Source organism: Oryzias latipes, chromosome 22 (assembly GCF_002234675.1).
Source record: "Oryzias latipes chromosome 22, ASM223467v1".
NCBI classification, from domain to species: Eukaryota; Metazoa; Chordata; class Actinopteri; order Beloniformes; family Adrianichthyidae; genus Oryzias; species Oryzias latipes.
The window spans coordinates 12101137-12171500 of record NC_019880.2 but is presented as its reverse complement, the minus strand read 5'-3'; the positions used below and the strand labels follow the sequence as shown (position 1 = coordinate 12171500).

Genomic DNA, 70364 nt, shown 5'->3' with positions numbered 1-70364 from the left:
TTTTTCCCCCAATGTTAGAAGTCCTAATTTAACATGACATTGTTAAATAGTTTGGGTCTCTTTTTGCAGCATCTGACCTCAAGGATCTGTTTCTTTAGTTGAAAAATAAAATTATATAGAAAACTATCACTTTAAATACATTTTATATAATTTGTAAAGAGTTTATTTTTAGGTACTCGTGTGACTCTCTAAAACTATTGATTTTTTTTTACATTGATCAGTATTTTCTCTATCATTTCAGCTCAGCTTAATTAATATCTGTCGTATGTCACAACATTTAAAAACTTGTTTATGACATTGATTCTGTTAATCCATAGATTCCTGTGTTGAACTTAAAGGAAAACAGGGAAATGGGGGAGATAGTGGGCAAGGCTGCTTTCACTGAAGTAGAAAAAGACAAGTGCAGGTCGATAGAATTGCTGAGAGATCCAGGTGCTCTGCTGCATTGATCCAAGACAACTGGAACGTACAATTACTATTCCATGACACACTATTGCATCCAGCCCTCTTAACTGGGGGAATTAAATTGGGAAAAATACGCTACCGAACATATTCTGCTAATTCTCTCCTGTATTGAATATATTTTTCTTGCCTTTGTGGTTTTTTTTAACATAAACAGAGGAGAATTTTAAATATGTCAGTCAATCTTTGTTTTTTAAATAGTAATTACCATTATTTAGATGTGAGACTTTAAAAAATGACTGATTGCAGAGAAAAATGTACAAAAAGTCCACACTTAAAAGTAGTGATGGGTTTTAGCTCTGCTCTTCATGGGGAATATGATAAGTCAGAGCAGAGGGGCAGTTCCAAACACTGCATCATGTTTCACATAATGGTTTTTTATTGCTTCCTGGGTAAACACATGGGATTCTATCGCTTCTCCGTAGCTGCTTCATCCAGTTTTGATGGGTGTTGCGGGGTCTGGAGCCCATCCCATCTGTCACAGGGTGTAGGCTTTATCCTTGGACAGGCTTCCAGTCTGTCCCAAAGCCATAGACATAAACAGGAGGGAGAACCTCTCATACTCCTGTCTAGAATCAGTTTAACTATGTCCTTGTTCTACTGGGGTCAGAAATAAATGCATCTATGGATATAAAAGCACCTCCACTCAACAACTTTAAATAAATACTGAAGTTTGATGTTTTTTTAGGTTTTCCTGACAGTCTGGACCTTTGAACCATCATCTGGCAGCAGCTTCGCCTCTTTAGCCATTAGGCTGCTCTCTCCTCCTCTTCTGCCCCTGAATTATCCAGCATTTTTATCATCTATGAAAAGACCCTGCACTCCTCTGTCCCTCCGGGAACAGAGGCAAAACTCCTCACCAGCTAAAGGCAGAAATGCACTGCACTGGGATCAAATCCAGCGTGCTGTCTCTCCCTCGTCACTGATGACAAGCTGATAAAGCGAAAGACTTGAGCTTAATCCACCTTTTAGCTACTGGATTGTAAGAGATGGCTTCTCCAGATGTAAAATAGAAACTAAAAGGAAGATGTTTCTGTGTGAAATCCTCTCCTCTATGAGCAGCAAAATTACATGCAATTTACATACAAAACAGTTGATGCTTTCAAGGCCGAGCAGACCTGATCCCGGTACACCATGATCTACTGTCTTCATCATGGCTCCGGTAAACATACACGTGAGGGTAAATCGTGAATATTAAAAAGGTTGTTCAGCCTAAGAAACAGGATAAAGTTCTGTCCAGTGGTAATTTAATACCTCTGGAGTCAGCATCCTGTAGGTCCTGAGTTTGTTTATCACCGTTGTAAACAACAGTAAACTCCAAACATCTCAAAGGGACACAGCTCAGCATTTCATTAGCTTTACGCAGGATTTTGGAACTTCAGTGCAGTGTTGGAGCCAATCTGTGTCTTTCTGAGGAAAATCAAAGCAAACAGCATCACATTATTTCTGATTAAGTGAGAAACGTCCCCTCTGTCCTCATAGATGGGATTTGCGGCGTTTCCAGCGGGAACAAACGTGACAGGAGAGATTAATTCAACTGTGCGGACACGGCTTAGCAACAGTATTGCAGCAACACTGTTCTCTTTCAGGAGCCAAAACAAAGAGTGTGTCCCCCGTCTGTGAGCACCTACACACCTTGTCTGGCAGACTGTTATGAAAGTGGAGCAAATGCTTTGTTTACATTTTCAAGCAAGAAAAGTGGAAAAGACAAAGGTTAAATATTAAAGGATATTCCTATCCTATAATTTAATCTTAACAAAAGCTTTTATTAACTAATCTGTTTACACCTGACTGTTGAGGTTTCATTCCCTGATAGGAATAGTCCACTTCCTGAAAAAGAATCTGCATAAAAAGCGTGTTTTTTTTATTGATTTGATTCAAGCAGCATGCCAAATGAGAGAGCGCTTGAGCAGTTAAGAGAGGAAACTTGGCCGCATGATTTTTTTTTAAGCATAACCTTATGAATTTTTCAGTGAACTTGTGAATAAAAGTGGCTCACTTCTGCCCAACACACGAATAGTGAGGCAAGCGACCTTAGGAGTAAAAATAGCAGCATGAGCCAAGCTGTTCTTCAAAGGGGAAGGACTTTAAGCACAAATTTGAAGCCATTAGAGTTTCTTAGACCTTTTGAATTAAGGCTGTTTTTATTTAGTCCTTCTGACCTTATTTTAAGTAGCATTTTTGGTCAAATTGGTGAGTTAGATCTCATTGGCCAACAACATTTTGACTATTATCCAACAATCATCAACTAATTGAGACCTACCCAGACAGGTGCTTCTTTTATTGTATTTATAACAGAAAACTGGCCTTAACATCATAAATCACATATAGTCCTTTCAGATTTATCAGCATGTGAACACACATGTAGATCAAATCAGAACCTGAAAGTTGCAAAAAAAAATAGCATCTTTGTTTTCAATTCCAGAAGTTTTAACTCCTCATAACAGCAGACAAGCAGGCCGTCTGTCGTAATCTATAATAAACTGCGCCTCAGCATCAGTCGCCCCCATTTTAAGACATAAAATCACTCCTTGTGTTTGCTTTTGCCCATGAGTATTATTAGGTTTGGCAGAAAAGTAAGATTTGTCTCATTTACGTTAAAGTTTTACCTGTAGAGGCAGTTTCCATAGCAACGGGAGGCCTTTTCCCGTCGTCCTGGAAAGGATGAAATTGTTGATCCAGGTCGCCCACAGCGTCACCACCTCTCGGCTTCAAATCGTGACGCAGCTCGTCGAAGCGGGTGGATGTGTTCCCAAACAAGCCGTTCCTCTCGTAATCATCCCCGAACCACCTCTCCTCCTCGCGGAGCTCCTCGCCGGGCTGAGCGGACATGCTTTGTTGCTGTTGTCGGACAGACTGGGAACAGTCAGCGGCTGCTGAGGCTTCCTCTCCTCCTCCCCCCGTCTGACCGTACTGCAGAGCCGGCGGCGACGCTCGAGCTCGAACGGGTGATCCGGGAAAACACGGGGACGCTCCCGCCTGGCTTCTGCTCAGCTGTGCCGGGGCTGTGAGGACGGCAGGGATGAGGCGGAGCGGGCGGTTTGGAACCAGCACCAGAGGAGAGAGGTTGATGTTGTAGTTCACCGAGCCACCGCTGACGTCATCCTGTCCGCTAGACAGCAACGCAACTTTAGGACAAATACACACCCTAGTTTTCATTAAAATAAGGAAAACCAAATAAAACGATCAATTTATATAATATCAAACTATGTTTAACAAAATATGTTTAAGGCAATTACAGAAGCAGAATTTAGGGAATAAATCACATATAATATTACTATTTTTTCAGTCTGAATAGCACTTAAAAAAATGAAAAACTTTATTTATTTTCTGCCTTTTGTACTAAAGAATATTCTGGAGATCCAAATGTCTTGTGTCTCCATGAAAACAGTCCAGACAAATCTTGCAGTATGGCGCCCTCGTGTGGTAGCTCAGCGTACAAACAAAGCTTGAAAAGTTTCGGAGTTCCTCCATGGCAACCAAACACTCGTGCCTGGATACGCGTTCTTCCCATCGATATTGGTAACCAATTGTGTTTCAATCATACATTAATAAACGATAACAAAAATGCATTTTACGTTTTAATATATAATATGTGCAGTGCAGAGAGTCTGTAGAACTGATGCTCAGTCCTTAAACTTGGTCGGTTTCTGTTTGTTTGGTGTGCATGTTTGGGGGGAGGGGCAAATATAAACGTTTACTCAAAATTGGTTTTTAACATTTAAATTGACGGGCACGTGTTAGTTTTGTATTGTTTTCAGCAGAACCGACCAGTAATGCTTAATTTGTTGTTTTTGTTTATTTTTTTGCACAGCTATGTTGAAAAGTGACAAAAAGACGAACTGCAGGGATGAAGAGGTGGTCAAAAAACTAGTAAGTTAACACTAAGAAAAACATGTGATACCATGCAGAAGTTTTTGATTTTGTAGTCAAGAAATGTTTGCAACATAAATTGCAAGTAAAAAGAAAACAATGTACAGTAAATGTAAAGGAAATTCCACTCTCCCTCTGGAATTATTCTGGAGGCTCTCTCTCTCTCAGCATTTATTTATTTGTTTGTTTGTTTGTTTGTTTGTTTGTTTGTAGCCAATTAACCATGGAGAACTACCAAAAATTATTACTTGTAGTTTTAAAGTTAATTTGACTTTTTGTTTACTCATTTTGGGTAGCAGCGATTAACAGCGGCCAAAAAATAAAATGTAAAGATGAAAAAATATTTGATGAAAACAAAAAAAAATTTAAGACATTGTAAAAAAAAGAAAGAAAATTGCCTATGGGTTTGTAGGGTTAATTAAATATGTGTTTTTTTATTGTGTTTACTTTGCTTTACTTTAATTTGTGTTTACTTTACGATCTTTTAATGCATTTAAATCTATTTTATATCATTATCTTGTAATGTTCTTTGTAAATTCATTGTAACAAATAGATAACTTTAAATATTTACTCTCCATGCAAGTGCAAAAATGCTCATTGCTAGACTATTATATCAATATGAATTGCCCCTAATTTTCTGCCTATATAGAATATTACTGCTGGCTTCTGTGATTGTTACATGAAATAGGAAATGAGTGAATAGTGTTTTTTTTATTCAAAAATAAATTACGTTTTTTTTTAGAAAATTCATTATGAACATGTTTAAAATATATCATTTCTGCTTTTGCATTTTTATGAATTTCTTTAATATATATGAATAAATGCTGCAGTCTAAATACACATTGTCAGAAAAACGGAGAAAAAAAAAAGACTCCCAAAAAACTGAATGTGGAAGCAAAAAGGTTTTAGGTTTGCTTTTATTTGACTGTATTTCAACCCCCCTTTTTAAATTTATTTATTTATTTATGATGCATAAATATCAAGATCATGAATCATTGTTCATCTTTTTGCTCACAACAGTGTCTGGTCAATGGCGTTTCCTATGAAAAAATAGCACAGGAGGGGAGTAACGTCACGTCTCTGGAGATCTTTTTCTCTGGTTTCCCCCGAATGGTCGGGCTCTTCTTCTTTCCAAGACTTTGCCACCTTACCATCGTGGACCAGACCATAGAACACATTGAAGGACTGGAGAACTGCCCTCTGCTACAGCAGATCTGGATAGTCCAGTGTCGTCTTAGAGTGAGTTTTCATACAGTACAGACCAAAAGTTTGGTTTTGCACCTTGAGAAGGTGTGTCCAAACTTTTGGTCTGTACTGTATATGTTTGTGTAAAAATGTCAGACATAACAACTTTTAATTTATGAGATTATAATATAGTTTATGTTCAAGTATGTATGTGAGATTAAACACTGCAGCAATAAGGATTAAAACAAATAATAACGTTTCAAACCCAGAGACGAAGAGTTTAACCTTTTTGTTTTTAACATATAATTGTTTTCTCATTGTCTTATCAACAGGAAATATCTGGACTACAAAACTGTCAAAAACTAGAGAAGCTGTACCTTTATAATAATCAGATATGTGAAATACAAAACTTAGATTTGCAGGTTAACCTGGAAGTTCTGTGGCTCAACAATAACTGCATCACTAAAATCCAGGTATGAAACTGGCATTACATTTTTTCATGTCAGTCTCATAGAATTATATGTTTTTGTTAGATTGATGATGCAATAACATATTTTGTTTGAATTTTTTTCTGAAACATGCAAAGCCGTTTTCTACTCTGTTTCTGTTTTCTTCTGCAGGGTTTGGACATGCTTCAGAACCTTAAGGAACTAAACCTCGCCGACAACTTAATTGAAAAGATTGGTATATCTGCAGATTTGCCCTTTTCTTTTCTTTCTCACATTTGGTGGAAATTTACAAAGCTGTTGAATAAGAAAAGAAAAAAAAACTAAACGTCAGCTTTCTTTTTTAGGGAACAGCCTTGATCCAAACGTCAGCCTAGAAATTCTTAACCTGTCTGGGAACCAGATCAGCTCCTTCAAGGTAAAAAGGGGGTAAAAAATGAGTAACAAAGTATGTTTTTCAAATTATTTTCATTAAAAAACTCCCTTACATGTGTTTTCTAAATCTTATTAAAATCCTTTTCATTACCTAACAGACATTTTTTAGATTCTTGTTAGAACAACCATGCTAAAAAAATGACCTTTCTGAAAGAATGAGCAGCTTGAATTACATTTTTGACATTACAATTTCAATGATATGCTCCGCTAAAGTAGGAGAAAAGCATCAAAAGACTAGATTATTTTTTACATAATTTAGCAATGCGTTACTTATACATTTGTTTAATCTGTTGGAGCAGACAGCCTCGTTTATAAATCATAGCTATGGTGCTTCAAGGTCTTTTTGACCATATTAGACATTTTATAGCTCTTGCTGTTATTGGTCACAACCTGAGACCCCCCTCAACTAGCCTTTATTCATCACCCAGCTCATTTGCCTTATTGGAACGTGTAATAAAACAGCCCTTCTAATTCTTAGGAATTGCCAGGGTCTTGGTCAAACCACATTTTTAATTATAGTGTAAAAAGAATTTACTAAGGGACTGAGAACTGTAATTTTTTTTTCATTCAAAGTTCAGTTATGCACCAGATTTATTTAAACTACATATCCATCAAATTCCAAAGACAGCATGAATGTTTGTGTTAGTTAAACATAGCAGCTTTGTAGAGTTGAGAAGCTTAATATGAGCCCAGCTGGGGTAAGGGACTGGGTCACAAAACACACAAAAACATTTCAGCGTTTTTGCTTTGATCAGCTTCACACTACAGCATCTACACCTTCCTCTTTTTCTCCACCTGTAGCCTTGCTTTTAGGGGAGGCAATTATTGAAATTCAAGAGATGAGTTCAAAGAGTGATTGAAAACAGAAAAGTCTGCCTTGTGTTTTCTGCATCACATTTTGCATAGCAGCAGAATATTAAGTCCATCAAACTCAGTCACTTTAATTGCACTGCCTCTGCAATAGCTGTTTCCTTTAGAGCGATAAGATAAATTGGGTGGTTGAGAATCTTTTGCTGTTGAACGTATCAAAATATCGGAGACAAAAATAATTATCCGAGACAGACAGATAGGATTGAACATGGTTTAAGCTCTAACTAGGTTTCTGGTTGTGCCTTAACAGGAGCTGGCCCAGCTTGCCCATTTGCCCCGTCTGAAAGAGCTTGCACTCAAGGATCCCATGTCAACTCCTAACCCAGTGTGCCTCCTGTGTAACTATGCCACACACGTTCTTTACCACATACCAGGTCTCCAGCAACTTGATTCTTACAATGTCTCTGACAAGCAAGTCAAAGAGGCTGCTGAGGTACAAAGAAGATTTTTTGTAGATTTGGGGCTGACTAAGGTTGAAGTCAGATTCTTCACTTAATTTTAAGATTCCTCGTAAATATGAGTTTCTAAAGAAACACCTGAAAGACTTCACAAAATACAGTAAATTTAAACCTTTTTGACAATTATTAAGATGTTGAATCCATTTAGATGGATTTGATTTATGCATCTTGTGTTATATAAGTTCTTCTTTTCTGTTAGAGCATTTCTTTTATTTCTTTTGCAGGCTGCGGTGATGAAGAAAATGATGTACTACAACATGCGTGTACGTTCTGCTAAGAGAAACCTGTCCGAGAAGCAACTTAGTCTGACAGAAAAGAAGAAAACTCTACTACAGCTGCCTGAAGAACGCATCAGGACCCTCAGCTATGCTCTCAAAAAAGTACATTCCTCAAAACATTTCTAAAAAATGACTTAAGGTTTTAGACTAAATTAATGTCTCCCTCATCTCCAGTGACAGCGCAGAATAAAGGCAGTGTCACACAGCCACTACATACATTCTGCGCGTGTTGCATGGATTCAAATTGGTCAAACAGTGGGGGCAAAAAAGTATTTGTTCAGCCACCAATTGTGCAAGATCTCCGTCTTAAAAAGATGAGAGAGGCCTGTAACTTCCATCATACTTCAACTATGAGAGACAAAATAATAAAAAAAATCAGAAAATCACATTGTCGGATTTTTAAAGAATTTATTTTTTAATTATGGTTGAAAACAAGTATTTGGTCACATACAAACCAGCAAAATTTTTAACTCTCACAGTCTTGTAACGATCCCAAACACACTGCCCGGGTAACAAAGGAGTGGCTTCGTAAGAAGCATTTCATGGTCCTGGAGTGGCCTAGCCAGTCTCCATATTTCAACCCTATAGAACATCTTTGGGGGAAGTTGAAAGTTCTGTTGCCCAGCGACTGCCCCAAAACATCACTGCTCTACAGGAGATCTGCATGGAGGAATGGGCCAAAATACCAGCAACAGTTTTTCAAAACCTAGTGAAGACTTGCAGAAAATGTTTGACTGCTGTCATTGCCAACAAACGGTATATAACAAAATATTAAGTTGAGCTTTTTTTTTTTGTTATTTCTGGATTTTTTATTCTTATTTTTTTCTCTCATAGTTGAGGTTCATCTATGATAAAAAATTACAGGCCTCACATCTTTTCAAAAGGGGGGAAACTTGCGCAATTGGTGGCTCTCGAACGACATCTCCGCACAACAACAAAAGACTAACACAAGAAACACGAAATTACGTATATCACGCATGAAAGGCTGAAATTTCAAACGTGAAAAATGTGCAAAAGAGATGTAGTGGCTCTGTGACACGGCCTTAAACAGAGTTGTCTCCCTTTGCATGTGTCCAAAGCTTGAGTGTGAACTCAGCACAGTGCCAGTTGGTTCCAAGACGCCTGGCTGCATGTGGAGTGATGACCCAGGAGGGCAGATTTACCTGGACGACAGTCTACAAACAAGAAGTGACTCAAACACCAACCCTGGTGTCAATCTTGATCTTGCAGCGGTGCACCAAATACATGTTAAGATTGAAACCCTAAGGGAAAGACTGACATTCTGGACCAAGAGGATAGATGAGTTAGTTCACTTTATCACAGTTTAACAAGAAAGTAAAGTTGTACAAATATCAACATCTCAGTAGAATTTAACTGCCAGAAAAAAAAGACAATTTTTGTACTTAATATTTAGCATTGAAGCCTGGTGTAAGAGGGAAAAGACCCGAGCTGCAAACAAAACGGAACACGTGGTTCAGTTTCTATACATGGAGCTCGAAAGTGTCGGTAACATTCGTCTGGAAGCAGGCTGTCCCACAGATCTTTGGTATTGATTTAGCATTTATAAAACATTTATGAAAGTTTTAATTTCATGAGGGAGTTGAAAACATCCTTGTTTTACTTTTACTCTGACCAACAGGTTCAATTCTTGCTGCAACCTGCTGGTTTCTCGCTTTGCTCCTTCAGAGTACAAGACTCTCGACGTCATCGACATTAAGGTTGACAGAGTCTTCCGCATCCACAACAGTGCTTTGAGGCATCGTTTTGTAGAAAAGCTGCACAGCCTGATGGGAAATGAAGACGCTGCTGCCTTTTTACAGTAAGTAAAACATTTGCAAAGAAGAGCATTAAAAATGGGCTTTAATCATATCTTTGTCCATATAAAACAACTGAAAGTCTTTTAAAACCCTATTGTAAATAGACATCACAGAAAGCGTTTGGAGTATTTATTCTACATAGCCGACCCTGAGAAATGTGAGAAAGAAGAGACTTTCTGCATTTTGCAGGAAGGCTTTACAACAACGCAACAAAAGGTAGGCATGATCCTTGAAAGAATCCTCTCCATCAGTGTGTTGTATTTCCAAGATTCCATTGGCTGACATTTAAGAAAGAAGTAGGGTCTTGACAGTCTTAAATACAATTCTACTCTTTACGTTTGAACATGAACTGTGCAAAAATTTTCAACCAATGTTGAAAATATTTTGTCTATACAATGCTGACTATTTTTCATTAGTCCACAGAAAGAGAGGCTGCCGTGCCTTTATCCAATAGCTTAGCTGTGGCTGAACAGCCCAGAATTGAGTTTTTGCTTCAACAAGACCGTCAAGGTGATCTCAGACAAAGAACTGAGGCAATTCGACACGGTAAAGTTACTTTTTACGACTACCCTCAAAAGGATAGGGCTTTTTTGTTGAATTCCCAAGTATTATTTCATTTTTGCTTGTAGGTCAGGTCATTGTCTCCAAAGTATTTATCGGTAACAGCATGCCTTTCCGTGATGGAGATCTGGGCGACATAAGCAGATACCCTAAAGTCTACTCTGTGTATCGCAACCTGGACGTCAAATCAAAGCCTTCAGCAACTCACGATGGTATCCAGTTTATTGTTTGGTACAAAAAGAACATTTTGTATAGCGCTGTATTTTTACATCTCTTTGTGTTTCCCTCTTCTGTTTAGACCCCCCAAGCTCAGGCAAGACCCACACAGGCACTGAGATGAATCCTCCTCGAAGACAGTGGTTTGTGTTCCAGCATGAGCTTGTCCTGCCAGAATACATCATATATTTTGAATATATTTTGGAGGTGAATATCTCATTTGTTTTTGATGATACTAAAATGGTATAATAGTCATATACATTGATAATTAAGGCTATTGAGTGAAACCAAATATACAAAAATCCTATTGTTTCTTGACCTTTGCTGACGTCTTACTTTTGCTTTGGCCCGATATGATCTAACATAATCAAATACAGTCAAAATGTAATGTTTAATTTCAAGGACAAGGATCAATCTACCATAAACACCAGCACAGACAACGATCCTTCGAATGAAATCCTGGACAAAGCCGCCCTCGACATGGAACCTATTCTAAGACTTAAGCCTGAGCTCTTGAGCTTAAACAATAAAATTCTTCTAAATGTTGCCAATGCCAGCGCCCTCAGTCAGATCATTGTAAGTCTTTTATCTTTATAAAGTGGATTTTTTGGTATTATTTTGAGGTAATTTTGCAACTTTTCATTGAGATGTTCAATCTACAGGTGCTTAACCTTCATGGCAATAGTCTGAGTGAAATAAAAGAGATTTCCAGGCTTACAGCTCTGAGACATCTAACCATCAGCTTCAATAAGCTCACACACCTCGATGACATTTCCTACATGGTAATGTGCTACAGTATTTAATCACATCGACACAATCAGTATTTAAAAGGCCATACAAAGCCATTGGATGAAAAAATCAAGTCTGAAAGCAAAGGTGTAGAGGAATGTATTCTGAAGCGGCACTTACAGAAACTCTCTCCTCAGCCCAGCCTTGAGTTTTTGGATGCTAGCTTCAACCATCTGGTGACACTGGATGGGTTGCAGGGATTGAAACATCTGGAACACCTTGATGTATCCTGGAACAAGTTATCAAAAGCTAGAGAGATTACATCGGTGCTCAGGAAACACACGCCTGCTCTGCTCAAACTGGACACCCGATACAATCCATGGAGCAGGGTATGGCTTTTCTTTTCAACATTTAGCTTAGAGATTGATGCACAACATTTTATAAATGTAAAAATATGTTCATGTTTGAATGTTTTTCTTCCTCCTTTCAGCCAGAGGTTGTTAGAAGTACCCTTCTGGGTCATCTTACGACCCTCACCCACCTTGATGGAGTGTTGGTGTCAAAGGAAGAGGCTGCTGAAGCTGAACAGGTTGCTGCTGCATCTAAAATTAACCAGGTCAAGATCTTCACTCCTCCCATTTACTATATATGAACGTGTTCAGTCTATTCCTCACTGTGTTGGTCTAAATAAAACATTTTTTCAAATATGAGCTCACTATTGATTTAAATAAGAGGGCATCTTGCAGGCATCTATTCTGGCACACTCCAGTTTTAGCATTGATTATCCGCGACAACTTAGCCTGCTGTCAACAGTTCAGCTCCTTCATCAGTGCAGCCCGGCGTCATGGGGACCCAGCAGAGAAATGGAGCCAGACTGGACTCTGAAGGTAAGCTGCATCATCCAGACCTCCTCATTTCAAAGTGATTAATCCATTTATAAAAAGTTTATTCCAATTAAGACTTTGTTGCACATAATCTCTCATAATATATACAAAGATTAATTTATCTTAATTGATTACATTTTGACTAGATAACCTCCCTCAACCTTGACGACCAAAGGATTTCTAAGCTTAACAGTTTGAGCAAACTTGAGAATCTGCGCTGGGCTTCCTTTGATGACAACAACATCTGCAGAGTGGATGGGATTGATTGTTGCTTAAAGCTAGAAGAGCTTTCACTGAACAACAATTGCATTGCTACACTTAAAGGTGAGTCATACTTTACTCTTTAATCTATGTTTGATCACAATTGCAGAATTTTTGTTCCTGTGAGAATCTGTTATCTGATGTTTAGGTCTGGGGAAACTGCGTCACCTAAAAAAACTAAGCGTAGATGGGAACCAGCTGTCAGGTCTGGAGGCCTCTGTGTTAAAACAGCTGCCTGACCTGATTTTTCTGTCTGTGGAGAACAACTCCATCATGACCTTGGATGGCATCCAAAATGTTCAGTCTCTCCTTGAACTTTATATTGGAAAGAACCGGATTTCTTCCTCGAGGGACGTTCACTATCTCAAAGTTAGGAGATGTCATGTTGCGTTTTCCAACCATTTAATCATTTCTCATGCTCATGAGCTGCATTTTGTGTCAGCAGGAGTTGGCAAACCTCATCATTCTGGATCTCTATGGGAATGCTTTAGCGGAAAAGCTGGAAAGCTATCGGATATTTGTCATTTTCCATCTGACCTCACTTAAAGCTCTGGATGGAGTTGCAGTGGTTTGTACAAAACATCTCCATCCAATCATAACTTTCTTAGGATGCTTTGATTGTGTAAAGTTCTTTTTGTTTTCACCAGGATGCAAGTGAGTGCGAGAGTGCAAAAAGCATGTTTAAGGGAAGACTAACCACTGATATGGTTGTAGAAAAGCTGGGTCACTCAAACTACACTGAGATCCTTTACCTTACCCTGCACTCCTGCTCCATCAGGCAAGCGCTTCACTGATCACAGCGGAGTTTTTAAACAAACAAAAATTTAAAAAGAAGTCTACTTTGTTTACAGGATGGTTGATCTGTCCCCAGCGGAGCTGTTCTGTAATCTATGCAGTATCAATTTAGACCACAACAACCTCACCTCCTTCTCGGGCCTCATCCACCTGCCCAACCTCAAAGTACATCAGACTGAGTGCAATTTTTCAGCTGACAAGTCTGACAAGAATTAAAAATTGATTGTTTGCACTGGTTTTACAGGCTTTGAGTCTTAACTACAACCACATTGAGTCCATTCTACCCAAACACAAGATTCCGGCTCCTATGACAAACAGACAGATACTGCACAGCAGAGTTCACTCCAGCGGGTACGGACAGCAGAGCCCGGGCAAGACTAATAGGTATGTTATGGTTGATAGTTTGTGAGTGTCTAAAATTTTTTCACACTAGTTTGTAACCCTTGTGCTATCCTAGGCATTTTAACATTGGGAGTTGGGTCATCTAGACCCACTAGACAGTGCGCTGAACCTTTTTTCTTCAATGATTCGTGAACCTCACTGGTGTCCATGGATTACATGAAATCTTTTCCACCTTTATCCACCTTTGTCATGGTAGGGAGAACATGTCAATGTAAGGGTGGGGTCATCGAAAATAGCACAAGGGTTTCATGAAATGGAGTGCTAGGTCTGAACAATAGGGGGCAGCACCGACCAGCCAATGCACTTGATTTTGTTTCTGTAAATTCTACAAGGTTTTGTAGACAATTACACAAGAAGTAAGTACCAGAAAAATTTTAAAGCACGTATTGTATGATTTCTGATTGTTTTTATTACTTTTCTTGCATTATGTTAAAATATAAAAAAACTATTGATAGATGAAGCCTAATTGTATAAGAAGAAAATTGGCATAACATAAATCGAGTTTAGAACTGTTTTTATTTGGCAGAACTGTAATTACCACATGCTCGTTTCCACCTGTGATGTCTGACCATTGAAGAGCAGCAGCAGGAGGGGGAATGACATATTTGTTGTCTCTGCTTTTAAGGGACACTGGGCCCACTGGCAGCTTAGAGCCGCTGATGGGAGGCCTGGAAGTGCTTCATTTGAGTCACAATGGCATCTCCAATATGGCCAATCTGCAGCTCAGCAGGCTCACCAATCTCAAATCCCTCTTTCTCCAAGGTACGTATGGTCTGCGTGCTACCCCTGCAACTCAAAGCCAGTTAAAAGTGAAGTGCATGGAATCTGTTAAAATACACACGTTTAAAAAAAAAAGAAAGTGCAGTCTCCCATAGACCTAAGGCCAGATGGGTTGTGAGTCTTCAAGAAAATAACAACTGGCTTCTTTTCAACAGCTTTTGATGGCTTTTGATTGAGCTGTTCTTTGTCAGGATGATTTGTCCCACTACGGCAACCAAGCTTTCATGTCTCCCAAACATTTGGAAGCTCTGTCTGAAACTGCAGTATTTTTTTTACAGCAGGAGCAAATCACAAGTCTCATGAATAGTCTGTTGCCTTTGATGTTTATTATTGTCTATTAATTACTTTTTATTTTTGGTCTGTCAAAATATCTTCTCCTTATCCAAACAAGGGATTGCTTTTTTCTTTTCTTTTTTCTTTAAAAAAAAGTTATGTCTCCTTTCAGGCAACGATATTAGCCAAGTGGAAGGCTTGGAGGGGCTGCAGCAGCTTAGAGAGCTTGTGCTTGACAGAAACCGGATTAAAGCATTGGCCAGGAACTCCTTCATAGCCCAGAGTGAGCTCCTCGAACTGCACCTCGAGTACAACAGAATCCGAGAGCTAAACCACCTGGATCCCCTGGTTGGGCTACAAAAGCTCTTCCTCGGCATGAACAAGCTGCAGGTTCTCCGATTCTTTGTTATTCATGCTGAGACTTGCATTCTAAATCAAACTGCTCGGAAGACTGGCAGCAAAGAAAATTTCCGAGGTTATCAGGAAGGTCACGTTCATCTTTTATGCAGTTTTTGATTTACCACTAACTTTTCCTGATTGGTTCACAAGTGTCAGATGTTTCAGAATGTGTTTTATTCCTTGTGCAGCAGTATTACTTTTTCCTGCATTTGCAAAGTAAAACATGAAGTATAGTAATCATGAACCATTACCACCCACTGTGGCATGCAAGGGGTAGTATTAAGGAGAATCAAGTTTGATTGAAGGTCATGTCCATGTGTATAGAAAAAGAGGGTAACAATCAGTACAACGTGTAATCAGCTTCTCAGTCTGCATTTCCTCACCCAGAGCAAGTGATTTGCACTTTTGTTGCCCATTTCTTCTTCCTTTTGCTTCCTTATTGTTTTCACGCATTCAATTAAGAAATAAAATACAGCAATCATCCCGGAGCATCGGTCCTCACAGTGGGGGTGTCTTTGAATCACAGCCAATTCTGAGCATAAAGCTGGGAACGAGAGAAAACAGACCCATGTCCAGTTGCGTGCCCAAACTCTCTCATGAGATTACTATGAGCTCACATATAATCTCTGCCTTCAGCTGCCTCTATCCCTCCTACTCCAACATTTTGATCGTCACGATTCATATGATTCTATTATGAAAAACACAGCAAGGTTCAAGTTATAGGAAGAAAAACTAAATAAACTTAGGTTCGGATGATGAAAGAGAATTTTTAACAATCTTTGTTCTTCACAGGATGTTGCTGAGATTGAAAAGCTGGAAGTTCTTCCATCACTGACAGAGCTCTCTGTGATTGGCAACCCTGTAAGTATCATGGGGTTTTAGTTTATCCTTTCAACAAAATTAGACATTATAAATCAGTAAACAGTTGGTGTTTTGATTGTTTTGTCATGATTGTCTTTTTTTCTATTTTTATGAATCCATCACCTGTCAGACATTTTTTTCTATATTTGGACCTGCAAACAAATTACGAAAAATATGGTGTTTACAAGCTTAGTTTCTCACTTACAAAATCCAAAACTGTAAATTAAGCGATTACACCATGGGCCTTCTGCTTTGCCTCAAACTGGCTGGAGTCAGAAACAAATGTGTAAGCCAAATGGTAGGACACTATTGCCCCTGTTACGTCACCCATCTGGAGCTCACGGGTCAAGCTCCAACAGATACAGCAACCCATGACCTCGCTGTTATCCACAGGGTAATGCTCATCTGTGGCAGCCTCTTTACTGCTTGACCCCATCCCACTTCTCTTCCTATGGGACGAGGTATTAATCCTGCCAGGGCTTAGAGGCCAAAAGCCACCCTGGAGACTAGGCTCCCTGCTGTTGCCCACATTAAACCACTGTTTCTCCCATGTTCTCCTGCAAAAGTTGCCCCTCTTTTTCTTAACTCACAACTTCACCACAGCAGCAGGGTCCAGAGTTATGCACTTCTGTGGCTGGACTGGCTTTAAACCCTGGCCAGAGAATGGCTTCAGCTGGGACCAATCTGCTTCTGTCAGCTGGGTCACTGTTGGAAACACGATTGCAAAGCATCATACTGATGCCAGATGTGTCAAGATTGTTGTAATAATGCTTTAGACTTTTGATTTCAGTCATAGAAAACGAAAACTTTGTAACCAGCTTGGCTTTTTACTCATTTCTTTTTCTTTTTTGTCAACAGGTTGCTCAAAATTCTTTGCACAGACCAGCAGTACTTCTTCATCTTTCCAGTTTGCAGCTCTTAGATGGAGTGATGGTAACTCTGGAGGAGCGGACCAGGGCTGAGCTCTTAAAAGCAGATCCAGCAGTGAGAACTCTGGACAAATATGTATTTATGTACTGCTTTGTGTTATTTGTAGTTCTAAATGTGTTTAACCCCTTGATCCAGCTCTATGATTACCTTAATTTAGCGTCTACGTGAAAGCAAAACACAAGTGAATTTTTTTTATCATAGCTGGAAATAAACTCAGGCATCAAGGGCTTAAAAAAGTTCTTTAATGAAGCTTGTCAATTCAATTAATTTAGCTGGAAAACAAATAATAAAAAGGCCTTTTTTTTTAGATAGTTTTAAAAAATTGTCAAATTTTAGTTCAATACCCAGTAGAGCATGAATTGGCAAGAAAATTATTACAAAACAGAAGTTAAACTTAGTATTTTTAAACATTTTAAGTATTTATAGGGATTTATTTAAAACATAAAGTGGAAGTAATTGGATTTTTTGTCATTTGATTTATTTGTTTCTTTTAAGCATTTAAAATAATGAAACAGTACAAGAAAAAAAATTACAAAAAAGAGATATATCAAAGCTAGTTTGGATGTTGAGTAACACATTGATTAGAAAATAAATAAAAATGAACAAAGATGTTTGAAGATGATGCCGTCCTCTTGACCATGTAATTACTGAGAATCATAACTAGATATTTTTGTAGTAACGCATACAGTAAACAGAAGTCACATAAGATGTATTAGTTATAGTGATTTTCAAACGTGATAATTAGAGTTTGATTTGTTGCTTGAAAGGGAGTGGGAAGAAGCAAACCTATATAATCCCAGGTGTCACCACATCGACAAACTCTGTTGTAATAACATTAAAAAAACAGCTTTCCCCAGCAGTGACAAATAGTGCTCCATGAGATTACTCATAGGGTATAATTGATTTTGATTATAAAAAAAACGAAACTTTTTTTCACTATACTCTTTAAGATCACATTACAGAAGGGGCAGTTTTTGATGTATATTTCAATCAAGACATTTAAAATACAAAGAAACTTGATTTAGAAGAATCCAATTGACAACAAAACCAACCAACATAACGGGTCGGACTGTGAATGTACTCTTTCAGTCTGAAGGATTTAATGTTGTGGTTCAATGGTAGTGATACTGTAAGGCTTCTGCAACTCTGAATTAAAAGCAATGTAAGCCTGCTAGCATCATCCTGCTGATTAGATGAAATGTGCCTAGCCGATAATGCACCAGTGGATTTACTGCGTATTAGCCAGGTCAACCCGACCCCCTCTGCTTGTTAATCATAGATATGGAAATGACAGAGCAGAGATCTCGGATTTACTCATTAAAATTACAAACCTCCCCCTAGTGATTTTTGTGAACGCCATCTGAGTTGTCACTCCCGATGCATTCAAACTGCTTTTACTAGAATTTGTAAATTGTTGCTGATGAGTAGTAATCACTGTATCGCTATAAGATGCTTATATATGTGGAACAACAAGCAATCTAATCACCTATCTATTGCATAGTGTGTGGGTGGAGTAAATGCGCAGCATTGACTCTGGCTGCATACGGTCTGAATGAAAACACTGTTGTAGATCACCAATGTAAACATCGAGTTGACCCCTAAAGCATTTCAAACACACCTGTTTTGGTTTTGTACCCGTATGGCCTAAATTAATATTTTGTCTTTTAAAGCAATGCTCTCAAGTCGTTGGAGCGTCTTTCCCTACCACGGAATTCAACCTGCCAGGACTGCCCCCACTTCTGGCTTATAACACGACTATTAAAGGAATAAGCATAAATGGCAGACCACAAAACCTCATGCACGGACATGAAACACTGACAGGTAATGTTCATTAATAAAAACCTGTGAATAAATTTGAGAGTGCATTTACTGCTGAGAATTACAATATTATAAAATGTATTTTTTAATATACCGGTAGTGTGCTGTCCAGAGATTTATGCGGTATCCTCCTATTCTCTCTGTTCGATTTTGACTGATGCCTTTAACTGCCTCATTTTTGAAACAGGCAAAAAGCACAAGCACGGTAATGCTGGTCGAAGCAGCCAAACTGACTATAACATCAGACACAGTCGAAGAACGGGAAGTAACCCACCAGCAAGCCGAGTCCTGTTAGAGGGAAACAGAACAGCAAATTCAAAAAAGGAGCAAGACACCAGGTTGTCCATGACAAGAATTCAGAATTAATTTCACACTTCTATAAAAAAAAAAAAAAAACTTAAAGTAAACAAGTTGATAAACATCTTCTGCTTTTCTCTTCCTCCAGATGTTCATTTGATCAACACACGTAGCTTGCTGAGATGGTGGGTCATTCAGGAAACACAGTCCGAGTGCAAGATCACACCCCAATGTCTGAGCTTTAATTTAAAAAAAAACAATCATTTTTGTAAGCATTTATGGTGAGAAATTGCATGTGTCTTTCAGTTTTCTTAACTACCAATAAATCTCTTTAGCTTTGATATAATCATGTGAATATTTTATGTTGATTTAAAAAAATTGTTGCTATTACAATTAAATGGTTAAAATGTTAACGTGAGATAAATAAAAGTGTATCTATAGGAGGAAATCCTGCATTTCTCCTAAAAGAATTAACATTAAATCTGACATTTTTTTTTTCTCCGCATATGTGGCTCAGTGACCATATTAATCTGAGGATGAGCGGTATTGGTGTCATGTCAACCACTATCCCCAAACAAGTTTTTAAAAAAAAAAACACCCACAGATGTGGAAGCGTGAGGCTGGCATGGTTCATCCATCGGGTCAAACGCATCCTCAACAAGTGGATAATCCAGCTTTAACACACCTCTCCGTGGACAGTAATCTGCATTCACTCAGATAAAGATGTAATCTTGAGTAAGGTCCAAATGGATTTTAGAGATTGTGGGTTTCATCATGTTAGCCTCTTTTCTTACAGCCAGTGCAGTTTTGTCTCTAACAGGCAAAACTTGGATGTGGGAAGTAAAAGTAAACTCATATTAAATGATTTATTCTCCATTTAAAAAAATCTTTTAATCAGTCTAGGTGTGTTAAAAATCTAAGATAAACGTGGAAGACATTGTTGAATTTGAGATTTATTTTCCTAAATTGTAAAACCTTTAGCGACAGAACACATCAATACCCTTTTTGTGTCTTTCAGAAACCCAATCTTTCACTTTCAACACACCATTCAGTCAGGATAAAACATTCTCCTTAACCTTAACTGTAAATGTCAGTACTCAACAAAAACTGCAACATTCAAAAAGAACATTGTCAGTCTGCACTAAATGAATGTTGACATGTCCACTAGGTGTCCTCAGAGGTCCAATAAAACTCATTGAGCCCTGACTGAATCGGCTTTCCTCTATAAGTAGTAGTTCATCAGTTGGAAGCAGATATGCATACTTAAGTTTTGTGTCTCCTGCTTCTGCTCCACATCCGAGGCAACAGCCAGCTCTCCACCGCGAAAGTGAAAAGCTCTTCTCAAACAAGCTTCTCTAATGCATGTACTTAACTTCACTTAATTTGTGTTAATTCCCAGCATTAAGCAGGGCTAATGACTTCACAAGTGAGTGCACTGCCATTACCTTGCTCTGCCTGACATCAAATGGCAGCTGATGGACTCAAGATACAGATTTGGGGGCTCAGTGTGTGAGTGCTCTAATGCAGTAGCAGAGGATAATTACACATTCCACTTTTGTGTACAGTATGTGCCCAGAGTTTTTTAGATACAACTATTTGTAATTTTATTCGGATAGAGGGAGGGGTGAGTTATATGGAACATACAACATCACACGGGTATTTCCTTTCTGTCAGCATCTCTAACATTAAAATGAAATTAGCATAAAAAATGTAAATAATTCATCACCGAGTGAACCCAGATGCACTTTTCTCTGTGTCTTTCCTGCTCTCTTTGCTCCTCCACGTGAGCAGACCACACGGTTTATAGCTGGTTTAATGGGATGGAATGTGACAGGTTATGTTTTCATCTGCCTGATATGGAGCAGGGCTCAGGCAGGAGGGGCCGAGAGGGAAAAGAAGAGACAGCAAGAGGTAGAGGAGAGGGGGAGTAGGTCTCTACAGTTGTAATCCAGATTCATAATAAGAGATGTTTGTGCTTGCTGAATCAGTAATACATGATGCCCCATCCCCCTGTAGTGTCCTCACCATACACACATGCATGGGGTAAACACATTCATTGTATGGGGCAATTACTGCTGGGCCACTAACTCTTAGGATTTGCTCTGTTTCTGCATGCAGAGCACCTTTAGACCAAGACTGTGAATGGAAAATCCTTTCACTTCTACTTAGTTTGGTTCAACTTTATAAGAGAAATTCCTACTTGAAGAAGCTGATCATGTATGTAGGTGAATATTGCACAATGAATTAAACTCCTCCAAGACACAACTTTTACACTCCACAAGTTTTGAGTGCCCACCGTTTTTCAACAAGACATGCTTGTTACAGTTTCATCATGGCTTAAGTAGATATTGGCTTTGGAAAAAATCAACTGTTTGGCTTCTGATGTCGGCCCTCTGCATGTCATCAACAAAATCCAAATTGTGTTGTCTTCTGAAGGTGCACATTATGGCCAAAGTTCATCTTTTATCCTCACAAACACATCCTGTCTTGTCATATTGCCTCTTTTAAAGCCTGTCATTGAATTATTGCTGTCGCTTGTCATTTTCCTGTAATTTGTTTCCTGTGAAATAAGGAGCAAACGGAGACTTAGATTAGAATGGAGAGGAAAATGCTTCTATTTTGTGTAGACATTTTGGATAAGAGCAAGTACTAAGGCAATATGTATGTGGGACTTCTTTTCAGCGTTATGGGACTGTTAAACCTGTGTCATTTATCACATTATTTCAAATTTTCATTCTGTCGCTTCTTTGAATCGGCAAAGAAACAAGTTAAGAGAGGAACCAAACAATAGACAAATGCCCAATTTTCTGGTAATTTGAACAGAAATCAATTCTCAATGCTTGGTCTGATGGCTTTTGAGCAATTTGGCTTTACCCTTTTATACCTCAGGAGGTTTGCATAATTGTTCCTTAAATGACATAATAGTAAATATTGCTTTTAGATGTTCACGTGCTGCACAAGATTTCACGGTACCATACTGCAGTCTCAAGCTTGTCTATTTTAACAGGTATTTGTATCATGAAAAAAATGGAAGGGCTTTTCAAGATGACAAGGAAAAACAACATGCTGGCCACTTTTTTCCCTTAAGCCCAGTGAACAACAACAATTTAATCTCCTTCACTCCAGATTGTTAGCTTTCTTTGTGTTGATTTTGTGTTCATGCTTGTCATCAATCGTGCAGCCCCTTTCTTGGCCTACCCCCTCCCCCTGCACCCCTCAAAAATAACATTTTAAGGACACAATTTTCGTTCAGGGACGAAAATATATACATATATAGCACAAAATATATATATAGCACAAAAAACACATTTATCTTAAGTTCGTTTTTTTTAAGTTATTTTAATGTGATAGAATTAAAAAGTTAACTGTAAAAAATTTGTGAGGAAAAATACCAGTAAAATAAACAAGGGTTTTTTATTTTATTTTATTTTATTTAGAATGCTCAATGCATACAGGTCTAAGTAGTAAGTGTAGAAAAAAACTATACAAACTCACAAACATCAATGCCTTGCATTAGAAATGAATACATTTATCACGAATGTGTTTGTATTTGGGGAACAACAAGTGTTTTTTGATAACTAAACTTCCCCCAGACGATCTTTGCGCTAACATTCCGGGTATTTATATGGGATGCTGATTATGGAAAGGGTGGGATTCGACAAAACCAACCAATTACAGTGCATGTATATGTGACTGCGCCACTCTGATTGGCTATAATCTGACCGTGTACTGTGCTCGTCTGTTAGCATTCTATCTGCTAGCTAGCAAAGCAATGCAACTATAGTCAATTCTCCCACCACTCCTCTGTGAAATTTTCCCACCAGTTCGTCAATTTACACAGAAAAGATAACGTGTTGTTGGTCTCCTTTTTAAAGGTAAGTTAACCCTCCTCTGGTTGACAACTTGCTTATATTTTACCTAAAACAGGAGACTAACAGAACAGTTGAGCTACCATCGCTAGCTTAGAATTCTAAAGCTAACGAAGCTAAATTATGTCATTGCATGGAGACATTTTTATATTTTTAACCTTTTTTTCTTCCTTGGAATAATTATATAAGAGCGTTTTTTGTTGCATGGCAAGAAGGTAAACTAATAAACAAACAGACGAACAAAAAAAACAAAAAAAAACCCCAAAAGAATCAACAAGACATCGTTGTTTGCTGCTGTGTATGTTGTGTTCTCCTAGCAACTCGGGGATATTTGCTTTTCTATCTAATTTTCTCCCTAAAAATCACTTAGACGTAATTCATGACTAAAGCGTTGTATCAGAAGTAAGATAATATCTTTTCTAATTATTGATGTTCAGCCTGCAAAATAACGAAAAGCGTTGTTGAAGCTTCTAACCCTCTGTTAAAAGCAAACATGTACCGTGGACTTAATGACATCACTTTCATCCATGTTAAATACTCTTTGATATATTTCAATGTATTTGAAGCTTTGAACAGAATAGCATTTAGCTCCTTTGAAATGTGATGTTTGTGTGTTGCCGAGACGTTTTTGCATGCATTACTAAAAATGTAACAGCAACTCTGTTCACTCTCATTGTCTTGTCAAACCTCCACTGCACATCACTTAAATTTTTGTTTGCATGAAAGCAATTTTTCTTCTTTTTTTATCAAGGAAATTGAAATTATATACAAAGCCCAGAAAGATTAAATAAATCCAATTACAAATAGTAAAGAAAATGTAGGTATTTGGATGAAGTATTGTTTAGTTCCTATTACTACAACAATGCACCTAAACCTTTTTGTCCTTTGTTGTTCTCAAGTGTAATATTGATCTGATGTTTTTTTTTCTTCTTATGTTCCACATAATAATTTAACATGTTGTTTACAACCAGAATATTTTCAATATTAAATGTTTTATTTAATGTAAAATAAGAATTAATGGATTGTATCCCACGAGAATTGGAACGTTTATGTAGTCTGATCTGTTTCTATTTAGAAAAAAATAAAATGAATAACTGTTTATACTTTTGTTACATCAACATTTAGTCACTAAGAAAATAGTAATACATCAAGCTTTCATAAAAAAGAGCTATTTGAATAATCAGTATTAAAGTCCTACTTTTAGGGGGAAAAAGTGTATTTAAAAAAAATAGAAGATAATGAAAATATTTAAAATAAAGTCCACAAAATGTAAATAAAGGGACAATCATTAAAAAAAATGCTAAAAGTGTCTTTTCACATTTAAGTCCATCAAGAGCTTGTGCATATCAACCTAAGATTAAGCCGTTAGGACATTTTTTAGCATTCTATGCAGCAAGATTGTGCTAAATATTACACCAGTCCCTTCAAAAAAGACAAACATTCACATTTATGTATATATCATGCTTCAACTTTATTATTGAAGTTATGACAGTAGTTTATTTTACAAACATTGTCTCAAAATGTTGTTTTTGAAGGCCAATAGACAGAATAGCCAAATAATATTATTTACAGTATGTTTAACTATTTATAATATGGTAAAGAAAAAACAAATATTAAGGTTTTTGTTAAGGCAAAACGGAAAACTTGTGTATATGTATTTGTAGTATTCTTGTTCTGCTGAAGTAATTAGCAAACCTTCATTACTTAACAGAATGTGTTTCTTTTTGCAGGTTTTTCCACTGATCGGTGATGATTGGTAATCCTCCTCCTGCACAGAGATGACCTCCCGTTCTTTAGGGAAAGGTCAGAATGGGGCCAGATGTGCCCCTTCTCAATGAATACAAACAGGAGTTCTTCTGGAAGCGCTTCCCCCAAACAGTTTTGGGAGGTCCGCGCTTTAAGTTGGGCTACTGTGCCCCTCCGTTTGTTTATGTTAACCAAGTGGTTTTGTTCTTAACGCCATGGCTTTTTGGGGGCATCGGCACACTGCTCTGTCAGCTGCAGGTGCTTCAAGAACTTCACGCTGCCGTGCTCTCTGGTATGCTTATGTTTGCTGCTGCAGTGGCTGTCCAGGCCCTGGCACACTATGCAGCGCGGAAGAGTAGCACAGTGGAGAGGCTTGGTGCTCCCAATATTTTGGTTGATGAAGAGGAAGTGGAGTTCACCAACTGTGTCAGCCCAGAAACTGTTCGATTCATTGCTCCTGGGAAGCGCTTTGGACTTAATGTGGTGCTGCATACAATACTAGCTGGAGCTCTGTGTGGATTTGGAACATGGTATGTGTTCCTGGGTAGACTTACTGCTCTCTATGGTAGCATTGGTGTATCCCTTGTAGTCTTTGTGCTTAGTTGGGTGACACTATGTATAGCTGAGTATTCCTTGATTGTAAATACAGCCACAGAGACAGCTACTTTCCAGGCACAGGACACTTATGAGATCACCCCTCTCACCCGGCCTCTCTATGTTTTTGCTTTCATCGCCGTGGACTTGGCTTATCGGTAAGCAAGATAGAACATATTGATTGGATAGAGCTCATGTCTGCTACAATAATAATGTCAGCATTTTACTCTAAATAAGGTTTTCAAATCCTGTTCCTGAGCTCCATCTTTCCAGTCAGACGCTCCATGTGCTGTTCCTCTTTTTACCTCTCCTGTGGGCGTTGGGCATACTGCCACCGCTGGATGCCTTGCTCCTCTGGGGTATGGAGCAGGCCCTTGTCTTTGGCTTAGGTGGCTCGCCTATGTCTAGCAACCTCAGGTGAGCAGTCTAATATTTTGGGGTTCTAACCAGAGCTTATTTTGGTTAAAAATGAAGCTTAAAGTAGCTAAATATTAAAACAGTACTAAGTCTTTTCATCGTGTATTTTTTCCCCCCTATGATTCTCTATTTTCATTTGTTTGCTCGTAATTTAAATTATAAAACACATTTGATCTAACCCCTAGTGTTGCACAAAATGCCAGTTTTACACCTTTTATAGACATTTAATACAATGCCATTTTAGGCATCAAACGTTCTCCTTTTGTTCAGAGAGATGAGATCTCACCCATTTCTTAAAATGGCACAGAATAAACAAGCATGGCAGTTACCCTCCTCTAATAACATTCTATTTTGTGTGTCTACTCTTTTCCCACAGGCTGCTATTAATGTTTAGCTTATCCACCAGTGTAGCTGTATGTAATTACTTTATTCCGTCAACTCTGGGGGTGGTGCTGTTCTCCGTCTCCATGGGATTTCTCCTTAGCCTGGACCTTAGCCAAGTTCACACATTGTGTAGGAGACCCAACACAACTTTCAGGAACCATGTACTGCACAGAGACGTCTCTCAGCTGTTAACTCCTAGTTCCTTTGGATGGGCTCTTGGTGGCAGGGAACTTCTGCTACATTTGATTCTGCTTCTTGTTGCCATGGCAGAGGGAGGACTCCTGCATCACTTCACTGGACCTGCTCAGTCTCTATTACAAGCTCCCATTAGCTACCTCCTCCTCGTACTCTTCTGCGTGTGTTGGGCTGTAAGAGAGATCCAGGAGGTTTATGTGTTTGGTGGAGTTTTTCTCAATCCTTTTTACCCCAGAGGCATCACCAATGTGCAAACTTTCAAGCAAAAGAGCAAAGGGTTGTACATAGCTGCTGCTTTCAGAAGAATCCTCCTTTATCTTGGTAAATAAATTATATAAACATAGTTACAAACGATTCATATTTGTTTATAAATGGTATATGTAATGGTGTGCTTTGGTTTTATTCCACAGTGTCTCCATTCGCAATGATAGCTTTCCTCTCTATGGACAAATCTGTGCAGTTCACCCACAGGGTCTCCGTCAGCGTGGGATTCACACGAGCTTTCAGAGTGGTACATTTGCTCTCATTATAGTCTCTCACTCCTAACTCTGCCGGCTATAATTTACAATTTGTATGTTATTTCGCAAACCTAAAACAAATACTTGACTATTGTCAACAAGACAAAGAAAGGTCAATTTCTTGTTAAAATAACCACCAAAAGCATCTGACTCATTCAGTTTCTTACAACATCCACTTCAAATATGCTTTTTTTCTTCCGCAGGTGTGGCAGAGTTCAGAAGATGCTCTACTTCAGATGGTTATTGTGGTTTTATTACGATTTGCTGAAGGAAATACAATACTTTCAGGGTGGGACAACTTGGGAACTGAAGTTCAGCTGCTTCTGGTGAGCTCATCAAATCAGTTTTCTTTTCAAAAAAAATCCAATAAATTATTATATAACTCAAGTGATGCCAACAAAAACAAGTTTAGAAAATCAGCAATTTAAGCCTTTGTTTCTGATCCAGGTGGGACTCCTGATCGACAGATTAAGGCAGTTTATGGCCAAACTAAAGTTCACTCTCACAGTCTTGGTGACTTCTTGGACAGAGAAGAAGCAGCGCCGTCAGTCAGCTGGTATTCTCCTGGCTCTGAACGCATCCCTGTGCCCACTTCTGCTGGCAGTTGTGGCCCTTTCTGCCCTTCTCTCTGCCCCCTTGTTGCCCCTTTTCACGCTGCCAATCTTCCTTGTGGGATTTCCCCGGCCTCAGCGCAGTTGGCCGGGCCCTGTGGGCACCGCCTGCCCCTGTCCAGATTCAGTCTTCTACAAGCAAATGATTGGTAGTCTTGCATCATCACTGAGGACGGCATTTGCCAGAGGGTCACTTGGTAAGTGGTTTGTGACAGTTTCCCTTTTTTTTAAATATTTGTTTAATTTATTTGTTTTTGCTAGTATGTGTGTACCACAGATTTTCTACCTAATGCATTTCTATATACATTTGTTTTTTTTTAAATTCATTTTAAAAGGAATGTTTATTTAATCACAATAGAAATAGAAAAAAATGACTTTTTAAATAGATATTTTCAGATAAATAAATCAAAGACTAATGTAGATGTCTATGCCTTTAATTTGCTAATTTTCTGATGCAAAAACTTCTAAAAACATCCTCTACTATGGGGTGGGTCTTAATGTTGGGCCACTGGGTCAAATTAAAATTTAAGCCCAAAATAAATGTAAATATTTATTTGAGGCTTCTCAACAGTCAATTTGCAAGAATGTCTCTTTTCAAATGATCGTTCTCCTGAGTGGTAGAGTGAGTTTCCAACATTGTTTAAAGCCACTGAAAAGGACAGACATGGACTTTAAAACATGTTGAAATTCTTGCGTGAAGTTTCCCTCCGGTCTAAAAACTTTCCGACCTCAAAATAATAAGCCATTAAGTATTTTATAATTACGACGGAGTATTAGGGCCACCAAAAAAAAAAAAGTAAAATTACGAGATTTTATCTCGTAAATTTAGGAGATAAAAACTCGTAAATTTAGGAGAAAAAAACTCGTAATTTTAGGAGATTACAGTGGAAGTGAGCATGCAGAGCAGCAGGTGAACGCCGTGCAGCAGCAGAGCAGACCGACTAAACTTTGTTGAACAGGTGAGCTGAATGTTTATTGATAACGTTCCAAATGTCTGGAAGGTCATTTGTTTGATTTACGATTCATTAAAGTTTTATTTATTGATGGTTGGTTTGCAGGATCTCTGCAGCCCGATGAAGCCGTCGTCGGTGTCCCTGCAGCTGTTCGCTTGAATCCTTTCTTCCTCCACCAAAGACAAGATCTCTACGTTTGTGTGACGCTTCCGTCACACAAAAGGAGGAGCACTTTTTTGGCATTTTCAACGTTCCAAAGCTAATATAAAACACTATTTTAATTCCTCTTTATTGTTTTATGCTGAAACGGGACATTTCATCTGCAGGAGGGGGCGTTTGTAACACTGTTTACTTCCGCATTGGTGTTGGGATGACAGGTTCATGACGTAATGAGACAAATGAACTTCAGAAAATGTGAATGAAAAGGAGAATAAAGGCTGCAGCGATCCTCTACACCCAAACGTGTCTCTGAGCTCCTTATTTTACATATTAAACTCCGCTTTACTGACACTGAACCCTGGAAAGACTGCTACACGGAAAATAATCTGATTTTGAGTCGCCAAAACGTTCAGAATCTCTTTGTTTTAAACCTATAATAATCCGGAAATGAAGCTTCACAAAAGGCTCCACATACTTCATCTTCAAGCTAGGTTCCGATAAACGGACAACTTCAGTGTTTTTTCCTTAATCTACGACTTTTTTCTCGTAAATTTATGAGATTTTAAGTCGTAAATTTATGAGATAAAAAGTCGTAAATTTACGAGTTTTTATCTCCTAAATTTACGAGATAAAATCTCGTAATTTTACTTTTTTTTTTTTTTTTTGGTGGCTCTAATTTTTTTTTTTGGTGGCCCTAATACTCCGTCGTATATAATAGTGAAAAAAAAGTTTTTTTTTTCTTCTTAGTATGTGAAAACTTCAATAGAATGCAGGAAAAATGCAGTAAGTCTTAAAAAAATGTTTTAAAGAAAGATAATAATCAGTTTTACGTTTTTGCTTTTTTCAGAATTAGCAAAAAACTCTTAAGGTGAAAATTTGAAAGGTGAAACATTGTGAACTGTACTGTTTGTGTCAGGCTGAATGTTCTGATTGCTGCATTGTTTTTGTCAAGGCTTTTATTTTGGTGGCACATTTTGAATGTCATGTTTTAAATATTTTTGGGGAAAAATAAACTAAAAGTACATTTTATAACTTCTTCTAGAAATAGAAGACAAACAGAGGAAGGACAATCCTGAAGATTTACTATTACAAATACTGAGTTTAAAGTAATCACTAGGTTTTTTTGGTATCATTTTTCACTGCTAAAACGTTAAAAAGTTTATACCAAATTGCTGTGCACTACAATAAACGAAAATGTTTTTTCTGTTTTTATTCCTTCTATTTGTAAAGAAATTTCTTGCAAAAATATCTAAAAATGCAAGTTTTTCTTTCTAAAATACAAACAAACATCTCAGGTTGACTAGTGCAGGATTTTACAGACTTCTCCTTTGGGCAAACATGAGCCTCGTTTCCTCTAAACCAGGGGGGGGCAATTATTTTAACTGGCGGGCCACATTGGGTTCTAAAATTCGATAGAAGGGCTGGACCACGAGCAGATGCGTGGAGTGAGAATGAAAGAACATGGAATGTAGATGAAAACATTTGGATTGAAAATGATATTCTAAAACAGAATATTCTAGAGTTTTTAGTTTAAAACTTTTGTTCCCATTTTAGATCACTTTTTTATTGTGAAGCCCTTTGGTACCTTCAAGGAGTTGTAAAGTGCTATTTGAATAAAGTTTCATTCATTCATGATCCTCTTAATAAATTTATGAAATAAAATAATGACGAAATAACACTATGATTTTCAAAGTCAAAAATTTAGAAAAAATATACTGATACATTTATAAAAACACAAAAAATAAATAAATAATGGATCCTCTCCCGTCATGATTCTGCAGAGACTTTGAGTTCATCACACGTTTCACAGTTTGAGCAGCTGCGCTGTGTCCTGCGCGTCGTTTCTCATCCAGTAATAATTAAAAAGGAAATTTCCATGTCTTCTGCTGCAGCTACACATATATCTGCGTTACCTTTTCCCTACTATAGAGTTCCCTCGTTTATTGCAGGAGTTACGTTCTAAAAATAACCGTGATCGGTGAAATCCACGGAGTCTGATTACAGACGTTTATGGCAGTAAAACTCCCCACTGCCTAAATACACTTTTCTCAGACAGACATGAACATTTTGACCCTTTTCTCTCTTGTTTAAATTCTCAAAACATCATAGAAATTAGGTCCAGGATCTTAGAATGAAAACAAAGCTCTGATCGATCAAAGATTTCTGATCTGAAGAGTTTTTGTACAGCAGACGCGGAGGATATTGATAAGGTCTCCAGCCAATGAGGACATAGAACGGGGTGCGCTGTTTAAAAAAAGCAGCATAATCGCTCTGAAAGAATGAGCGAAACCGGGAAAGATAAACTGCGACGTAGAAAGGGAAGACTGTCTTCTGTTCTATTTGACAGGGATCTTTAGAGGGTTTCAGGTTGGAGCACAGACTGCAGAAGGGGAGAATAAAATGTCACGTCTTGATCGTGTGGCCAGATTTAAAATACATGGGTCTCTGATATTGTTCAGTGGGCCGGACCAAACATGGAGGCGGGCCGGATCCAGCCTGTGGGCCGTAGTTTGCCCACCCCTGCTCTAAGCGATCCGGTCCAGTCAGATTCGGTTAAGAATGATCCAGGCACTTCAGGTGAGCATATCGACTCAAAGTTGGACCGTCATGGCGCCTGAGGGGTGAAGCTAACCATTGTTCTATGAACCTAAAAATAAGGGGGACCCAAAAAAAGTACGATTCAGTCCAGTCTGATGGCTCAATTCTTAATGCAACCAGATACCAGACTGGTCTGGACTAGACTGGAGCACTCAATGCAAACAAGGCATTAGACTTAACAGTTTAAATTTAAACAGGTCATGTTATCTTACAAACTCTAATGACATATGCATCATCGAAAACATTGATTATGGCTTATGGTTCTATGGTTCTTAGCATTAAATTCAGATCTTTTTGATGGCCTATATATATTCATAGAAGTAATAGAAAGATGTAAAAAAAAAAAAGAAAACTTCAGTTCCTAAAAGCTGGACATTAGCTCATTTCAAATTTGAGTTATTAGATGGAATTGCGGTAATGGGACCGTCTTTCCCTCGTGTTCCACAAGACTTTCTATAAACAGTTTTCTTTCATGCCCTTTGAATTTCTTCATTTAAACAAGACTTTACTTAATAACTGAGGTTCCCTGCTCTCATGCATCTCCAGCTAAATCTTGAACCTAGAGCACTAAAATCAAACCGCTCCACTTTGGTCTCATCTCTCCATAGGTTATTCCAGAAGTTATGTGGTTCATTTATGGCAAGTAGTTTTTCATACTGGCTTGTTTTTTTTCTATTAAATGTCTAAAAACATGTACTTGTGTAATGCCATTAAAATTATACACAGAAATCTCAGCAAAAAAATCTGAAATGCTGCTGACGATCTGATTTTAAAGGCTTCCTGTTGGGGTAAATGCTGGAATGCTGATTCTAGAGAAGACTGTCAGTTGTCTTGAACCACCAGCTGTTTCCAAATGAACAAAGAATGTAGTTTATATTCTTTCAAAAATAATTCTGTTAAGATTTATGTAAAATAATCTTTCAGATCATCCAAATGTTATCTTTTCAGTTTGACATAGATGATTTGTTTAGTACAGCAAACTTTACAAAACCCGTTTATTTAGACACTCAAAGATCATTTTAATTAAAAACTAACAATTAGCAACGCACACACAGAGGCAAGTAAGAGGGTATTTACTATTCTTTATAGTTTTTTGTTTTTAAATATAAGGGTTTAGTGATCATCTGATGTTGCTTTTGTCTGAAATAGAGACTCAAGAGAGAAGCTGATTGTTGTACTTTAAAAACACAAAGAAGCCAGATTGAAAGGGAGAGTACTAACCTATGCACATTACTGTAAAATGTGTGTCTGTTTATTTTATTCTTTCTCTGCTCTTCTTGTAAAGTGTCTATATATATATATATATATATATATATATATATATATATATATATATATATATATATATATATATATATATATATATGGGTCAACATAGTTCAAATAATGGTTTCGTACAGAGCTAAGAATTTATTTTTGCAATGATGTATATTTACTCCTGTTGGTACAGTAACCAAACGTTTTGATAAGTCAAAGGTATACTGCACAGTGCGTCTTTTTAGGTTGTAAAAAAAGAAAAAGAAAGAAATGCTGTTTTGAGCAGCCACCGTGAGTTCCATCATGGAGTTGAGCTGTATGTGAAGTGACCCAAAAAATATTCTGATCTGTATTCATTACATCCAAATGTTTCCACAACATTTACTGCGTAATACTCCCAGGCTGAACTGAACTGCTGCTAGGAATGTGTGTTGATGTTGATAAGGAGGCTTTACATGAATAGATCACATAATTACCAACCTATTGTTTTTGTATGAGCTTTGGAAGCTGTTGCTCAGACGTATTATTCATTTGGGTTGTTGGTTGAGAGATGGCAGTTTGTCCTATTCTTTTGCTTTGCTCACACTGGGGGCCACAGGGCAGTGAGCAGTAAAGGAATCTGCTTAATCTGTCACTTCACATCACAAGGTAACAGCTGGAACTATTCCGAGATGTCTTTCTGGGATGTGAGATTATCCTTAAACCACGCACCACGAGTCAATGCATAAGAATAGCCTGCTTCATTTTGCTGCTATTGTGCATCTGCATCAAATTAGCCTGACTTTCGTCTTCAAAAATTAAAAGCTCACGTTGTGTACACAGCATGAGTCTGTCCTTGACTTGACCAAAGGAAAAAAAAACAGGAGTTTTAATATTTAAATCTTTGTGCAGCTGGCTGTCTAGGGCAGTACCAATGTTGCAATAGACGCAGCTCATGACATTCTTAAAGTCAGCAAACAGGTGACACAAAATGAAAGTGGTGTGTTTCTAGATTCTTTGAGTGTCTCTGGGTGTGTACTCCATACTGCGGTTTGTTTATTTTACCTCATTAAATATGAGATACATAGTTGACAGATGCCTTTCTCTCTCTGTAGGTTCCTTAACCCCAGGCTCTCATTTTCTTGGCCGCTTCCAGGATCGTATGGTTTGGATAATGATTCTAGAGAAAGGATATGGCTACTGCACAGTCAATATTAAGGTAAGCAGTTAATCTTTGGGATATGTACCTTGTTGCAGGAATTTTACAGCAGCGTCACTTTGTTTGGTGATTTCCTTACAGGGTCTTGAGCTACAGGAGACCTCTTGCCACACAGTGGAAGCTCGGAGAGTTGATGAAGTGTTTGAGGCCGCCTTTGAACATCCTGAGCGTATTGGCTTTAGCCACGGGTTTAACTCGCACTGGGGAAACGCTCTTACTCCCTGCGCCACGCTCGAAGTGCGAGTGTACTCTGATGCTCGAAATGTACTTTCTGGCATCATTGACTCGCATGAAAACTTGAGGAAACTTCAGGATGACTTCATGAAAGTTCTGATCTGGCTGCTCCTTCGATATGGTGTACAGAAGCACAAGGGGTTTCTATGGAGCAGCCAGGAGGGGTCAGGGATTTGGGGAATGAAGTCCCAGTCCTCACAGTTTCCCCAGACCACGTGTAACCAGCCACCTGAAGCTGTTATGGTAGAATCAAATATATCCTCCGTTAAATTCAGACAAGACAGCTCCAGTACGACTTCTTTTGGTGACTGGTCAGACGAGGACGACCTGTTTGGACCCCAACCAGCCAGACGGACTGTGGCATTAGTGACTGCAGAGGCTCAACCTGGACACACAACGCTAGAGACAGGAGGTTCGCTGCCAGGTTCTGTAGAAATGGATAGTCTTTTTGAAAACATGGCGCTCTCTGCTCTTCAGCCCCTGCAGCCTCTGGGACTGGGCATCGGGATGCCAGCCGTAGATAAAGGATTAAACCCAGAGCTCTTCAGAGAGAACCCCCATCTGAACTTCAGCTGTCCCTACTCAGAAATATTCAACCTACCGCCGGGGTGGAGGACAGCACCGTTACTACCCTCCTGCTTGCTGTCGCTGCGGCCTTTATTTCCAGAGGAATGGTTCCGGTTCACATTGGGGCGGTTTGGGGTTGCCGTGCAGGGTCAAACCTCGGAGGACATGAACAAAGCACTAAAGGAAGACGAGGTTTTGAAAGAACTGCATGTTAAGGTTGCACTGTCATGCCTTATCTCACTTGGTGCTGAGACAGCCTTCAACAGTCCTAGTTACATATACAGGGTGTATTGTGGGGATGTGCCATGGACAGAAGGACTCGACTGGCTGTCATCAAGTAAAGAACTCTACCAGCTCACACTAAAAGCCTTCAGGTGACACTGCTGTTCAGAATCTCTTAAAGCTGATGATTTTCCACTGATTTTATGTTATTCAGTAAGATACATGTGAGACTTTTCTGCTTTTTTTAATTTTCCCTCAGGCTAAGTTTCAAGCTCTTGTTTGATCAGGCTAGCCTTGGGGCAATGGAGTCCCACGAGGAGTTGTTCAGCACTTTAGAAGATTATGAAAGAGACTGGTACATCGGTCTGGTGACAGAAAAAGGCTGGCATGATGGCGTCCTTCAGGAGAAGCCCTTCTTATTTTCCTTGGGACATGATCTTGCCATGGTGATGTGAAAGTTTCAGCCTATATTAGATTCTAAGCCTGTTTACCTAAAGATGACCCTCTTGAACATCTTTTGTCTACAGGGTACCTACACAGGCCGAGTCCTGACCCTGCAGGAGCAGTTGGTGCAGGTAGGCCACCTGAATGGCGAGGGGGTACGAGGCCAGTGGGCGAACCTCTCCTGGGAACTCTTGTACGCTACTAATGATGACGAAGAGCGCTACAGCATCCAGGCTCACCCTTTCATGCTTCGAAACTTAACCGTTCAGGCAGCCGACCCTCCTCTGGGCTACCCCATTTACTCCTCCGCGCCCCTTCACTTCCCCTGCCTCTGACCCATTTCCACTCCAACCTCTTTTTACACTCGGTCTTTATAATCGGTATTACCAACTAACATTTCTATTCTTTTTTTTCGGAGTAAACTTTTGCATTTCAATACAAATCCTTTTTTTTTTTTAAACCTGCAGACTTTTAACTTTGGAAGTTCATTTTCTACATTCTACTAACAAATGTGATTCTGGGTGCTTCATTGATCTAGCTGTAGCAAAAAGAAAACAGTCTCCATTTCAAAGAAGTTACAAAAGTTTCAAAGTTTATTTAAACAAAAAAAAACATTTCGTTGTTTAAACATGTTATTTAGGTCATCACTAAAGTTAAAATATTACGTAGTTTGTTAATGGTTGTGCTTTAATAAAAATAATGAACGTTTAGCCATATCCTTTGAGATGAACCTGCTACACTTTTGTGTTTTCTTTTCCCCTTGTATATCTCCCATGTCCATACAAAAGGGACTTTTAATGTTTTGTTAAGAATATCAAGGGTGTGCCTTGAGTATGTATTTTTGTATGTGTATGCCGTTTATTGCTATTGTTTGGTTTACAGTTCAATTGTTTACAGTTAAGGAGGAATAGTTAAGTTTATTGTATATAATAGTTTTTTATGTGTAACTGGTTCAACTTGTAATAAAAAAAAAAGCGTGGCAAATGCACACCTGGTCTGATTTGTTCAACCAAACTTTGATCCATAAATAAGTGTTTTATTTTGGGTAAGATGTAATTTTCTAAAAATAAGTTTTGATCATTTGTCTTAAGTTTGTGTTATGATCCGTGTACAATAGTACTTTTTATTTAATTTATTTTTTTATTTAAAATGAAAGATGGGCACTGTGCTCTTAAAGCAGTAGTAATTTTATTTTTAGAAAACATCTACCGTAGGAATGTAATAAACACCTTTGGTCTTGAAAAATGAGGTTTTTCAGGAGGTCTTTGGTTTCCTGAAGTATGCAGAGTCTGCATCCTGCAACAGAAAAATGTGATTAACGGCTCAACTTGGGGAAAATGCCTAATATATATTTTTTGCAAGGTTGAAAAATTTATAAATGAGTTACAATTTTGTGATGTTTACTAAGGTTTATCTGTAAGAAATAGTGTTTGATTTTCTTCACAACCCAAACCTTTCACTCATGTTAACCCCTCAATGTTAAACTAGTTAGGAACATCCCGTTCTTTCATGGCTGTCAGCTGTTGCCATCCAGCAGAGGCCACCAGACACTGGTCAGCCGGCACTGAGGAAAGCCTAATGCCCCCTCTTGTCGGCGTGTTCTTAGAAGAGCCAAGCAAGGTCAGCAACACCTGAGACCCCCAGCTGTTGAAAGATTTGCATTGGACTTGCAATGTTTTGCCTTACTGAAGTATTTTCATTTCATTCCTCCAGTACAAACTTCCAGTACCTTTTTTTTTCCTTCCTAAAACTGTCATAATCTCTGCACTTTGTGAGTTTGTCTGCCTCATCAATGTTGCATGTGAGAAGTTGATGTACTCACCACCCCAGCTTTGAAATTCTGCACTCTTTTCCTTCCCAGCAAGTCGGTGACGGACCAGGCAAATGAGGGTGCATACTGCCACAAGTAGTAAAACACCAGGAAGGGTTGCTGGGCGATCCACATTTCCTTCACCCCATTGGAAATTCCCACCAGCATTAAATGCACACAGCGACTGGTTGGCATCTTATGTCCCTGGTAACCAACCGTCGTTACAGGCTTGAAACAAAAAAAAAATAATTTAATTATAATGAGTTGGTGCATCATAACAAATTAGCTAATAATAGAACTGAATGAGTCACCTTATTCAGTTCCTCTGTAAAGGCATTGTTGACGATCTGTGACTGCACAGGCCCAGGACATGCTGTACTGATGAGGATTTTGGGGAAGTCTGTGAGCTCAGTTCGAAGGGAATTGAAGAAACCCTGTGACATACAGGCACTTATTACTACTTAAACCTATTTTTTTTCTAAATCTAATTTATTTAAAAGCCATATTTGTCACCTCGTCATCACAAACTAAAGGCAAGTATAGTTTAAGAAAAAAATGTGCATTCATGAACCTGAAGAGCATGTTTGCTAGCGGAGTATCCGGTCGCCAGGGGTGCTCCAGCAAGACCAACCACACTGCTGACGGTCACGATGCTCCCTCTGCCTCTTTGTGTCATGTGAGGCAGCACCTGCTTAGTCAAAGAGACGGTACCAAGGAAATTGAGCTCCATCAAAGCCTGGTACACATCGACACTGGTCTCCAAGCAGAGGGAGCGCTGGGATCGGCCACCATTGTTGATGAGAATGTCGATCTGAGAGCACAGGAGAAAGCAGCATTTTAACAATGGCAGCATTCTTTAAACTCAAGCTACACTGAATTACTTTTGGTTTTATTGTTAACATTTTGTAATGAAATCCAAAATTCGAAGTTATTAAAGTCAGTAGCAAATGCTACAGTAGCAACAAGGACATATAAATAAAAAAATGGAAGACTTTCTTTCAGCGTAGCTTTCCATTTTATGATATTCACAGCAATTTGAAAAGAGAAATACTCAGAACCACAATTTTGATCTTAGCTAAATTTTCTTTATATATGTCCTCCATCATGAGACAAAATGCCACCACAACATGTTAAAAACACGATTTTCATCCAGGAATATTGTGATAAATAGTTCTGAGTCTAAAACATTGACAAACTAACACTCTATCAATCAAATTGAGGTTGGCAGTATTTATGCAGAATAAAATACTGATGTGTCACAGCAGACTACTTTGGAATTATGACAGTAAAATTTGGACAACAAATAATTGCTGGTTGTGTGGTAATAAATAAAATAAATAGACCAGAACACAACACTACATGGTGCTAAAAGTTCTACTTTTGCATGTTAAATTGGAAAATACAGACGGATAAAAAACTAGGAAAATCCTTGAATGCAGGGACTTATCAGCAAATCAAATAAAGTTAATGAGAAAATGCCTGACGTGGTTTGGTTAGTATTTCCTGCATGGAATAAATCTGTGTTTTTGACTTTATTTCCTGTACTTTTACTATTTTGGCTAAATTGAAATGTACATGGATAGAAATCTCAAAGCCTTATATAAACCTGTCAGAAGAAAGGTATGTTATAATGAAAACAAAGCAAGCCCTACTTGTCCAAAGTGCTGAATCACAGCTTTTGTTTTTTCCTCGTGTGATGTCCTTTCCAACAAATCAAGTGGAAGAACAAGAATGTCCTCATCCTTCAGATTGGAGGTCTCTGAAATAACAAAAGTAAATTCAGCAAGGCACAAATGAATGAAACAGACTGATAGAGCCTTGATAGTTTTCTAGTTAAACTTGGTGGAAAGTGAAATTTAGACTTCGGCTCAATACCTAAGCAATGTTGTTTCACTTTATTTAGTTCATCCTTCCTGCGAGCAGACAAAATCAGACGGGAGCCACACTTTGCCAGCTGATAGGCCAGCTCTTCTCCGATCCCGCTGGAGGCTCCAGTAACCCAAACCACAAGTCCTTTCAGTTTAGACTCTGCACAGCACAAATTACAACAACAATATATAAATAAACAAAATATGAATGTTGAAAAAACACAGTAGGAGAAACATTAGTAATAAAACTCTGATAAACAATTTACAATTTTAGATTATATGAAGACTCACTCCAGTGAAAATAATGGGGGATTTTTAACATGTTCTTGTAGCATTTCACTCATGGAGGAAATATATATATATATATGCTTAAAACTGCATTTCTGGGTATGTCTTTACTCAAATCGTGAATCAGGTGCAGACAATAAAAATGCTGTTAGAAAAACATTTTAGACAGATTTCAAGCTGCTCTGCTCTGCTCCATTCTGATGCATCCACTTGCAACAAATAGATTCATGCACGTCTTCATTCTCCTCGTCCGAGCTGGCATCTGGTTCAAACTGTACACCTGGATAGTTCCAATATTTCTCTCCATTTTTGTCACACCCGTAATGTTAGGTTGAGGTTGTGAGGGGCTGTAAAGCTATTGGGAGAGATTGTAAACAAAAGGATGATGGGAAAATAGGGTAATATTGAATTTCAAATGAACTACTGCCGCTCTGCATAAACGATGTCTTAGAAAATGACATGTTTATAATATTTGGCTAAAAACAGCATAATTATAATTAAAAGACCACTTGGAACGCTGTGAAAATAGATCAAAAGATGATCGAAGTAGGACTTGAAGAAAACGGCAAAAAGCTTTATTTATTTATTTTTTAACAAAGATCCCAGACAGACAATGTCTTAAATGAGTACAAAAAGCACTTAAACTTGTCAAAAAAATCGACTGAAAAAGTACATAAAGGGCTATTTATCTCTTCTGATCCAAAGTAAAATGCATGGATGTACTCAAGGTACAAGGGTCAAAGTTCTGCAAGTTTTATTTCTCTTGGTTGGTTCTTTACTATAGGAACAAGGCTCTACAAAAATATATTTAAAGCAAAATGTCCTTGGTTGGCAGAACAAAAGTTGTGATTGGCTGTTTTGGTGACAAGGAAGGATTTGTTGTTGTTTACACAACACACAAGAGTTTCCATGGATATTTGCAAATAGTACAGTACAGTTGATATTGGGTCTAGAGGACCTTATTAAAAATACAAATGCCGAGCATTTCCGCCAAAAACCTTTTACTTTTTTTATACTGAACAGGTTTGACACCTGGGGAGCAGGTAACTCACCTGGTCTGTGTCCCATTAAGCTCGCTCGCAGCAAAGTGAAGTCTGCATCCGCGAAGATGAAGCACAGCAAATGGATAAGTAAATACAATGGTAGGATATACCACAGTATATACACCAAGTAGGAATCCATTAGTAGAGAATCGCAAGTTAGGTCAAACAAGGAGAGAGCAGCACGGCTAACGGAGATGCTAATCAACGATGACGTCACTTCCTCCTTAAGATTTTCAGAACAAATGCTGCGTGTCAAAAAAAATCCCTTTCTTAATTTAACAACTGATGGTTTTGTCCAGGCATTAATTATGTGAAAACTAGTCAAGAAAATCGAGACTTTTGTAATCGACCTTTCTCTTGTCATATCGTAAAAAAAGAAAAGAAAAGCTAAAATTAATGTCCTTGACATGAATAACTCTTCAATAATAATGTGTTTTCAGAACCGCAGCTGTTTTGTTATTCTAGTTTTTGCAACCATAGCCTTGGTTGAATGAATGTTTAGGAAGCATTGTAAATAATTAAACAACTGACTGGATGCATGGAGCAAAACATTAACCATCAAGCCATGCAACCAGTCAATGATGAACAAATCGATTAGCCGAATTCCTCATTAGAGAGTCAAATGGACAAGTGACTTTGAAAAAAGACAATTAAAAGACAAATAAACTCAATCTAAAACCTGATCTTAAAATGAATACTTACAATAAGGCTTTTCTTCTATCGCATAAGTATTTGGCACAAAGAGTTTATGACTCAAACCCTATAAAATCGTCCATGGGAAAATGCAAAAATAATTAGGTTAAAGCTTGTTCCATCAGGCTAAAGTGTCACATTTAACCGTGGCAAATAATCAAAATGCACAAGCCCTAGTGCTTACTTTTTTCATTTGGGCAAGATGACTTTTCTATGACACATGAAGATATTAATTAAGTATTATGCCTGTAATATCTAAGGGCAATTTGTTTTAATTTCATTTATATTTTCTCTAAATCAATTCTTATTCACATCAAACAAAAGACTGCCCTCCTGTGTTATTAATTTCCTGTAAGCAAAAGCTTCACGACAGATAAGTCATCTCTTAGGAGGATCCAACAATTCCATAGGAAGTTCATTAGATAAATATTTGAAATATCAAAAAATCATGAGGATCATTCTTTTTTCTTTTTAGGCCTTTAAGCCGTGGCAGATTTATTAAATCTGCTCACCTGAAAAAAACTCAATCTCTGTAATAGCACAACAACAACCCCCCCCCCCCCCCCCCCCCTCAAAAAAAAAAAGATTTTAAAAAACGTAACAAAAAAAAGGCCCCTTCAAATTCAACTAAGTTTTCATCTCACCTTTTATACCTGTAACAGTACTTTAAGGAAAAGTCAATGGAGGCTTGGACATCATAAAACTTTCCAGGATGGAACAGGAAAAATCCAGTGCACGTGATCAACAGCTAGGGTATATTCTTTAAGATGCAGAGATCATTCAGGGGGACAAAGGACGTAAAGAAATAGTAATCACTGCTTAAATAATGAATAAAAGCATTAATTGATCTTTTTCTAAAAGCTTTAAATTTAGATCACTCATTGTTAAAAAATACATAAATTAAAATTTCTTCCTTTTATTGCAGACATTCTGAACTAAAGGACAGTTCAATTTATATTAAAACTCATTTTACAATAAATTTCTTGTGCCATCTATGGGCAACTTTCTTTCCTTACTTTAGGCTATGTTTGGATATTCCTTTGTAAATACACCATGTTTCAGTAAATATTTGTTGTGGCAGTATGTGTATGACAGAAAATTTCTACATTTGAAAAAATGCTTATTCAACTAATGAGCAGGTAAGTTACAATTTTTAAGAATATAGTTTCAAGCTATGCATTACCATCTTATTTGTGGGAAAATAAATAAATAAATGCATTAATAACTAATGGAAAAATTAGAAAATAATAATAATAACTCAAGCAATACTTGAAACAATAACTATTAGTCACTATTACTATTTAATGTTTCTCTTCTTGTTTTTAGTTTGGCGTGTTTACGACTTCTTACTGTTGTAACATTTGTTTACGTCTTTTACTTAAAGCACGTTGTGTTCTGCATGATGACAAAGGGTGCTCTGCAAATCAAGTGATCAAATGATTGGTTCAAAAATGGAGAAAAATTATCTTTATACACCTTTCATTTTTTTTATTATTTTAAGCCTTTCATGTGTATTTTTTTGGAAAACAGTATTTATTTATTTGTCAGCACATCATTCTCACATTTAATTTTTGTCCTTTAAAAATGTATATTTCTGCATACGGGTGTAATTTTCCTTACTATGAATAATGTAAGTTCACATGTTGCAATAGAACCAATAAATTAACACAAATCTAAAAAGTCTAAAATCTATAATCCATTCCGCGGTGAGAAAACCGACACTAGAAATATGTAGAGATTTTTTTAACCACTATTTCTTTGGTACGGACCTCTATTTCATACCATAATTCAAAACCCACTTTGTTGTATAATGCTTTGTGCGCATGTGTGTGCAGCAAGACACATCTCTTCAGGAATGATGTCATGTTTTTCAAATACGCAGCCTGCAACATCCGGGTCCTGCCTCTGACTCGTTGCTTCCTAGAAGCTAACGGTGGCTAGCAAGCTGTCAAACCTGTCAAGTGGAGAGACAGGAATAGACGATTCAGCCTCCCTGGGCTTAGCTGTGCAAAGCTTCGTTCTCCCAATCCCTTACATACGAAAAATTGAAGAATTTGTTTACTCGCCACACGAGATAATGTGATGCTTTGCGGGTGCGCGCAAAAGGGGACCGCCGCATTACCACTGTTTATACAGAATCTTGAGTGACGACTTCTTATTGCTAGCTATAGGCTAGCTAGCTAAGGTAAACTACCGCAAAACCCTGTTTTTAGCGTTGTACATTTTGTGCCGAATACTACAATCTCCTGGATCTTATTTTTGTCGCAATTTTTTTCACTTCCAGCGGCTGTCCTGATATTTGGTAAGTAAGTCGTATAATGTTTACTCGGTTTCAAAAGTACTGTTAAAGGTATAAGTGTTGTGAGCTATCAATGCTAAGTTAGCATACCGATGGTAGATTAGCAAGGCCGACGGCTTTGCTCGCCTTTTAACATTTTAGCAAAACATGAAAGTAGGCTGTTGTAGTTAGCTTTGGGGCACAAGGGTCAAGGCCCTCAATTAGGCAAGGGTGTTTGAGTACCAAATGAGACCGGTCCATACAAATTTAACTACCCGCTGTAAACCAACGCCTAAAACTTAAAACAGATACGCACTGAGCAACGCAAGTGCATGCTACTAACTAGCCATGTAACTTCAGCATTAGCATTAGTGTAACATTTTGTCAAAGGTTGAGCTTGGTAGTTCTTTTTGAGAAACTGGTCACACAGGTAAAGCTGGGATTATTTAGCTTTAGGCATCAAACTGTGCTTTTACTTGAATTAACCAGTTTAACCAGTGCTGGGGTGTTTAAAATACGAAGGTCAGAAACGTGCATTGACACATTTATAATTTCGTTTCTGTACCGTTGTCTTAGAACTTAAACCAGTGCTATAAGGCGTTTTAATTCACTTGAAACGAATAACGTTCTAAATACATATCCAAAACATATTCACTGGTCTTCTATTTATGTTTCAGAGTAAGGACCTAAACTCAGCTTTAAGATTCTAATCCTAGGTTTTATGACCTGATATTAACCTGATGATGACTAAACGTTGTAACTTGCCTGTGAACATTTTTAAATTTGCATGGCTTTAAGTAAAGTGTAAGTCTTTGATTTCATGATAATTTTGTACAGTAAAATGTGTTTTTATTTGTTTTTTAAATTTTTATCAATTTTAAAAATAATTTATTTTTAGAATCCACTGCTCACTTTTCTTTTATTTAGCAGCACGGAATGTCATAAACAATCAATATTTATAATACTTATAGGCTGCTTTATGAAGATTTAATGTTATTGGTATTTGTCAATTTTTTATTGTGTTTAAGTATTTGAATGGTGTCAGACCATTTAGTCTCGTTTTGGGTTCATATTAATCACAGTATAGATTTTTATGGTAATTTATTTCATCCAAACTGTGAGGCTTTACAGCAAAGATATGTTTTTACTTCCTTTTTGTTGTTTTTATAAATGAATGTTCTTCTTTTTGATTAAACGTAAAGAAACCTAGTTGGTCATACTTTAATACTTGTACACGTTAAAAAACAATTTTTTCTTTAAAAAAAACTGGGTTTTGTCTAAATTCTCTCCATGCTCCCCAACTGCTAAAACCGTGCAAGACTATCTATTGCCCTGGATTTTAAAAGCAATTCGGACACCACGCTCTCCATTTTTTTCCTTCTGCAATGGAAGATATGGTTTCAACGATTTCCCGAAGTAAAAATCGAATAAATATGAACATTTTACAAAGACTATTTATGAATCCATTGTGTTCTGATTATGGAACCTGTATAGTTTATAAAAAATAAAGAGAGTTCTCTTTTCCACATGAAAAGTTGTTCAAACTCATTGTATTGTGATGTAGATTCACCAATCTAGTGAGCATTGATGCACACTGGTTTTTTGCAGAGACCTGGAAAATTTAAGGGGCACTCGATTTTGTAGAGCCGGACAACTCCTCAAAATGGCAAATGCACCATAGTGCTTCATGATAACAACTTAGATCTATTAATCAAGGTCTATTAGAATATTGAACAATAATAGATTGGGTGTTTATACTCTTCAGATTGCTGCTTTTGACTGTTTATTCCTGAAATGTCTTACCTAGATATTTTTCTTTTACCTTTTTGTTAACAGGCTTTCAGGGTGACACAATGGGTGCATTTCTGGACAAACCAAAGATGGAAAAACATAACAACTCTGGGGAGGGAAACGAGCTAAGGTTTGGGTTGAGCAGCATGCAGGGATGGCGGGTTGAGATGGAAGATGCGCACACAGCAGTAGTTAGTTTGCCTTCGCCTCTTCAGTGCTGGTCATTTTTTGCTGTATATGATGGGCATGCTGGCTCTCAGGTGGCCAAGTACTGCTGTGAGCACCTGCTAGAGCACATCACTAGTAGCCAAGGCTTCCAGAGTGCTCTGAAGGAGAAATCTGAAAGCACGGTGGATAAAGTTAAGGATGGCATCCGCTCTGGATTCTTGATGTTTGACGAACACATACGAAACTTGTCTGAAAAGAAGCATAGTAATGACCGCAGTGGCTCCACCGCTGTAGGGGTGATGATTTCTCCAAGCCATTTGTACTTCATTAACTGTGGGGACTCGCGTGGAATCCTTAGCAGGAGTGGATTGGTGAAATTCTTCACAGAGGATCACAAGCCAAGCAACCCACTAGAGAAGGAAAGGATCCAGAATGCTGGTGGCTCAGTCATGATCCAGCGTGTTAATGGGTCTCTAGCTGTATCCAGAGCTCTGGGTGATTTTGACTATAAGTGTGTGGATGGCAAAGGCCCCACAGAGCAGCTCGTCTCTCCAGAGCCTGAAGTTTATGCAATAGAAAGAAGTGAGAAGGACGATGAATTCATCATACTTGCTTGTGATGGCATCTGGGATGTTATGGGGAATGAGGAAGTGTGTAGCTTTGTGAGATCAAGATTAGAGGTTACGGATGATCTTGAAAGAGTCTGCAATGAAATTGTGGACACCTGCTTGTACAAGGTATGACACGTTCACAAAACTTTCACTTGCATGTTCCACTACTCAGTCTTATACCAGACTTTCATTTAATGTATTGTTCTTTATTTTCCGCAGGGAAGTCGAGATAATATGAGTGTTGTGTTAATCTGCTTTCCTGGGGCCCCAAAGGTATCTCAAGAAGCAGTGATGCGAGAGATGGAACTGGACAAGTTCTTGGAGGCCAGAGTTGAAGGTAGTTATGAGAAACTTACATTTGTCTGAACTAACCAGGTCTATTTAAGTAGCATTTTAGTACTTGCCTACTGTATGGAAACTTGTTTGAGCATCTTTATTTGTGTAGGCTTTTTAACATGGCAACAACTGAGGCATGCAATGTTGAGACATAAATGTATTTATTGTATTTGCACTTTTGATTGTATTTTACCCTGTTAAATCGTATGTGCTGCTAAACATGCTGGCACTTGCACTGAAAAACAAAAGTATTGTCAGTAACTTTCACTTTAGGCAAACTCTCACTACAAAATTTTCACGTAAATATGAGAACCCTGTTAAATCAGTCACATTTATTGCTTGGGTAAGATTTGTTTCCAGCATAACACATAGCAAGAGATCTGAATTCTTCAGACTAGCTAAACAATTATTTTGAGGATTTGGAAAGCCTTTTAATAACTGAGGGTACTAGATTAGTACCACCTGGACAATGCAGACTATTTTTGTTTTAATGCGCTTTTTTAATGTTGTGAGTCTACGCAATGTTTTATCATCACAATAAGTCATTTAACATTAAAATTCATTCAGTTTGTCAGATATAAAAAATCTGCTTGTTTATTGCTGTTGTTTTCATTATTAGCAGGTCTTTTGAAATTGCTTATGTATTATTGTGGAATGATTCATTTCTCTTTCTGCAAGCTATGCATGATTCATTTTACTTTTAGTGTAAAATCTTGACTTGCCTATAGTGAGTGGACAAGAGCATTTTGAAAGACAGATCATTTAAAAGTATTTCTACACCAGAAAATGTTATAAATAGAAGTAAATATTTTATTACTAAATGTTTTTGCTCATCTCTTAGGGCTGAGGATTTTTTTTAATTTGCAAGATCATTGTGCTACAATAGACCCCTTTTTTTTGTTTTTTTTTGTAAGTGCAAAGCTGCACTTATGTTCTGGTCACATTACACATAAGAAAGTACCATATCCAGGCCAGTAGAGCTGTGGTTCCAGACCCCTGTGCCATGCACCTGTACCGGCCTGTGGGAGAGTTGGTACCGGGGCACAGAGGAAAAAAAACAAGAACCCACAACTGTTCGTTTATAATCTTATTCCTAAAGAAGTTTTATTTTGGGAAAATAGGGGATTCTCTCCACAACCGTCTTATTCTTGTTGTAGGTCAAAAATCCATCCGCCACCTTCCTAAAGCGGCTGAACCGGCCGCTAAATTGAAACCCCCAAGTTAGCAAAGTTTAAAAAAAAAAAACGGATTTGGATCAGTGCTGAAATAAATCCGTAAGGAAACCGAAGATGAGCCTTCAATGTCAAAGAGAATAGAGAATGTATGAGTTTAACCTGCTATGCTAGACTTTAAAACATCATTGCCCACAAAAGCTACTCAACACAAATGTCAACAGCAGAACACAAGTGTCACAGAGAAACTATTTTAGTTGTGTGGATCTGATTTAAGATCGAAGTCCATCGAGACGACTGTTGTTGTGATTTTGGGCTATACAGATAAAATTGAATTGAATTGAATTGAATTGAATTTAGATTTCTGGATGAAATGCTAAACTCCTAACTGCCAGCATGTTGGGTACGTTAAATATCACCCAACAAGGTTCACTGCTGCAGGAGCAAACCAGAGTGCCACTTGCTTTTGTAAATGACCATCCTGTTGTTTTCTCCGCTCGCAAAAACAAGCTGGTTCTAACAGTGTTTAAAGTATCCAGTTTAAGTAACAGGAAAGACGTAGATTATTTTTGTCACATCCTAATAGTAATATTCATCCAGAATATTGCTGCACCCCTTTCTGCTACAACAGCTTAAGCTCATCTGGCCGTGCTTTTTGCAGATGTTTATAAGAAGGTTTGACCGATCTTTAAGAAGCTTAAGGGCAAACACTGATGTTCAATAGTTAGGTTTCCTACTCATGGTCTTTGGTCTAATTCACCCCAAACCCAAAGGTCTTCAACATGGTTTAGGTCAGGAATTAGTCCAGATTTTTCAGGGCACCAAACTGGCTCATCTTTATGAACTTTGCTTTATGCATTAGCATGGAGTTGTCCAAAATCTCTTGCTGTGCTTAAGCACTGATTTTTTGTTTTTTTTTGTTTTACTTTTTTTTATTGCAATGAATCTAAAAGGCCAAGCCACGTTTCTGTTAAACAACCCTTCACTATAATTCTTTCCCAGCTCTGGTCCTTGGACACGCTGTTCTGGATATATTTAGTATTTCATGCTGAAGCTCACCTGTTTCTTATGACATTCTCAGGCTTCTGCTGAGCTTGTTGAGGAGTTGGATGTGGTGTGTGTTTAACAAGTGCAACATGGAAAAAATGCAGACCACTGTGCCCTGAGGACCAGTGTTGAAAAACACTGTTTAAACTGCCCCTCCACCAAAGTCGACATTTTGCATTTTGATAATAGTCATTCTCTGGCAACTACGAAGTGGAAAAGTTTGTCACTCTAGAGAAAGTATCTCCACTGCTCTAGAGTCCAGTTCTTTAAGCTGCTGCGTCATACAAAGCATTGTCCTTCATGATGCATGGTTTGAATGCAGTTGGTCAGCTATAGAAACGCATTCCATGAGTATGTGTTGTTTCTGAACTTGGAGGTCTGCACGGATCTATTCTGTCTAAAGTTGGTCATCTCTGCACATTAGGCACCTCAGACCTGCTGATCTTGTTCTGTCAGTTTACGTGCCCTACCTCTTTGTGTCCGAGTAATGGTTCCCAATTGCTTTCATTCTGCGTTGACAGTGGAATATTTAGTTGTGTTCAAATGTGATGACAAAGCTCCTCATTGTTTTATAAATTGACATGCGCATTTAATTCTTCCAGCTCACCCGATAAAGTCAACAGACAGTAAATAATAGAATTTCCAGACATCTGTTAAATGGCAAAACCAATGTGTTTTGTTGGGGGGAAAAATGCTCTGGTGTTTAAAAAAAAAGTGCTTAGTGTATAATATTTTTAAGCTTCTCACACAAACATACATGTAAATAAATGTGTATTGGAAAATAAATCTGTTCAATTTTTTTTTTTTTTACAATTCCTTTCAGAGATCCTTAAAACTGAGTGGGATAAAGGTACTCCTGATTTGGTCAATGTTATGCGAATGTTAACCTCTGAGACCATACCAAACCTCCCTCCGGGTGGAGAGCTGGCAAGCAAGTACGTCTTTTAAATTTTTAATATTAACTTATTTGACAGTTTTTCTTAAAAGTGAATTCAGTATCTGTAACTAGGCAATTGTAATTGTAACCGCTCACATTTAAATAAATTGAAAACTAATAGTTTTTATTCTTTATCCTGTTCACAGACGAAGTCTTATTGAAGCAGTGTTCAACAGACTTAACCCATCAAAAAACGATGAAACAGTAAGTATCTGATAGATTTTGAAAAATATGTTTGCTTATTTTTGGATTTTGCATGGGTTTTAAGGTAGCAAAAGAAACTAATCCATTGCATGTTTTGCATCTTTAAAGAATTGCTGTTATGAGAATATTTTGGCTAAGTGTGGGACTAACTCTTTATATAAAACATCTATTTGATCAAGGTTAAACTTTAGTTATTATAAAATAATATCTCTTTACTAAAAGAGCTTCTGGTTGAGGTACCTAATTATAATAGAGATTGGGAAAATGCAGCTTTTCTTTTTTTAAACAAATGTTGGAGTTTTTTTCCTTTTTTAAAAATAATTAAAATAATATACTGTACACAGAATTTCTGTTTCAATTAATTCTTATTAAAAACTATCTTAAGCATCATAATCATTGACTGTTTATGAGAACTGGACTGAGCGAGTGTGATGTCACCCGTAGGAAATGACTTGCTTCAATTTCCAAAGAATCAAACTAAATTCAGTTGCCATTTTCTCTTGATACGGCCATTGCCATGTCGGAACCAGACGTCGTCAGTAAGCAGTGATAGGTCTGAGTCAGTCTGAGTCAAAGTTTCTATGGCAACAACTAGGCCTGCACAATATATCGCAAATTTATCGTTATCGCGAAATCAAGCTGTGCAATATGCATACCGCAAAAGACGGCAAAAATCGCAATAAATGATTATCTTAAATGTGCTAAAACAAACTCATGGCAGCTTGAAATACTGAACAAATGAAATAAATCCCTTCATGCATTTAACCAATCAGAAGGACCCATTTACGTTGTTGATCAATCAGATTAGCCCTTTTATGTTTGATGTTTGGCTCCTATGTCGACAAGGGTCATTTGGAGTATAATTTTTAAACTGTTGCAGTGAAATGGAAATTATGTTTTTGTTTTTTTTGCTATTTGTTTATATACCGCAATTTATATCGTTATCGCAATATTAATTACCAGTCCAAGTCCAAACCACTAAAGCAGACTGGGGAGAATCTGTCAATCAAGCGCTTCAAATGTTTAATGTGAGATGACGTACTTTTATCAATTCAAGTCAAACTTTATTTCTATAGATTTTTACAACTGAAGGCCCGTACACACCGGGACGAATATTCGCCAGGCGTTATTCGCCAGGCGTTATTCGCCAGCGTTTTTCGCCACTTTTTTTGTGTTCACACCCAGGAGATTTTCGCTGACGATGAGCCGAGCGAACATGCAATTTCATTCCCTGACATTAGATGGCGCTTAATGTAAAACAGAAATACTCCTGTACACAAGGTGGCGCTGCGCAACTTTACGCTTCTTAAAGTCGCTTTTCACTCAGAAGAAGAGGGCAAGTATTTACGCGCTTGTCAGAATAATACAAAGAAAACAGGAATATTTCAAGCACCAGTAGCTCCAACTGGTGCTTGGTTCGGGGATATTTTAGAATGTGTGAACGGCCTTAAAGCTACCCAAAGTGCTTTACATAAAAACATAATAACATTTTAAAAACAAAAGGACAAGATGACAAATATTTTAGTGAGGCAAGTGATTGGTCAGTTGAATTACTTTGGTTACTTGAATAACTTGCAATAAAGAAAAAAAATGATCAGCAAAAAAATGATAAAAGGTGTAGCAGAGCAAGAGTGGTTGTTCTGACAAATATAATAGGCGTTTGTTTCTCAATAGAAGTCAATGGTTTTTTTTTGTGGCTTTTTGGGACCAGCAGGTACTTCCTTTTTGGAATGTGAGGGGGGAGGGGTCACTCAGTAGAGTTGTCATGTACAGTCAATGATCATGATGTAGCTCCAACCCATCCTTTTTCTCTGTACCTATCCACTACAAAGATGTCTGCCGATTTGGATGCAATTTCTTGTTTGCGCAGAGTTAAACTATTACAAATTTGTTTTTATAAAATTCTAAACAATTAATATAGAGATACTTTTTAAAAATTTGATTTGTTCCTAGCTGTAATGAAAACAATGTTTGAGGTTGAAAATGTATAGAAGAATCCCCTAAAAAAATAAATTTCTAGTTTTTAAGCTTTAAAGTTTTTTTCATTTTTCAGTGGGTTTCTTTTCTTTGTGGTTGTCGATGCAATTTCTAGGCTCTTTCAGGGTACTGTTAATGTTTGAGTATATGGGGGTGCATGAAACCGAGGCTTATATTTATCAGCATGTCAGTTTTAGGGTTCAATAGCTGCGTTTACATGGACAAAAGTAATCAGAATAAATGCCTGTTCAGAATAAAAATGCGTCATGTAAACACGCTGTTTTGAATACTGTGCCGCGATCAGACACATTCAGATCAAAATTTCTTGCCCATCGAGATAGGTGGGTTATGCCGATTGTTGATCCGCTCGTGGTGCATATAAACACTATGGATCGTGGGTCACTACGCCGCTGGTTTAGGTCATGCGTAGACGGTGTGGCACTCCAGAGAAGTCTTTGGAGCACAAACAGGACCGGCCAGTTGCTCTGTGCGTGCAAACCGTGTCTCTGTGCAGAGCAGCCGGACTCGTAGCTTCGAGTTTGCAGGCAAGGGAGGGTGCCTTGTTACGGTGTGCGCTCCGGAGGAGGCTTCGGAATAATAATCATAACAATAATAAAAGCACATTTAGGAGATCATCTTGCTCTATGCTGCAGTTTTTTTTGTTTACAGCGGAACTCGCTGTTTCTTCTACGGTCGTTTCCGGTATTTTAGAGAGTTTTGCGCTTGTCAAAATGATTTATTCCAACCAAGAGTGTGGCGTATGTAAACTTTTGTTATAATCGGATAACATTTTTCAGGGCCCATGTACACAGTTCAATTTTAATCCGATCTTTAATCCGATCAAAGATATTTTGCACATGTAACCGCAGCTACTGTGGGCGATGATCACTCAACAAAACTGTAATTCTAGATTCATTCTAGTTTTAAATTTACAGCTTTGATTCAAAAATACAGTTATACATAACTTCAATTTTACTGCAAAAATTAGACTTCAGCATTTTAGGAAAATGTAGGCAAATTAAAACTCTTGAAATCTAACCTGCCTTTTCCACCTGCGGCTCTCAACTTTATCCTAGGATTACTTTTTAAGCTTTTTCAGTTCAAAGAAAAAACATAGTTATACTGAGCAAAACTAATAGTTCTCACCTTCTCAGGTTGCTTTAAATGTGATGATCACTGTCTCACTACCTGATTACATTTTATTGGACGGCTAATACCATTCAATGAATAGTTTAGGTGTCACTGTGTCGCATTACTGCTCAGTTACCTTCTCTGACTGAGCAGTTGATCAGTTTCTAGATCAGTGGATGGCTGCGTCCTCCACCAACAAGAAAGTTGTCTCTTTATTTATATTCTTTATTTTTATCCTTTCATCTTAAAATCAAAGCTTCCAAGTACAAAAAACTTTGACACGGTGGTAGTCGTCCATAGAACAGGTTTCAAAGTTATATCCTTCAGGGCTGCTGTCATGCTTCTTTTTCATCCACCCTGCCTTTGCAGTTTTTTAATGAAAACCAGGTGATAGTGGGTGGGGCAGGAAAGTTTGGAAAAACAAGCAGCTAGTCATCAGAAATATGACCTCGACAGCTCTACCTACTGAATTTGTTAATAATTTATGATTTTATTTATTTTTACTTGTGGAGTATTCTATCGCTTCTTTTACCAAAATAAAGCTGTACTATAAGAATCCTTATCAAAAGTGTCAGTCAGATTACTACATCAATGCTTTGATACAATTTCTGCAACTTATAAAGTAGAGATAACGTTTTATTTACTTATATTTTATAAAAAGCAAAGATATTTGGAACGCTGCAGCTATCCTGCAAAATGTTTGGTTGTTTGTTACTTTCATAAATCACTCGTGGTCAAAACAATTCGCCTTTTCTCGCACAAACATTTACTAGAAAAAAACTTTCAGTGTGAAAACAGATTCTAAAAAGTAATGTCAAAGAAACAAAAATATAAAATGAAATATAATTGTTAGCATAATTATTCACCCCCCTTCAAGTCAGTGTTTAGTAGATGCACCTTTGGTGGCAATCACAGCACTGAGTCTGTGTGGATACGTCTCAATCAGTCTTGTACATCTGCACACTGGAGTTTTGCTCCATTCGTCTTTGCAAACTGCTCACGTTCTGTGAGGTTGCGTGGATACTGGGCATGAACAGCCCTTTTCAAGTCCAGCCACAAATTCTCTGTGGGATTTATGTCCGGGCTTTGACTCAGCCACTCTAGAACATTTACCTGGTTCTTTTGTAACCATTCCCGTGTAACTCCTGCAGTATGCTTTGGATCCTGGTCTTGCTGGAAAATAAATCTCCTCCCAAGCTGTACTTGTCTTGCAGACCCAAAAAGATTGTCCTCCTAGAATTCAGTGTATTTTGCAGTATTTATTCTGCCATCTGCCTTCACAAGTCTTCCAGGGCCTGCTGCTGAGAAACATCCCCACGGCATGATGCTGCCACCACCATGGTTCACAATGGGAATGGTGTATTTTTAAATGTGGAGTGTTTGGTTTCCGTCAAACACAACATCTTGTCTGACGGCCAGAAAACTCTGTTCTGATCTCATCAGACCAAAGAATCTTCTTCCACTTGATCATGGAGTCTTCCACATACCTTTTTGATAACTGTAGTCGAGCTCTAATATGTATTTTCTTCAACAGTGGCTTTCTCATTTCCTCTCCCCCATCAAGCTTTGAATGGTGAAGAACACAGGCAGCAGTTGCTTCATGCACAGTCTCTCCCTTCTCAGCAGCTGAAGCTTGTAACTCCTTCAGAGTAGTCGTAGGAGTCTTGGTGGCTTCTCTTACAAATCTCCTACTTGCACGGTCACTCAGTTTATGGGAGCGACCTGATTTAGGCCTGATCTACTGAACTCCGGGAGATGTTCAATGCCTTGGAATTTTTTTTGTATCCATCCCCTAACTTGTACCTTTCAACAACTCTTTCCCTGAGTTGCTTGGAGTGTTCCTCTGTCATCATGGTGAAATGGTTGCCAGGAAAACCGCTCTACCAGTGTCTGGACCCTTCATAGACTAGTGTTTTATAACTTAGTCACTTGGGACACACCCACACCATTGAGGTGATCTTCATTTCACTAATTATGAGACTATTGACACTAATTGGATGGACTTCTGTTAAATTAGACCATTTAATTTAAAAGGGGTTGAATAATTATACAAACAACAAATTGTCTAGTACATTTTTGTGAGAAAAGACACTTTTTATTGACCATGAGTGATTTATGAAAGCAACAAAAGCGACAAACATCCAAGAGGCTGAATACTTTTGGAAGACACTGTAGGTGGGGGAAAAAAGCAAGAGAACGGTTATTAAAGACCTCTGCGCAAACAAGACTTGACAAAGTAGATAAGCATGTTATAACTTGATCAATAATTCTGACATTACTTTGGAATTGGTGTTTACTGTAGGGAATGCTTGTTTTGATTTGGTGTAGGACATAACAAATGAAGATTATCTTGCGAGAAAATGCACAATTGCTGTCCAGCATTCATAGTTGTATTTTTGTAGTTGCACTGTAAAAAGAAGAGTATTCCACCCTAAATGCACAGGTGTCCACAGCCCACATTTTCTTTATGTAATCAGTCAAGTGTAGGTGTAACGTTATAGTATACATTTATAGTAATAATCCATTTAAATCCAATCTAAAATTTACTGTCAGAAAAGCCATGAACTCTATGACTAACCCAGCAAAATGGTCCAAATTTGATCAAAATAAAACTGCTGGTACAACATAAAAACCAAATATTCCTTAACAAAGTAATATTCTGAAATGTTGATTACATTCTGAAATATTAAAATGTTATATATTAAAATAAAATATTAATACTTTCAAATAAGGATTTATTCGGAAATGTCCATATTTTGCCTAAAAAGTTGCAGCTGAGGACGTTTTTCAATAACTTTGGTTTCATAAATCAGTCCGTCAACGGATGTTTTCAATCATGCCCTTTTGCAAAAGCTTGAAAAAAACTCTATTTTAGTCGAGAAGCATATTTATTGTGATTTGCTGCTGAAATTATTTAAACTGTAAAAAAAAAAAAAATTCTTAACATAAGAACAGGATAATTGCCCTTTTAAATGTTAATATTCTATAGCAACCGAAATAGTTGAATATTTGAACAACGATGTGAATGTTTCTGGCAGATTTTCTTTTTTTTCTCTTAAGAATGAAATATTTTGAAAATCTCCTAGAATTACAGTCGGTCTGAAGGGGCTTTTCCTTCTTTCCTTCCTTCTTCCTCCTCTCTTCCTTCCTTCCCTCCCTCCTTCCTTCCCTTTCTCACGAAGGACTCTGCGTTCACAGATGACATGTGGTAACACAACCTCCAACCAATAACACTGCATAAAGTTTACAAACCACCACCCTCTCAAGACCCACAGCAGCTCAGCTCAGCAGTCTGTCTCTCCGTCACTCTGAGCTTTTGGTTCCTAAGAAGGGAATATCATGGGAAGAGGAGGAATTGCATGCACACAAACCTGGAATAGTGCAGCACCTGTCCACTTGGAGTTTAGGATCTCCACCGTCTCGTCTCTGTTTTATGTTCACTCTCCTTAATATTCTCCTCTAAAGTAATTCACAACAAGTGAGTCTACAAGTTTTTCTTTTTGATTAGGAATCGGCTTAAATGGTAATGGGTTTGCTGTAATTATTTTTGATTCACATTTCCTCGTGTGTGTCTGTATATTTTTGTTTTTGTGAAGTGCAATTGTCCTGTACAAACGGCCTGTATTTAATGCAGCTTGATTTTAAGTTAAAAATGAAAGAAATGACAAAAAAAAGAACTTCTTATGCACTATTTGCCCTTTCCTGCTCTCCTGTAACTCTAACAAATATCTATCCAGTGAACTGCTTGTCCTCCAGCCACAATGACCTTGTGCTTCAGTTATTTTTTCCCGCACTTAGTTTTTGTTCCTTTCACGAAACGGGTAAATTGTATAGTTGACAGCACAGTAAGCTCTCTATATCAAACCAGTTGAATCCAATATTTTTCCCTTATGCTTTGTCTTTTGTTTTTTTTTGGCTTACATTTTACTTTTGTTTGTTGTTGTTTTTTTGTACATGCTCTAATAATAACAGTAATAATGTCAATTTACCAGTATGAAGTGGAAGGATCTTTTTTTTTTCCATTTTATATCAAATATTTGTCATGTCTATCTATGTGAATAGACTAATATTAGGTTGTGTATGTCAGTGCACACGTGTGTTCAGTGGAAGGGACTTTATTTGCAACTCTAAAGTCCAACTTATGAAGGTGGATCTTCAGGAGACAAACAAGGCTGCAGGTTGAGAATTGCCATCCCGATGCTCCCATACTTACCAATGGTTGCTTCTTTTTTTTTTTTTTTTTTTGCAAACTCATGTTTTAGTTTTACTTTAAAATTCTTTTTCTACTAACTCTTAAACAGCTAAAAAAACATCTGAATACTTTTATATTCTTTTTAAATTAAGTGGATTCGACAATTAATTGAGTGAAAAAGTGGAGTAGATTGATATAATACTAGCCAGGAGTTGACTAGTTGATCCGTTTTATCATATTTATTAATTCCAAAATGTAAAACGAGACCACTATAGGTGCCATGACTTTTGGATCACATTTCAGCTTTATTACAGCCTATGCCAACTTTTCACATAATTCAGTTTTTGTATGTGATGCAGGTAAGTTTAAAAACCTATCGCATTAGCAATCCAGAGAACGAGAACTCTGATGCGTAGTTTATGTTGTGCACCACTTTGTCTATAAATGGACAAATCAAGAACAAATATTCAAACTTTGAGAAAATTTTGGGTGGTTTTAAGCACCTTCCTAATCCATCGTTTGCTTTACTTAAAAACTGTTTTCTCACCTCACTTTACATCTGTGCTTGCTGCTAAAGTATATTATCCGTGGGTTAACTTGTATTTAATTTTCCTTCTAAGAAGAAATAACAAAAAGAGATGGTCACTGATGAAATTTTACTTACACGCTAGATGTATTTCTTGATGAGAAACTATTTTAAATTTATTTTCCATCTTTTACGTTACCGTTTCTGTATGTTTATATTTCTGTCTTAATTTCTGGAGGAATAAATTGTTTTGCTCGAGTTAGTTTTTTGCTATGTTAGTTTAATTATTTTTAACATTTTTCGTGAAAATAGTTAGCCTCCCGTAACTTATTAGTGTTTCCATATATGGAATAGTGATACAAAGTGCATGATTATTAATCGAAAAGACAATCCTAACAGTGTCACTGCATTTAGTTTTGTGGTGGATATTCCTTCAATTCCTTTATAAATCTTTTATTAAACCTGAAATAGCTGCTTTCTAAAATGCTTTTGAGGCAAAGATGCCAAAGACCCTTGTATTTTAGCAAAGTAAAAAAAAAAACTTTGCTTTTACCCTCGTAAAAGTTTAGTTGGAAAAGTCAAACTAACTTTATATCTGAATACTAAACTTGTTTCCTTTGGCCCCTAAAGGTTGTGGTTATTAGTGCTGGTGTGAAGAATCGTGTAGATTCCATCTGCACTCTGTGAACACAGAATGAATTAGTAGAGCAAGGGGGTGCGTCCGTTTGAAAGGGTGCTCGTGTGATGATCAGCAGGTGACGTTGGATAAATTAGCAGAGAATTGCTAAAGTACTTTAAAACAGCCTGAATCGTGTCTTAACTGCTAAATGAAAAATAAATGCTGCATGTTTTGGGGAAATCATGAGCAATCCTGAAACCATAGATTTTGCTATGGCAAAAATCTAATCTGTGAAAATTCCTCCAAAATACTTTTTAACACCCATCTCGGCAGAAATTGCAGATTTGTCCCAATGCAAACATATTAAAAAAAATAATGGCAGTGAGCTATTTTAGGAGTATTTAGGGCTTTTAATTAGCATGTATTTGTATTTGCATCACAAGAGAAATGTAATTCCTTAAAGTAATGAAAATTATGATAAAATTTCCCCTTTTTGAAGCTTCTATAATGAGCCCTTTTGGTCTCTAGAGTTTGTTTTTAAATGCACTGAACGTTCTTATCTAGCACTTACTTTGCAAACCTCAATGGTATTATTTTTGTCAAAAAAAAATCATTTATGTAGTTTATATTTTCTTTTAGATAAATAAATGGAATAACACAATGCTTTATTATGTAATTCTCAAAATAAGTGTTTCAAAAATGTTTGGGTTAAAAATTTTAATGGCCTAATTCTAAAGACAGAGAAAGAGAGTTTGAATATTTAGCTTCATATTGTGAAAATATTCTTTAATTGGAATTGTTTTACCTCAGACATTGATTAGTACATGTGTTGATCTGTCTTGGAATTTGTTCAAATCTGTAGTGGATCATCCACTGAAATAAAACTTAAACCGAAAGATGAACTCATCGGTTTAGAGTATTTGAGAACGGAAATACCTCAAACTCGGTAGGATGTTTTTATTTTATTTTATTTTTTTTTCATTTTTTCATCCCTTCAGCTAAAAAAGAAAAAAGGACAAAAAAGTATTCCTTCAGTTTTATCCTTACGCATGTAGGAACTCTGCACTAACAGAATTTTTTTTAAAGCAATTATTTTAGCAACTGATTCTATTCTATCAGCTGCTGCTCAATCAAGGCTTTTTTTTGGGTTTTTTTCTACATGTAAAGCTCAATTAGTTAAAATCTGTCATTGTAATGTGAGTTCAAAATGGTAGACAAATGACTTGTGTGACTAAAAATACACCGATCAGCCACAATATTAAAGCCACCTGCCTGTTGATTTGAGACTTTTCTTTTCCCCATTTAGCCAGAACCGATTACAGCAGTGCTCTGAAGGAGTGGATCCTTTGTTGGTCCAGGGGAAAATGTTGATACTTGGAGAGTTTTTAAATTGGAAAAAACATTTTTTTTAATGTTAATTCCATACTGAGCAGTTTCTTAGATGTGATGCATGCAGCATTGATGTCACGTCGTAATAGGCTTCCCCCCCAAAATTGAGTCTTTTAACCAAATCACTAACTTTATTCACATCATCCACTTGTGGGCTCAATGTTGTAGCTAATCTGTGTACTTTGTAACTAAAAGAATATCGTTGAAACGCACGGTTTATCTGTTTAATCACTTTTCTTTCCCAACAAATTGTTACTGCGGAGAAAAAAAAAGTACATAAAGCTTTTTCAGAGTTACCTTTGGTTGCCTGGAATGCATCCTGTATATTGTTGTACAGAGGACTACCTATGAGAAGTTGTAGAGATTTTAAAACGCTCGCGCCCTCTTGTACATATTGATGTACTCTAGTTGTGGCGTTTATTGTGTGACCCTTGGCGGTGGCGGCGACGTCTTTGTCCCGCACTGCTTTCCTTTTTTTTTTTTCAGCTCATAAATAAGCTCACCGATTTGCCTTACCCAGTATCATGTTTTATCCCATCTAAACTAGGCTGCTTGCCCAACAGAAACACTATAATGAGGAGTAGTAGTACAGACATTGTATATTTTGAGGTACTCGAGCTATATGGACAGTGACTTTGTCCTGTTTGTCATGAGGTACATACCCCCCCTCCCGGCCCATGTCGCTGTATTGAATTGCAGTTGTTCAAAGGTTTAATTTTTAGATGTCATACTTTTAATAAATGCAGATGTTTTAACATGGTGACCTTGTAAGCATTTGAAATGTGCATACACACATCAATGTCTGCTCTATTGATGATTACATTCAAGAATAGCTTTAGAGTGCTGTAGTTAGGTATTGTCACGTTGATTCCAATGCTTCTCAGAGACCAATGTGAGTGGTTTCAAAAAGTTCAATAACTGTACAGTTTGTATTATGTTCTAGCTCCAAAGGAATGGCAGACAAAAAATAGAAATGTTTAAAAAAGAAGAGGAAAAAAAGCTTTGTTCTCTGAACTAAATTGTACTATTTGTGTTGTCAGTTGAACAAATTGCATTCCTTGCTTGTGAATAGATGCATTTTTGCCTCCCCCTCCTATTCCCGCTCTTTAAATTTTCTCCCGCTTTCCTTCTCTTTGATTTTTTTTTTAAGCCATTAAAGTTTGAATAAAAATTTCTAGTTTGCAGAATGTACTACTAAATAAACGTGTTGTCATCTTGTAGCTCTCATTTCATCAATTTGTTTTGTATCTGGCTGTGATCCATATGAACCTTACTTTGACGGCAACAGTTGACGAAAGTTTCCATCTGGGTTTGACTAAACTGGGATCATATGTGTGCGGCCATCAGCTCTTCACAAAAATCCGAAATGTCTGTATTCTTCTATAGTTTATTATTTAATAACCTAATAAATAAAATTCAAGACTTTGCACGGTTTGTCTTAAAAAACACTTTTTTACTTTATTACTAAATAATAAAAAAACTAGCCTATTAACAAGTCTAATCTTGTTGAAATTGACAGTTCCTTAAAATAAAACTAAGTTATAAGACCAAAGGTTTTGCTTAAATATAATCTGAGCCTAAAGTTGTGTAATTTAAAATGAGCTGTTACTAAGTTTAATGTCTTCCCTCATGTGTCGGAGTACAAACATGGAGGGAAGAAAAAAGGTTTCAACTCACTTGCAGGTTATCAGAAGTTTGCCTTCCTGTCTTTTCTGCTACCGTGTGGCGAGTGCATGTTGGGGCTTCAGCTCTGGCGGGGTCAGGGCAGTCAACGGCCATTAGATTAAGGACCAGTGGAGGGGATTACCTTGAATGTCATGAGCGGTGAACAGAAGGTCAAAAGTTCAAATGGGGCTCAGCGGTGAGCATTTAATAGATCAGGTATAATTTGAGTTCCTAAAAAAAAAAAGAAGAAGAAACCATGCCGGTCACTGTAATAAAAAAATTATTTCTAATATTAAGGTGGGATGTTTAAACGTCTTACATGAATGACAGTAAAGTTTTGACTAACTATTCTATCTTCTTATTGAGCTAAGCCAGTTGGGGGCAGTGTTAATAGCTGTTGGTGATTAGAGGCACCGACAGAGGCACTCATTGAGAAAATTAAAGGCTCTGTGAACAAGTAATTCAACAAGCCACCTTATTTAAGGTGGAAATTGATGACTAGTTGCATGAAAACATAGTTAAAACTTGTTGCACCAATATCTCAGAACTATGAGATAAGGGTTATGAAAAACCTGTCACGGTATAACAATACTGCTTTTCTTTTGTTGTCAGTGACTTGCAGGAACACAATTTTCTACACAAAATAGTCTGCTTTAAAAGATTACGCTCCATCATTAGATCCTGGTCCACCTGTGCACCGATAATGAATCATGATGTCCTCATATTCCTCCGCACGAAGAAGGGGGAAAAAAAGAGGCCGCATCGGCAGGGGCTATCATCAAATGGAGCTGGCTCGTCATCTGCCTGCCATTGTTGAGTGCATGTCATGCTCTGCTTCTCATGGCGGAAAAACCCATTTGAGCTTGACTAATGCGGCCGTGCAGACGCAGCAGTTAGAGGTGGGGGTGGTTGGGCACACTGCTTACTCTGTGCATGGTCTCGACACTGAGGTCACTGAGCTCCACATTTGTTAATTTGCCTCAGAGTGCATCAGAATCCAGATTTCTTTATGTTTCGGGTTTCACTGTACGACTGAAGGAAGTCATTGCATGTAGCAGCAAACCAACACGCCATCTCGATGTGTTAGCATTTTTCTATCCAGATAGAATACGGGCTGCTTCTCGTCTCCCACCCGCCATGCTTCCCTTCTCCATTTCCTCCTTCTTTGAGTGCTCTTTTTGCCCGAGGTCAGATTGTCACAGAGAACACAAGCTTTTCTCACTTGGACGCAGCGATACAATGATCGGTGTGTACAAACAATCATATCAAGCAGGCATGACATGCACCCACCTCCCTTGCCTCCCCCTTCCCCGCTGCACCCACGAAATATGCCCCTCCTCTTTCTGCTACTGTTGAGGCTTGTCAGGAGTCAGTGTACCCCTGCGTGAGAGGGGTTACACAGGCCGCTGCACTGGGAATCCCGGGCCAGCTCATTATCCTGCACCCCTGAGACACAGCTCGTGAAAATTAGGACATCAAATGTTGCAGGCTTGTTAAAGAGCCACAGATTTGCTCATTAGCATCAGCACCTTTGCTTGTTAGAGCGTGGATCAGCATTCTCTCACACCGCCACATTACATCCCGTCATCACAGCCCTCTGACTGTAAGATTTAGGATTAATGTCAGTTGTAGCCAGCGGGTCACCACTGGTGAGATTCAGATATTGCACTGATTGGTCGGTGGTGGTGGGAAGCTATGGAAGTTGTTGACAGCTGCCTACCATACCCACCACTCTTTTGCATATTTCAATGTGTGGAATGGGGAGGGGAAAGAAACACTCCCAGAATAACTCATGTCTGGCAAGTGGCTGACTTGCTTGTTTGTTAAAGCTACATGGATCGACAAGAAAATGCCTGCAACACATTATATGAGCTTGGAGGGACTGTTATTAATCTTTAAACGCAGCACAAGTATCAGCACAGAAGCCTGCCCCAACTTTATAATCACCGCCAATCCTGTTCTGTAGGGTTGTAACGATTTGATTCGTATCATAATTTGTGGTTGTGATACGATTCATAGCTGATAATGGTTCATTTGGATCAATCTCACTCACTGACCTTAAATTGATTCAGAACATAATTAGCTAAAAATTCAACCAGTGTGACTCGAGATAAATACCTGGATACTGAACAGAGCAGGTGAAGTTTTCCAGATTCCTTGTATTCTTGCAGGATAATTGAGTGTAGATTAAATATGTGAACAAACAAGTAATCATGAATTAATGGCAAATCCATTCACATTTTAGTTTCCTAAAGTCAGCCCACTGTTTTTTTCCACATCAAAATAGTGCAAATCGAACATTACTAGAACATTCTACCACACTGTATGATCACGTCTTTGGAAAATTCTGTGTTTCCACACATTGGACTGGAATGATCGATTGATCCGTTTTTGCTGCCATCCCATGTGTGTTGTCTGCTGTGATGCACTTGGTCATTTTTACGTTGTAGTAAAATAAACCTACAGTGCCTCAATCCAAATGGTATTTTCCAATATCAATATAATCAATTTTTAAAATTTTGAAATGATTTATAATGGTATAGGTTGGTTTGATTAACAACTGATGAATAATCAGACAGATTGATCTTGTTAGATTGTAGAAAAATAATCGCTTCATTGATTTAATCGATAAAACATTACACCCCTACTATTCCGTAATACTGAGAGATTATGCTCAGAATTGTTTCATTTCTGATCACTTAATGCTCACAAGCCAGATCACACGGTGGACACGCCACCAAAGCCTGAAGAAAGGAACCTGCTTTTCCTACAAAACAGAAACGCACTCTGGTGAGTAATACGTGACAAAAACATGTTTTGGAACTTCCATCTACTTTACTACACCTGGTTCAAATTATTTAGGGTCACAGAGATCCCGGGAGCCGGGGACCACAGCTGTAAGAGGCTGAGAGGTGGGGTGCACTCTGGACAGATTACCAATCCACTGCATACAAACAAGGAAATCACATATGCTGTTTTACACACCCACTTTATATTTAAAATGAGGTGTATACTTTGGGAGGAGGCTTGAACGGCCAAAAAATCAGCAACAGCATAAACCACAACACTCAAAAGACCCTCTCATTTCTGATATTTTAAACACGTTGCAGTTGAATAAATTCTCGATTTAAATAGATTTGTGTTTCATCAAACTAAATGTGACAAACAAAAGTAGTTCTGCCTTGGAAAGAATTGCACAGCTGCATGCCTTAATGTAAATTATAACAAGTGCTTCTTTGCAGTGTTTGCGTTTCTCTTTTGTGCTGCCATGAAAAATTGTTAAATGCTTAATGTCGGTTTATGCAGGCGAGCAACCAACAGAAGAAGGTGGCTCTTTGCATTTCATCTTCTCTGCATGCCGTTTAATTTTTGGAAGCATGGAGTCAGTCGAAGATCTGAGTTGCTCCTTCATCTTCCTCCTGCTCTGTTCCCCACCAGGACCTGGACCTCATCTTCTTCCGCGGTTTCAGCTAGAATGAAAACTAAGCAGAGGATTCAAGCAAGAATTTCCCCCTTTACATTTAGTTTGGTTTAGTTGTTCTGGCTGTCACTTGACCACAAAAGGCCACATCCAACCGTTTAAATTATGCTTTATATGAATGTTATTGCAAGATATTTATGTAGGTGATTTTGGATTTTTAAATGCTGGGACAAAAAGAAAAAGCACCCCAACAAAGAAAAAAATCCACTATAGTAATAAATACCCACTCTGATTAAAAAAAAAAGAAGCATTTTTGGTACTTTTAACAATCATAATTAAAAGATCACTGGACGCTTTTAAATTAGATCAAAATAGAATCAGAGTGGGTCTTTAAGCATATGGGCCAATTTAAAAAGGTTACTTTTGTAAAATTCCCTTTTTCTTTTCTTTACATTAAATGGTCATGAAGCCCTTGGCTGACCACATCTGTCTCCTGCAAAGCAGGGATTGCAATTAACAATCTGGTTAGGTGGCATTTTGAGCAAGAGAAGAAGCCTCGGGTCTGAGAGGCAGGTAAGGAGCATGAACCTGTGAAGTCACTTTCACAGGTTCATGCTGCTCGCCATCATGGCTGTCATCAGGAGGTAAACATACAAACATTGACTTGAGTTGGCTTTTGATTGCTCAAAACCGGCGACATATTTTTATCCCTGTTCCCATCAATATTTCCTTAATTTAAATGCACTTTAGCATATAAAATAACACTTAAATTGTTTTCTCTAAGTTTAAAACTTAATGTTGCTTAAATGTAGCTTAGCTCCTCCTTTTGTTTAACTCCTTATTTCATCAGAGTGAGTTCTTAAAGTTTTACCAAAAAAAAAAGTCTTTAGACTTTGCATTCATGAGAAGCGATTGCTTTTGAAAGCAATAATGCCAATAAATGCTCAAAGTGAAAGAAAAACCTTCTGTTTTATTGCATTAGAGCACTTTTAGATGGACCATTATTGAAAAATCCACGCTCCCTGTGAGTTATTCTAAGACGATAAAAGTGAAGAGACTTGAAGTCTTGGAGCAAACCATGCAGCTTCTTCAAGCAAGAGGAGTTACATGACTGGTTCGCCTCAGTTTTACACCCGTCTATTATAAACAATGGTGCTGAACAAACCTGCCCGCTCCAACGGAGAACCTTTTTCTCTTTAAAGGTTTAGGTAATGTTGTTCCTTCTGACGATCACTCTAACCCAGCAAGGCACTTTATTTCCAGTGGGAACAGTTAACTGTACTGTTTAAATCTCCAAACCACTTTCCTGCCTTCAGGGATGATAGGATCAATTCTTGTATCTGTCAGTGCAACAATTCTCTCTGTAAAACGTATGACGTGAATAAAAGCTGAAAGTCAAAACGTTATTGAACATTGTGTTATTACGAAGGTCATTATTGTTGTGGGTTCAAAACGTGATTGTTCTCATTTAACAGGGTGCCATTTTTCTCAGCTGACATTAGGCAAAATACTAGAAAAGAGAGGTCAGGAACTGCACCGCTGCACTGTGGACCAGCACCAAACGAAGAATACGTGACACTCAATGTCAGTCTTTCAGGAGCTTCCTCTGCACGTCAATGGGCTCAATTGATTTTTGATTCTTTTCAGGGTTTTTTTCCTCTAAAATTCTATACTTATACATTTCCCTCATTATTTCTTGGTGATTATCATCCCACAGCTATTAACCTCAGCCTGCACCTGCAGCATCCAATAAGAAATCCAATTCATGCTAAAAGCACATACAGCCCACATAAAGCAGATAATGAGAAATTCTCTATATTTGTTGAGTTTCAAAAGCTTCATAGTGTGAAAAGAATCAGGAATGATTGAAAACAAGGAATTTCAAAATATATTAGAACTATTGCTTTCTATATAGCTTTCTTTTTAACATCAGAACCTGAATATCGGTGTGTTTTTTCTCTGTGCAGAGAGGTCACATTTTAGGATTTAGTCTATAGCCTTGCAACAAAAATACCTCATTACTGGAATTGGATATAGAATTGTGCAGTCAGATTCTGTCACTCAAATCCAGTCAGCGAAAAAGTTTAAATCAGTGTTTACCTAAAAAAAAAAGTTGGTATCGTGTAATACTAAACTGTAGGCAAACACCATTTCTAATTTTAATCATGAGCTATTTAAGAAGGCTTAACACTACACATCTTTTCGTAAATATTAATTAATTCCCTGCCTGCTCTGGTGCTGCAAAATAATATTTAGACTGCATATCCGGTCTTTTTTTTAGAAATATTTGAAGAAAACCTTTATTATTGTGACTTGTGTAGTAAATTAAGCGGTCTTAAGAGAAGGTACTTACAGAGTGACTTCCTGCGCTGTAGTCTCAACACTGTGAGCGTTCATGAAATGGAGGGGGGGGGGGGTTGTATTAAGGGAGAATTCAGCACCAGTCAGGCCCCAACCACAAAACACAAACAGCCCTTCCCTTGCTCCACAACAACAGCAGCAGTCATTTGGGCTTCTCATGACTTTCCTGGCCCGAAATGGGAATTATTTTGTTTGTCTGTGATGATTAGGGCTCACTAATTTGCCCTTCAGCGGTTTTGCTGTTTTGGTGAAAGGAGCTTCCCTATTCACCACTATCCAAGTGAGGAAGGTATTATTTTGGCCTCGTACAGTTGCACAAAGACGCATGTTGCCACCTCGTCTGAGGCTCACACGAACAAACAATTCACTGACAGGTGTTGGAAATTCATGCGGGAATCTGACCTGCACACCTGCACGGCTGGTTGTGCAGAATCATTTCCCTCCGCCACAATAATTGCCCTCATTCTCCGTTCGGTCTCTTATGTTACCATCAAACAATGTTTTTTTGTTAAGCTTGATATCAGCTGTAAGAATCGTTGTGAATTCAGTTGATCAAATACTGACCTTCACGTTGCCTCTCTGTAAGAGGAAGCCCACAGATGCAGATCAAGTCTATTTTGACTTTTCTGAACAGCTCTCAAACTATTGTGAGCCACTTCTTAAGGACCCCCTAACTTGCCTTTTACAAAGTAGAGTGGTTAGAAACCCAGAATAAAACCAGGAAGAGCATAAGCACCAAAACCTATTCATGCACAAAATCTTAAAACATACTTTAAAAAGTCATGCTGGTGTGACTTGAATTGGGGAGAAGATAATGGGGCTGATGCAGGCATATTAATGGTATGCTGATTTGTAATGGTTTTTCTTTAATCTCTTTGATACCTTTCATTTCAGAGTAGGGATGCTTGGCCTTGCCATCAGCAGTATTTATATATTTTTTTTACATACTTCATTCCCCCTGAAGGATGTTTTATGTAAAACATGCTTTTTGTGCCCTAGAAAGACATTTAATCAAGATTAACCTTGGTATTTTACTAGCCAATGGTCTGGCTTTGTAGGGTTTCATAATGGAAGACAATTATAGCACTTCTTTTGGTGCAGAAGATCTGCTCTGAGAGAGAAAACATTTATTTATAGCAGAACATTTTAGGGGTTCATTTTTTTAAAAGTACTTTTGGAGAAAAATGTACTTTTTACTTTTTATTACGAATAATTTCTCATTATAATTTTAACTTGACAAAAATTAGCTTTACGGCTTCAAACACTTAGCTGTGTTAAATGAAAAATAATAACAGCATTTTTCTTCTTATTATTTTTTTTCTTTTAGGAAAGATACATTTAAAAAGTAATGTGAATTTTTATTTATTTATTACAGATTTCAAGGTCAGTGGAATCAGACGGCAATTTGTTTTTCAGCTGAAGCCGCATTAACTACCTGTATGTCAGCTGCACACTCCTTAAAGCCAAAACAGGAAGAAAAAACATACAGAAGGCGGAAATGTTGTCAAATAAAATGACGAAATGGTCTGTTTTTAGGGAATACTAAAGCTTTTTTTTAAAATAAATACTTAATCAGTACTTACTGAGGCCATTAGCCTGCTAGCTTGCTGAATTGTGGCAGCAGGGGAGCGCTGCTCTTGTGAATGGTTCATTCATTGTCTTGGGAGCATGTTAGACTCGAGTATCCTCTCATTGTTTGCTAAGAAAGTGCAGAGAAAGTATTCTGCTGGGTGGTCTGGCTCATTAATGCACTCTGCCCTTCTTGATTTATGGCTCACAGTTCAACTGCTGCCAATTAACATGAAAACATACAACAACAGGGGAAGGAAAGAGAAAATACTGAGGAGGCGGAGGAGGATGGCGAACCTTCCTCCAGATGAACCTGCCTGCCGCACAAAAGCAAGGGATCAAAAGTAATGACAGAATTTAGGCTTGTGGAATGGTGCTCAATGTAAGGGGATGGTTCTTGTTCATGTAGATTATAATTTTTATGATTTGAGGTTATATGATATTATTAAAAAAGGTTTATTCCATGTCTTTTTTTGGAACAGTACTATGAAAAATGCAAACATTTCATTTTCTTAAAAAATTCAAATCAAAATGATTTTTTTTAGGTATAACAATAACAATATTATACAGAAGCTTGATAAAGTTAAAATGTAATGTCGATACAAATCTTTAATTTTTGTTTTTATTTTGTACAAATTATCCTTATCACGTGAATATTTTGTAACTTTAGCTAAACAAACATTTCATTTCTGTTTCTATTTTCTTTTGCTCTTCCGCTCTGTTACATTATTAAATGCAACCTTTGTCATCCCATTCATTTTTCACAACTATTTATTTATTTTTGAACATTTACAATTAATATTCAAATAAAGAGTTTTTCTTTTTTTGTCTGGAGTGAGACTCCTGTACCACCCTATAAGATAAATAAGGAACATGAATTCATCAGTGATGCGCTAAAACTTGTTCAACTTAAGTAGAAACACATGCTTAGAGCCACTTCACCACGGCACCTTCGTGCTCCAAACTGACATCACACGGCAACCAGACATGATTTCTATCTCATTAGTCTGGGTTTAGAAATCGTTCATTTTTTTTTTTTCAACAATTTATTCCTGGAAGATCAAGTGGGTAAAAAAACCACCATGTGGATTATGTCAGACAGATCTCAAAAAGGCCCATAATTTCTTTTCTTTTTTTTTTTTTTAGAGTTTAAGGTGTGTTTTTCAGATTATACCTGATACTCTAAATTAGCTGTCTAACAGTCAAGGTTGTTCACCTGCAATGATACAACACTGAATAGCTGCTGCGCTTCATGCTGGAGCAAAAAGAACTTCAAAATAATTAGCAAATTTGAGTGAAAATAAAGGCAAAAAAAAATAGAGATGTTTTACCATCTGCAAACTCATTTGACATTTGTTTCACTTATTTATCAAATATATTTTGTGTTTATAGTCAGACTATTGCAGGCAAATTTTACCAAATAAATCAATCAATTGAACTTGTCATGTATACCAGGAAAGGATCTGTCATATTTCAGTTAAAGAAGTTAAATAAAGCGCAACATGCTTAATGTTGGAATTCAGAAAAATGATAATTCACCTGAGAAGAATGTTTTAATACATTTAATTCACCCCTAACAATACACTGTTTTAAGCAAACAGACTATAAAACAAAATAATACGATTTAAAACTAATAAAATCCTGTTGGAGTTGTTTTTTGATAATCCTCATCACATTTTTTTCTGTTAAATGTTTTCACCTCATGTAATGTAGCAAAAAAAAAAAAAAAGTTGGGTTGAAATGTCAGGAATACATGAAGATGACCAGGGATGCAATGAAAGGTTGGCAAGTATTTTTTAAAGCTGATGCTCTCACAATCCACATGCTTCCACCTGCTCTGGAAGATCTGCAAGATTTAATAGGATGTGCTCTGATGTTGAAAGCCTCAGATGTTTGCAGTCACCGTTTAAAGAGGTGCTGCAGTTTGTTTGGACGGATGCAGTTCACTAACAGGGTCAGAGCAAGCCAACCTCTGCCATTTGGCCTCCTAGACGGATACTCAGACTCAAATATCAGCATGTAGAGGTCAGCCCTTTTACTTCTCACCTGTGACCCCTCAGATGATTCAGGCTTTGTTGAGGGGTTTCCAGGGTGTGACTGGGAAAATGGGACACTAACTTCAACCAATTAAATCTTTGAATAGGCGTCCATAGGGTGGATTCATGGAAACCTTGAGGGATTCAAAGGCACATCAGATTCTGATATAAATCAGATTTAACAGGACCGAAATAATAAAACGCGGTGAAACGAAACCTATCAAAGAAAGCTTCGG

General features: G+C 37.7%; 5 protein-coding genes across 13 annotated transcripts in view; 3 read left to right on the top strand and 2 right to left on the bottom strand.

Annotated features, from left to right (window-relative positions):
- Positions 1-3636, bottom strand: part of rtn1 (reticulon 1) — a 17854-nt gene extending 14218 nt beyond the window's left edge. Inside the window, exon 1 of the mRNA XM_004082287.3 lies at positions 3072-3636. Coding sequence (XP_004082335.2) covers positions 3072-3621 — 550 coding nt within the window. The 5' untranslated portion in view covers positions 3622-3636. The remainder of the gene's footprint in view (positions 1-3071) is intronic.
- Positions 3637-3742: 106 nt separating this feature from the next.
- LOC101159959 (leucine-rich repeat-containing protein 9) lies at positions 3743-19511 on the top strand. 5 transcript variants are annotated; one of them, XM_020713606.2, is made up of 33 exons: positions 3743-3984; positions 4277-4335; positions 5356-5574; positions 5853-5993; positions 6141-6204; positions 6314-6384; positions 7522-7704; positions 7954-8109; positions 9087-9310; positions 9422-9553; positions 9647-9826; positions 9929-10040; positions 10241-10370; positions 10454-10597; positions 10684-10808; positions 11004-11177; positions 11264-11383; positions 11528-11719; positions 11821-11946; positions 12077-12217; positions 12361-12538; positions 12624-12844; positions 12921-13043; positions 13123-13253; positions 13327-13435; positions 13515-13654; positions 14298-14434; positions 14898-15115; positions 15917-15985; positions 16844-16990; positions 18586-18736; positions 18921-19071; positions 19179-19511. In XM_020713606.2, the coding sequence occupies exons 1-33, from the start codon at positions 3873-3875 to the stop codon at positions 19201-19203; spliced, it is 4605 nt and encodes a 1534-aa protein (XP_020569265.1). In that variant the 5' UTR covers positions 3743-3872; the 3' UTR covers positions 19204-19511. The 5 variants fall into 5 exon arrangements, 4 of the variants coding, with proteins under 4 accessions (XP_020569265.1, XP_020569266.1, XP_020569264.1 ...); XM_020713607.2 differs by having other exon boundaries at positions 12918-13043; positions 16844-16969; XM_020713605.2 differs by having other exon boundaries at positions 12918-13043.
- Positions 19512-22759: 3248 nt separating this feature from the next.
- On the top strand, positions 22760-35984 carry pcnx4 (pecanex homolog 4). 2 transcript variants are annotated; one of them, XM_004082550.4, is made up of 11 exons: positions 22760-22905; positions 24630-25397; positions 25477-25656; positions 26033-26556; positions 26646-26746; positions 26957-27079; positions 27201-27561; positions 33426-33529; positions 33611-34704; positions 34812-34998; positions 35080-35984. In XM_004082550.4, the coding sequence occupies exons 2-11, from the start codon at positions 24709-24711 to the stop codon at positions 35329-35331; spliced, it is 3615 nt and encodes a 1204-aa protein (XP_004082598.1). In that variant the 5' UTR covers positions 22760-22905; positions 24630-24708; the 3' UTR covers positions 35332-35984. The 2 variants fall into 2 exon arrangements, with proteins under 2 accessions (XP_004082598.1, XP_020569033.1); XM_020713374.2 differs by lacking the exon at positions 22760-22905 and having other exon boundaries at positions 25216-25221; positions 25295-25397; positions 35080-35331.
- Positions 35563-40234, bottom strand: dhrs7 (dehydrogenase/reductase 7). Its single transcript, XM_004082285.4, has 7 exons — positions 40015-40234; positions 38682-38834; positions 38459-38565; positions 37378-37617; positions 37118-37240; positions 36819-37034; positions 35563-36292 (listed from the first exon to the last, which is right to left on the bottom strand). The coding sequence occupies exons 1-7, from the start codon at positions 40142-40144 to the stop codon at positions 36251-36253; spliced, it is 1011 nt and encodes a 336-aa protein (XP_004082333.1). The 5' UTR covers positions 40145-40234; the 3' UTR covers positions 35563-36250.
- Positions 40235-42586: 2352 nt separating this feature from the next.
- On the top strand, positions 42587-64455 carry ppm1a (protein phosphatase, Mg2+/Mn2+ dependent 1A). 4 transcript variants are annotated; one of them, XM_011490348.3, is made up of 7 exons: positions 42587-42883; positions 42983-43000; positions 44813-45672; positions 45766-45883; positions 48925-49036; positions 49185-49242; positions 64180-64455. In XM_011490348.3, exons 3-7 carry the CDS (start codon positions 44830-44832, stop codon positions 64213-64215), a joined length of 1167 nt encoding a protein of 388 aa, XP_011488650.1. In that variant the 5' UTR covers positions 42587-42883; positions 42983-43000; positions 44813-44829; the 3' UTR covers positions 64216-64455. The 4 variants fall into 4 exon arrangements, with proteins under 4 accessions (XP_011488650.1, XP_011488649.1, XP_011488651.1 ...); XM_011490347.3 differs by having other exon boundaries at positions 42588-43000; XM_011490349.3 differs by lacking the exon at positions 64180-64455 and adding an exon at positions 55549-60296 and having other exon boundaries at positions 42589-43000.
- The last annotated feature ends 5909 nt before the right edge of the window (positions 64456-70364 follow it).

Coding starts and splice junctions, on each gene's coding strand:
- dhrs7 (XM_004082285.4), bottom strand. CDS start 40,144: ATGGATTCCTACTTGGTGTATATACTGTGGTATATCCTACCATTGTAT. Junction 38,566..38,681: donor AGTGAAACAACATTGCTTAG/GTATTGAGCCGA, acceptor TTGTTATTTCAG/AGACCTCCAATCTGAAGGAT. Junction 37,618..38,458: donor TGATTCAGCACTTTGGACAA/GTAGGGCTTGCT, acceptor CTGTGCTCTCAG/ATCGACATTCTCATCAACAA.
- LOC101159959 (XM_020713605.2), top strand. CDS start 3,873: ATGGCGCCCTCGTGTGGTAGCTCAGCGTACAAACAAAGCTTGAAAAGT. Junction 6,385..7,521: donor ACCAGATCAGCTCCTTCAAG/GTAAAAAGGGGG, acceptor GTGCCTTAACAG/GAGCTGGCCCAGCTTGCCCA. Junction 15,986..16,843: donor TCTCTGTGATTGGCAACCCT/GTAAGTATCATG, acceptor TTTTGTCAACAG/GTTGCTCAAAATTCTTTGCA.
- pcnx4 (XM_004082550.4), top strand. CDS start 24,709: ATGGGGCCAGATGTGCCCCTTCTCAATGAATACAAACAGGAGTTCTTC. Junction 26,747..26,956: donor TCACACGAGCTTTCAGAGTG/GTACATTTGCTC, acceptor TTTCTTCCGCAG/GTGTGGCAGAGTTCAGAAGA. Junction 34,705..34,811: donor CTCACACTAAAAGCCTTCAG/GTGACACTGCTG, acceptor ATTTTCCCTCAG/GCTAAGTTTCAAGCTCTTGT.
- ppm1a (XM_011490348.3), top strand. CDS start 44,830: ATGGGTGCATTTCTGGACAAACCAAAGATGGAAAAACATAACAACTCT. Junction 45,673..45,765: donor TGGACACCTGCTTGTACAAG/GTATGACACGTT, acceptor TATTTTCCGCAG/GGAAGTCGAGATAATATGAG. Junction 49,243..64,179: donor CATCAAAAAACGATGAAACA/GTAAGTATCTGA, acceptor GTTCCCCACCAG/GACCTGGACCTCATCTTCTT.